Here is a 72,089-nt window from a genome sequence, read left to right on the forward strand (position 1 = left end):
AGGCCTTTGCCCTGCAGTGGGCGCAACCAGGCTGATGATGATGATGATGATGGTAGGGGCCGTCACTAATTTATGGTATAAAGGCAAAACCTTGAATTTCTACGGAAAATACAGAGTAATAATTAGACTTCACCCTCCCAGTAATAATTATTACAATCTTTTTATGTAATAATTTATGTAATAATTATTATTTTTTTAAGTTTGAAATCCATAATGAGACAGGTTACCGACGATCTGCCGCAAAACTCATAATCTATATGTCATCTCACTCCACAAGCCATTGCATACAGTGGCTTGTTGCTAGGCTGCGCAGAAATGACGTCTTCCAGATCTTCTCCTACAATGCACCAAATAAAGTCAATAAATCTAGTCTAACCCAAAAGCAATTGTGCGTCTTTACAAACTTTTTTATACATCCCATCACACGATGTACTCATTACTCGCTATGGAAAATGATCTCAAAAATCCACAACAGGTATATTAGCAGAGGGTTTACAAATATTATTGTTCTGAAATGTCCAATTGTATTTGGTGTCCTAGATTTCTACAGCTTCGAAGTAATATATCCCCGTGAGCTCGGTCTTGACTTATAGAAAACAAAGCACAAGTCGTTGCGTGAATATTTGCAACTAAGTCAAACACTGTGTCACGAAAACGAAACAGTGACTAATGGGATAATAAACATTTGCGGCACATCTTTATGATTCGTGTCCGCAAGTATATGTTCAGGAGAGTGTCATGTCAGAAAAGGGGACATTAAATAAGCAATGCCTGTGTTTGCACTCGTCACACGCTACCGACCATAATCTTTCCTGCAATATTTTTGCTTCGTTAGGTCAGAAAAATTATTATGTTCCATTTATGTAAAAAACCTAGTTATCGTCTTTTGCCAAAGAAGAATTTTGCTGTTTTTACACGGTGGCTTATGACGCGCTGCATTGAATTTAGGAAAGCTACAGACTACAAGTATATCAATTAACTGATTTACAATGCCATCCACATTTTGCTTTCCACTAGTTTTCTTCCTCCAGGATTCTTTCGTTGGTAAGATAGCTTTAATTGTGGTACGCAACTAAAAAGGCACACAATCTTTTGCTAGCTTTGCGTCGTGATTGCCTAATTTATTCATCCTTGGCGTAGAATTTATAACGAGCATGTGTACCGGCCAAAAACGGCCAGCCACAAAATTAGTTTTGAAGAAAAACTCAAGAAGAAGGCTTAAAGTAAACGTGCGGCTAAAGTGCGAAAGCAGCTGCACCTGTCTACCGTGGACACAGAATGGAGGAATAGGTCAGGAAAGCAGGCAACAAAGCACAGAAAAATTGAAAATCTAAATAAAAAACCAAGACTCATCAAAAGAAAAGTGAAAGAAACAGATAGTGAATTGGATTTGAAGAATGGAAACAAAAATAGCACGGAGATTGGCATGAACGTGAAGAAAGAAATTGCGAATCTATAGAATAGCACAAAGGGAAGTGCCTTGTTATTTGAGTCTCTAGCTTGTTACCTAAGTGCGAAAACCTACCACAGCATAAAACCTCAACAAGATAAGGCATGTGTCTGCTTCATAAAAATGCGGAAACTACTCAGCACAACGTAATTCAATGCGGATGTACTCCCCCACTGAGACCCTCAGTTAATGGAGACCTCGCAAAAGCACTTGCATTCAAGGTTCAGAAAAACATCAACGAGTCAGCATTCAAGATGAGCAAAATAAACTTTTAGTATTGGTGGAAAAAAAGCAGGGAAGAGATTGATACGACCGGACCCGTTACAGGCATAGGTAACTGTTCAAGGCAGATAGCAAAATTTAGATATAAAGTAAATAGAACAGTATGAGGAGATATATACAAAATTCTACGATGGAAAGCATGTATCGCATACTCCATTAGCTCAAGTAGGCTAGCTGACTATTGATCACGGCCACCTTTCATCAGAGATGCAAATACAACATCATCATCATCATCATCATCATCATCATCATGAAAACAATGATCGAAGGATTGTCATATTCCCGAATGTGCCATGAAGCTATCAAAGAAACGCATACAGCTCTATCAGAAACATAGCTTCTCAGCTGAGCAAACTGATCCAGAAAGACATTAGTCGTGATTTCAAATCGCGGATCACGGGCCGTATTCTGTAGTGGCTCGCTTTGGAACCGGTTACTTTTGGCTGTTGCCATTGGTCGGGGCTTCGTTGTCGTCATCCCTGTTGGGCGGGTCGACAAATTTTGATGACATCACACAGGTTGCCAATCATCTGGAAAGGAACCGGTTCCCTGCTAGGAGAGGAACCGCGGAGAAGTGGTTCGCTCGAGGGTCGCGCGCGGTGGCGACAAGATGTCGAGGGTTGCTGGGGCAACCGTGGCTACCGACTAGTCTTGCGCCAGCTGACGAGCCGGCACCTAGACGAGACGAGACAGAGACGGCAATGTCGGCTCCTTTGGTTGTGCTGCTGGCGAGCGCCGAAAGTCAACGACGCGACGAGAGGCAACAACGCGACGCGTTCGGCATGGCCGAAGAAGAGTTTCGAAGGCATTTTAGCCTCTCAAAAGACATAGTGCGACGTATTTGCGATGAGCTGGAAGGACATCTCGGACCTCAAAGATTTCGTGGTGTCGACACTGCGATGAAAGTGCTGTGCGCGCAGCGGTTTTTTGCCACCGGGAGCTTTCAACAGTGCGTCGGGAATAAAGAAGCAATTGCACTGTCGCAGCCTTCGGTCAGCCGGATCATTACAGCCGTTGCCAAGGTCATTACGGTTGTGGGCAAAGAAAAAGGATGGGTTAGATTCCCATCCACGGCGCAACAGAAAGCTGCCGTCAAGGAAGGCTTTCTTAGCCGTGAAAAAATTCCAGGAGTTGTAGGATGTGTGGGCGGGAGTCTAATAGCCATCGTTCGCCCGAAGAAGCTCGGCCCTGGCGAAATGGAATCGTACTGAAGCCGTAAATGGTATTACGCCCTCAACTGCATGGTCGTGAGTATTGTTCATTGACAAATATTTTCGATATGTGTTTGCGCGAGTGCATGTTGTAAAAAACTTCGTTTCGTTATTTTTCATCAATTGCCGGTAATACTTGCGTTCCTATTCGAGAAAGTAGCGTTTGTGTTGTATGTGCAATGACGACTTTGATCTTGGCAATAGAACACGGCCGCATTTTTTCAGTGGTCTCTAATCACAGTTGAATAGCCTTTTCGATGCTACAATGTAAACACATTACGCGCGACTTAAACCGGAATAGACGCCGTAGCAGTGAAGGGAGTCTTCGTCTGCGAGCGATCCTAACAGAAGACGAGCCCTTGTGATTCTTATTCGACGTAAAACTAAAGCATTGTGGACAACAGACTGTAAACGTGAAAAGGAGCATCCCATCAATGAAAATGGTGTGAGGGAGAATGAGAATGTGTGGACACCCATTTCTTCTAGCTGTTAATGCGGCACAAGCTGTTTCCGCGTTCTTTCGCTTGTAATAGGCACTTTGTCTGAAAAAAAAAACAACACAGGTGGCACTCTCTAGCAGAATATTATACGATATGGACGGAAGAAACCAAAGGAATTATGTACATTGTTTTGTGACCGCACGCCATACATGAGCATGTGTGCACATGGCAACATTGCATTTGTAGGTTAAGATGACATTGTTATCACGCTGATCATTAGTTCAACTGCCTACTGCGTATGTTGATATCGCCTTTTCTGTAATTGTGTTCGCTGACTGAACAGTAACTGATTGGCAAGTAGTGTTGTAAGCAAAAGGTTGTGCCAGATATTTGTTGCAGTGGCATTGACACCTACTCTTTGCTTTATCTTATGAGGTGTGCGACGCGAAGCTGAATATCCTGGCAATTGACCCACGGTTTCCGGGATCGTGCCACGATTCTTTTGTTTGGAGGCATTCTGCATTTCGCCGCCGCCTCACTCGTGGCCTGTTACTTCATGGAGAAGTCTTGCTTGGTAAGTGCACCTAAAGTAGCAGTGCTTCTTCCACATGTAAAGCATACAGTCAAATAGTTTTGCATCCTAGCAAGCTTTAAGAAAGCGTGATTTGCTAGAAATGTGTTGTGAATGCAGCGGTATAATGAACCTGCAGTGACTATCGAGAGAAACAAGTCTCTCTTAAAAGGCAGATATTTGTACAAGCATGTATACAACAGCTGACATGTTATGCTGTTTATTTATTAATTTCAATACACTGGATGCCACGTGGAGCGTTACAGGCAGGGGTGGAATACTACAGAACACGTCGAAATGGCAGTCTTCAAGTATGGTGGAAAAGGGTTGGTGACAATGGACTCGGGGAGCTGGTCCCTCGTCACTGTCCTTGGAACAAAGGAATAAGCGTGTGCGTGAAACTTTCGGCATCGACGTTAGTGATCGGTGTAGTATATATTGCATAATGGTGCAAGTTGCGCTATTTTTCTTTGTGTCGCAATGTGTGCGATTTTTTTTTGTTGCAGCGACACGTGGTGTTGGAGTGATTAGAAAGGATCAAACGGGTAGCTCGATTTTGGGTACCTTCATGAGAAGAGGTACGAAAGGTAGAGCAAGGATCCCAGATACTGGCAGCATATTCGAGAGTATACCTTAGAAGTGTTTTATAAAATAACACTTCTGAAGGGAGAAGAGCTAATAAGTTTTAGTGGAGGAGGTAAATTTAGGGAAGGGCAAATGGGATGAACGGAGCAGAAAACCACGAGTATAAAATCAATATTACATGTCCAACTTAACCTGAGAATGAGATTTGCAGCCAAGACAACAGGTGAAATTGGGCTTTTCTTTAAAATGAGTCGAACTTTTTTTACAACTTTCCGGGAAGGTCAATGTTTGCTAGATATTGCAACATCAAAATCCAAGACCCGCTCCTGTTGTAAAAGAGCCCTGGCGTAGACTGTGTTCTTGCATTGTGCCTTAATGTATTCATTTCGTTCACTGACATGCAACACTTTACAGGGGACTCTGGGTACCCACTAGAGCCATGGATCATGACTCCAGTGCCTGGTCACCCAAATCGCCTCGCGGCAGAGGGGCGCTATAATGAGGCACACGCATCATAGCGAAATGCCGTTGAGCGGTGCATAGGAGTCATCAAGAGCCGCTTCCGATGCCTGCAGAGGTATCGGGTGCTCCACTACTTGCCTCAGAAAGCAGTCACTATTGTTGCAGCTTGTGCAGCGCTGCATAACCTCTGCCTTGTAGCAGGCGTGCCTCTGCCAGACGACCCAAATGACGACGGTGCACATGACGACAGCGCACAGGGGCCAGCCCAGGCACAAATGCCGTTACAAGTACAGGTGCCACCGCAGGCGCGCCCTGTACAGATTTCTCGAGCTTTGTTCCAAAGAAGCCGTGCGGTGCACGAATCCATAGTTGGTGTGTTTCGGCTGCCCAGAAATTTGCGCATTGCCTACCCGCAAAGTGTGCGCCGGCGCAGTCGCTGGCAAATGAGGTGGAAACATGTGCTGGTGTAACATGTTTTATATTTCTTTTCATGAAAGTAAATAGGCTGTGCACTTCAACATAACATATTGCGTGTGCTCACATGTGGCTAATCATAGTATGCTGCATACTGCAGTAGTGAAAAGCACATGATTTGTCTATGTTGAGCATGACAGATACACATGCAGTGACAAATAACCATGTGCCATTATGTTACTCCTTTGCTTTGTTCACTGTGCTTTTGAATATTTTCTCGCCAGGGAATTTTCTTTAAATAAAGGTTATTTCCAAGGTGAATGGCAACCAATCTTGCATTGTTGAATATTGCTTTGCGATGCCTATTTTACTGTGCAGTATGCATTGTTACAAAGCTGAAGATGCGTCTGTTCATGTGTTACATGCAAGCACAGCATGAGTTACACAGCATTCGAAATGTCGTTCAGAGCAATCTGTATAGCACATATTCAAACGTATAGCAACAAGTGAGACAGGCCAAGCCCTTTTTGGAGCAGGATTTCTTTAAATAGCAGACACTCATGCTTACTACTGCTTTGTTTAAACTCAAGAGTTGCTTCAACATTGCATTCCTTGCACGTATGATTTCACATAATGCTCGTAATTGCTACTTAACAAGGTTCCAATACGCTATAACACAATATAAACAAAATCATGACAATGAAACATTTCTTTGTTTGTTTTACTCATTGGGTACTTGCTTCGCCATTGAGTCATTACAGCAGGGAGGGTACAACTCATATAAATGAACACACAAAATTACATTCATAAAGCATGGAAGAAATCATCCTGAACAAATACAGAGAGTGTCAGGTGGTAGAGTATTTCAATCTCTTATAGTACGAACATAGAAAGAGTAGCGGAAAGCGTCGCTTTTAACCCTCTATTGCATGGCGTCCCATATTTGGCACATACCGGTTACCATTCTTTTTCGCGTGTGTGAGATTACCAGTTGAGAATGTGATACCGTCAGAGTAAATCTCATAGTTATGTGCACTTATTATGGGCATGTGCTGCCATCTCTTGAGCGATACGCAAAACAGAGGTGAAGTAGATTTTGGGATGCGACGTGAAACTCGGAGTGGGCAAACACGAGCAATTGTTTTTTTTTCCTCTGAAAATTTCGACCGCAGAAACATAGAAAAATTATTTTGGCATATTTCTTGGTCTCGCTAATTCAAGGCAGTTACTAGTTTTCTCAATATTGCCTGCAACTACAGCAGAGAAACCGAAATCGGTGTGTGCCATATTTGGCTCAGTATGAACTTTAAATACAAAATATGGTAACGTGCTGTCATCTGTTCAATAGCCCGAAGCTGCACGTCACTCTATCACAAGATGGAATTTTGACGATCGGTAAGGTGAGGGCGAATTGTCTGCCAAACAGCCGCCTAAAAAGCGAAAAGGACATGAAATGTAAAGGACGTGGTGCTTCAGAGGCACTCACAAGCGCGATAATGACGTGCAGCTATTGTGTGTGCATTGATACGATAACCGCGCCATGACATTTCTGTGGAGCTTTGTTGGAGAGATCTAGTCCAAAAGACTAAGCGCTTGTTTACCTCCACCAAGGTGTTTCGCGAAATTGATGGCCCCAGCGTAGTAAAGGTCCATAACAGGCACATGGGTGGTGTTGACCTGCTGCACTCACTGTTTGTACTTTACTGCATACATATCAGAGGTCGAAGAAATGGCACTTTGGAATTTTTAAGCCTATGCTAGACTTATCGGTAGTAACAGCATCGGTATTGTACAGGAGGGTGCAGGAGCAGCTTAGGAGGAGACAAGTACTACCGTTGGCTCATTTAAAAGCAGAAATTGCAGAATGCTTTACCTCGCATAACAAGTGCCTACCCAACTAGCGACCAGGAAGGACTTCTAGTAAGGACATCGAATTCCAGGTTCAAGTCAAAAAAGCACAGGTACCAGCGGCCGCAATGCCACCCAAATACGACCCATCTGACCAAGTCGGCCACTGGCCAGAATTTGACGAGAAAAAACGAATATGTAAGCGGCCACCTTGCACAAACAAGTCGTTGGTAAGATAGAGGAAGTGAAACATTCATCTGTGCCTGTACGCAGCAAACAACTGTTTCATTTCATTCCCCACATCGCACTAAAAAGACCACCGTCCGTGAAGCTTTGTTTTCCGCCCATGGCAGCAAGAGCGCTCAGCCATCTTCATGGTGTGCCATATTTGGCACAAAGCTTGACCTTTATTATTACAGTCGTGTTTGTTCATTCAGCCAATAATGAAAGCTGAAAAAATGACTTTTCATAATCCATGCAATAGAGGGTCAAAAGGAATCTCACATATGTTTAATTTGTGATCTCGCCTTTTAGAAATATATGTGGGTGGCTGAAAATGCAATTAACTGGCCATGCCCGTATTATAGTGGTATATGTTTTGAAGAAATTTTAATCTGAGATTTTGGCGACGATGTTCAAGAAGATGCCAATTTAATGTTTTTTTTTGCTTTCTGTCATGCTAAGCATCCTGTCATAATTGCCAAGGACAAACCGAACTGCCCTGTTCTGCACTTTTTCTAGTTTATCTACAAGTTCTGTAGTATATGGATCCCAGCAAACACACACATACTCCAGTGTACTGCGCACATGTGTGAAATACAGTTGCTCCCTAAGTTTCTGTGGCAAGCTACTAAAGTTACGTTTCAAGAAACCTAATGCTCCGACAGCCTTGTTCCTAACATGAGTAGCGTGTCTGTTCCACCTTAGATCAGAAGAAAAAAATACACCTAAGTATTTATATTCTGACACTTGTTCAAGAGTAGCATCATTTATAGTGTAACGATTGCTGTCGTATGAGCGCTTCCCGGTAAAGGTGAGGTGGACACTCTTTTTCTCATTCAGTGACATTTTCTATTTTTCACACTATGTGGCAATCAAATCCAAATAATGTTGTAGTGCTTGTTGGTCAGATTCGCTGTTGATGACCCTATATACTATACAGTCTTCTGCGAACATTCTAAATATTTATTTATTTATTTATTTACATGTACCTTACAGGCCTTAGAGAAGGCATAATGCAAGGGAGAAATACGGTAACATATTAGTATGGAATAGGGAAAGAAAGAAACTTCAGCATAATGAAAGGAGTGCACACAGAACAAGGAAAATTAATACATTAGCAACACAATATGTAGAGCAATAACAATAAATGGTAAACAACAACATAATAGCATAATAACATTGTAAACCTTTTTACATGTTATACAGTAGTAAGTATTGTAAAAAATTGGGAGCGCTGAAATTCTTTAACTTGTAGAAAAAATGCAAGAACATTACAAAAGACATGACGTGTTTAGACGGTTGAAAGGGCATATTGATCGTTTAGCAGATTGCGAAATGCAGTGTGTTTAGATTGGCAGGCAATGGTATCTGGTAGTGCGTTCCATAAACGGACCGCACGGGGCAAAGTTGAAAAATTAAAAGCGTGTGTGTTGCCATATATTCGGGTGTAACTGAACTGATTGTTCAGTCGTTGTGACGTCGAGGATGCTTCTTTCAGGTTTGATAAGGTTAGGCCAACTGTGTGAACAAATCTGTGAAATGAAGATGATATATTATTTGGCAAGTCTTTAATGTAAATTAAAAGAGAAGAGGCCCAAGTACACTGCCTTGAGGTACACTAGAGGTGACGTCAGAGAAGCCAGAGGAAAAGTTAGCAACAACAGTGAACTGTTCGCGATTAGTATGAATATTACGAATCCATGATAGGGTTAGTCAGTCGAGTTTAATTGCTGAGAGCTTTGATATCAGGCGACTATGGGCTACACGATCGAATGCTTTCGAGAAATCCAAAAAGATGCAGTCAATTTGTTTATTACTGTTCATATGAAAGTGTAAGTCTGACGTGAATTCTAGTAGTTGGGTTTCGCAAGAAAATCCTTTTCGGAAACCATGCTGTAAATGATGATGTAATGCCCGAAGTGGTGCCACTAATGAACAACAAAAATGTGAGTTCTGGGTACCCCAGAAGTCACAGGTACGTATTCAGAGGAACATCCGTTGAGAGCCACAGACATCTGTCTTGAGCGAAGATACTCGGCAATCCATGTGATAACCTTCTCATCCAACTTGTAAAGTTGAAGTTTAGTGATCAGTAGACTATGCGTAACGACGTCAAAAGCTTTTTTGAAATCCAGAAATATACAATCAACAATTTGTTTCTTGTCGACAGCTGAGACTAGCTCATGAGTGAATGCAACCGATTGTGTCGTACACGAAAAACCCTGCCGAAACCCATGCTGACTAGGATGAAGAAGGTTATTGTTATCAAGATGAGACATGATGCAGGTATACACATGTGCCATAACCTTACATACATACAATGCTAGTTAAGGATACTGGTCCGTAATTCTCAACTCTATCCCTCTGTCCACTCTTATGAATTGGCACCACTCGCGCTAGTTTCCAATCACCAGGAACAACGCTGTTATTTAAGGAATTTCGAAATAAGCGACAGAATTACAAAGACGCCCGAGCAATTTATAAGAAATGATGTAGGGATATCATCGGGACCACACACTTTTGTTCGTTTCAAACTCTGTAATAATCGCTCTATGCCCGTCACAATAAACACAACCTCAGACCTTTCGCCGGCTCCGACCGGAAAATCAACTCTATTAACCCCCACTAATGTTTGGACGAGTGGACTGAAATACTGATGAAAAGCATTTAACAAAAATGACGACCTTACTTGACGCAAGCGATAGTAAATAGCTTGACAATTTCCGCTCAAGCTCAGGCCATCTTCTGAGCGGCAACACTAGCGCGCGACCACACATCAGCCATAACGGCGGTGACTGAGCGAATCGCGACAGCACGTCGACTTGATGATGACCTATTGAAACCCATGCGCCTGATGTTCGCCTCTTCGTCGGGCTCAAAGAACGGCGGGCAGACTCCAATGGCGCTCGCCCTTCCAACTAAGGACAGGATGCGCCCTCGTGGTCTGGGCAGGCTGTCTCCTCCGGTTCCTCTGTGATTAACACGCTTGTTAGAATATGGTGCGCAAAAGCTCCGTCAGCGAGTGTGCTTACCTGCTTTCGGCGTGCAAGGCGGCTGCATCACGGTGGGCGTTATACACGTCTTTCTTCCACACGCCGCGCCATTGGGCTGCAGTTTTCACTGCCGCGCCCTTAGCATTCAGCAAGGCAGTCACTTGCTGCCAGAGTTCCTCCTTGCGCACCGCCGTCAGCTGTTGACCCAGCACACACGACGCCTTTGCAAGGTAGGGGTGCTCTTCAACAAATGACACGAGTATATCGCACTGCTTCGAAAACATGAGGACCCAGCCGCCTAACCTTCTGCGAGGACATCGTTTTGGATTCGGCGCGCAAACTGGCATCAAACTGGCAAGTCCAAAACGTCAAAAAAGCGAGGCAACTTGTTTGCATAACGTATGGCACAGCACCTAGCGACTAAATAAGAAAACAACACAAATAAAATTACAACTCCCAGTAGTGGTCTGCGCCGCAAGCTCACATTTATTAATGAAAATATATTAGCAAGTGTTCTATACAAACCAATTTCTTTATCAAAGCAGTAACATATTTCAATTGCTATACCGTCCCCCAAGTACAAACAAAAATGATGACGTGATCTTCCGGCAGACCGCCGCTCGTTGATTGGTTCCCCTCACACCGCCCCGTTCCACTCTTTCTCCGAGTGACGTAATCCAGACGTAACAGCCAAAAGGAACCGGTTCCAAAGCGAACCGCTACAGAATATGGCCCCAGGACAAGTTCTTCTCAACTTCGACGCCTTCCTTCACAGAAACCCGTATGGGTTTTTAGTGTACCCTCGCGCTACACTTGGGTTTACCACAATATTCTCTGTCATACACCTCAGAAGACTACCCGCAATGGTACTTCATTCTACACTTTCTGACATGCGCTTACGACTCTTTACGCTACGATGTAGTTGCCTACGCATATTTCGATATACTCATTAATCGCAGCGCACTCTTTTATTATGCGAAGCATATTACGAGAGCTCAACCCAGCTCCTCAGGCGCGGCGGTGTCGCCTTGAATACCACGTGACACCGTGACGTCACGACAGAGGAGAAACGGGGCTCCAACTCGCGCCGTCGCTCGCGGCGTCCCGGCGGTATATAAGCAGCTGCGCTTGCCTCAGCTAGACACTCACGAGGTGAGATGCCTCCTGGAGACAGAGCTGCTCGTTGGAATGAGAAACGAAGGTTGCGGCGCGCTACAGAGACTGATTTTCTAGGTGGCTTTGGCTCAACTCTTGCAAGATGGGCTGGGAGGGAATCGAACCAGGGTCTCCGGAGTGTGAGACGGAGACGCTACTACTGAGCCACGAGTACGATGCTTCGAAGCGGTACAAAAGCGCCTCTAGTGAATGCGGTGTTGCCTTAGAAACGAGCTGTTTCTAAGGCTCAGGCGTGCGTCGCTTGCTCAGGCGCACATTTCGTTGCCGCGCCGCACGCTGCGTTGCTCGACGCTCACCGCGTCCAATGCGGGGCGCGTAGTCGCTGCGCCGTAGCCCATTCTCTTACACACCTTGGTGGGTCGACGGGAACGCTATCGCGTTCCACTCTTGAAGGCGAAGCAGAGAAACGCATGAGTTGTTTCTTCGTCTAGCCGAACCAAAGCCTGGGCGCATGAGTTGTTTCTTCGTCTAGCCGAACCACTGTTTAGCCTGTTTAGCCTGGCGCATGAGTTGTTTCTTCGTCTAGCCGAACCACTGCCAAGCAACAGCAGTTCACCAGGCTAAACAGTGGTTCAACAACTAAAATAAAGGCTAGTATGCTTCGTATCCTGGGCTTAACCTTAGCTAAGCCGCAGCCATTTTTTTTAACCCGCCCATTCCTCTAGATGCCAACTGAAATCTTCTACACTGGTGATATCATTATTGGTACCGCCACCGCAGCTGAAATTGCCCACGACTTCCTTCTGTGGTCTCAAAATCGGTCGCCGTATGTAGCGTGTTCATTTCACAGCTACCCTACTCTGGTTGTCCTTCCCAAGCGGTTTTTTCGTCGTGTCACGTTGTGCGAAAAAGGGATTGCACCTTATGTCGTACCTTATAAAGATTGCACTAAGCAATTCAGTTAACGTAGGACCGATTTCCCTTCAGTTATAAGCCATTGCCTGCTTCAACACTGGCATGCATGATGCATCTACCCAGACTGAATATGCATGCTTGAACACTGCTCTAGCAGGCATAGAAATGACGTCATGATTATTTGGCCAATGATAGCGTTGTGCTGTTGTTGACGTCTTCGGCGCAGAATTTGACGCGAGTCTTCATTGATTTTAGGTTTGTGGAGCTGTCAGCCCTAGTTCTATTCTTAGAGTTCTCGTTTGAAACTTATCGAGCTTCTCGTTTGAAACAAATCCTAAATAGTCTACCTCTACATTTGTCGCTCTATCCTATTATAAACCATAATATAATAACCTGAGATAATAACCTTCCGGACCCATTACCTAACCTATATTGTTCCACTGTGCTTAACAATACGTTCACTCAGTCATTCTCATTCCCTCAGATCCCTGATCCGATGCCAGAGATAAATTAAATTAACTACCTTTTTATGGATCCCATCGTTTTGGACTCAACCGGTATCAAAGCCATAGTACAGAAATTAAAACCTAAAGCTTCATGTGGGGTAGACGAAATTAATACTATATTCTTACAAAACCCAGTGGAATACTAGTCTTGCAGCCACGAATTTTATATCAGGCACAATTTCAACGGATGACTTTGACACAGCTGGCACAGTTGGAGACGATTAATCACGATGCTATGCGTACAATCACAGCACTGCCCCGCATCACTCCGATACCAACCTTACAGGAACATGCCCAGTTCAACACAATTGCAGAGCTAATTTTGCAACGTGAAAAAGCACGTGAGATAAAAAAGCAACTTATTCCGGCTGTCACTGCGTTGCATGCTCATTTTCAACGCGGCTCTCGGATTGACAATCAGCCCTATCCAATGCCTCCCTGGGAATTCACCAGCAACACAACTAATAAGCCAACGAAGTTACGACGCAGATATACGCTAGGCATTATTGACAAACACAGTATCGTCGATGCATCATGCGCTAACACCTGCAAAGTCTATACGAAGGCTGCCATTCTCCCAGACGGCGGAAGGACATCATTCCTGAGTTCTACGCAGAATTTCATCAGCGGACACTAGCGCTATTTATCTACGGAAGCCAGCGCTCTAGTAATGGAACTTAAAGCCATCCACGACGCTGTGCAAGATGTGACATCTAAGCTGCCTACCATCAAGCAACTAGATATCTTCACTGGTTCTTTAGCGGCTATTCAGGAACTCAAGAAGGTTGATAAGGCGATGGAAATCTGCGAGACAATACACACTATGAATAGTAAACGAGCTACTTGCGTCAAGGTACACTGGATTCAAGGCGATTCAGCGAACCCTCACAACATTTCTGCTGATCAGCAGGCACACTGCCCTCCTATTCATGATCTTCCGCCTATTCCCCTCCCACGTCAACCCCTTAACTCGCTCCGAGCCCACAAAAATTTTCTCCGGTAGGACACACGTGCTCTTATCCCACCGTGTGTCTGCGCCCTCCCCCTTCACCTTAATAGGGCGGAGGAAGTTGTGCTTAGGAGGCTTCGGGCCGGGGAGGGTGCCTTACACCGGCTGTAATCTCAAGGTGGAACTGGTCGCACATACCACTGGGTGCTACGTGTCCATACTGCTCCATTCTTGTGATGGAAGCAGATGAATAGCACCTAATATGAACATTTACTGGTTTAAAATCGGAACGCTCGCATCTCCTACGGCAAGCCGGCCTCCGCTACTGTGTGACAACCAGCTATGACCGCTGGATACATGACAACAGATTCCACAAAACACTGCTTCAATTCATACACAACACACGCCTCACAGCACACATATAATGCGCATATACCCACCAAAAATTACGCCTTAGGGCAAGTCTTTATCCCAATAAAAAAAATAATACTGTTCAATCATACTAGAATGTATCTACTCGCTATCTTACAATTCTGTCACTTTACCGTATGCATAGAAAATGGGCAAAGTAATCCCCATTCACAAAACTGGACCAACCCATCGTCCACAGTAATATAGACCTATTTCGCTTACGTCGGTACCGTGTAAAGTTATGGAGCATTTTTTATACACGCGTCTAGCTAATTTTCTTCAAAATAGCAACTTCTTCACAGTTGTGCAGCATGGACTCCGTAAAAATTTTTGCTGTGACACTCAGCTTATCCTCTTCATTAATGGCCTACCCGCCAATTTAGATTCTTGTTTTTAACAGACTGTATATTTCTCGACTTTTCTAAAGCGTTTGACAATGTGAACCTTGCCTTGCTTCTTCGTAAATTAAACGTTCTAAGCATAGACCCCTCCATAATTGATTGGATTCGCACGTTTCTGACATCACGCGTTCAATTTGTAACCACTAATGATGCTAACTCACCTTTAGCTCCAGCTGACTCCGGTGTCTTGCAAGGGTCCGTCCTCGGTCCTTTATTATTTCTTATTTATATTATTGACTTGCCCAGTCACGTTTCCTCGAAGATTTATCTATTTGCGGATGAGTGCGTCTTTTATCGTAAAATAACTAATTCCTCAGATATTCTAGTAATTCAGGAGGATCTCAATAACATAAATGAGTGGTGTCGTAAGTGGCGCATGTAATTAAACATTAGACAGTATAAGATTATGAGGATGTCTCGTACTAACGCGATCTGCCCCACCTATACGCTAAATAACATCCCACTAGAATGTGTAACGTCATATCGATACTTGGGGGTTCACATTGCCAGCACTTTATCCTGGAAAACTCATATTGATCACATAACCTCTAAGGCCACTCGTACACTGGGATACTTTCGTCGGCAATTTTCTCTAGCACCGCCTACACTAAAACTATTATTGTGCACAACTTACATTCTTCTACAGCTAGAGTACGCATCATCAGTATGGCACCCAGGTCATGACACCCTCATACAGTCTCTAGAAGCAATACCAAATCGCTCCGCCCGTTGAATTCTCCCCAAGTACCAAAGAACTGCGAGTGTCACTAACATGAAAGCTGTCCTACACCTGCCGCTGCTATCAATCCGTAGAAAACTATCTCGCATAGGTCCTTTCCATAAAATCTACTACTACAGCACATATTTATGTTCTATCTTTGTTCAACCGCCACAATACATTTCATCTCGCATTGACCACCGCCAAAAGTTAAACATTCCGCACTGCAACACCATCGGCTTTTAATATTCATTTCTTCCCCAAACGTGCAAAGACTGGAATAACTTACCCGCATTACTTACAAGCATAACTGACACCAATAAGTTTAAAAGCACACTTCAAAGTTTCATGTTATAAATTAATGTTGCGTTTGCTTGTTCTGCATAATAACTGCTCTTATGCCATAATCTTAAGTTATGGCTTGTATTTTTATATGGTATGTTCTTTTCTTTCTTCCTTTTCTTTTATTGTTACGCCATATATTTTTCCCACGCTTACAAGTTTCTACTTATCGTTATTATATTGTATACGATGTCTTTGCCATGTTGTTTACTTCCTTTTTTTTGTGATTTGTCTCTGTATTTATCTTGGCCCTCCCCTCTGCAATGAACGACCGTACATTGAGGGTATAATAAATGGATCAATAAATAAAACCTTATCTAAGGTTTGTGGATACGAATGTTTTATATAGCGCCCGTATATTGTTTTTAGAGCTTCATATTACCTTACGATGAAATTGATTTGGCAATTTGGTTTGCTAGCATGTTACCCTCGATGCCTCTATGGCTAGGTATCCAGCATATAAAGAGATGCTAATTGGACATACACGCCATCCACGTGACGGAATGGAGCTCAGTAAGCACAAAGAGTTAAAGCGAAGCTGTATATGGCTGGGGTTCTTCGTATTTTTCATGTTTGTCCGGCAATAAAATAGCGAGAAAGACAGTAATAACGATAAGAATGAACCTTGGCGAGTGTGGCCCACTCCCGGATATTGTTGAGTAACGGGCCAACCCAAGGCGGAGGCGAATCAGGCTTCACGCACTCCACCTCTGATAATAATAATAATAATAATAATAATAATAATAATAATAATAATAATAATAATAATAATAATAATAATAATAATAATAATAATAATAATAATAATAATAATGCCACTTTCCCCCGTTTCAAGTGCTGCAAGGCCGTTCTAATCTCATCGTTACTTAACGAAGGAGTCTGCAACCTGTTCATTACTGCTTCGAATGAAGGTATCGTGGCTCGTCGGAGTATAATACAGGCCAGCGTAGAATCCTTCCTCTGCTATTACTACAGGGGTGCGATCTTGTACGCGTTCCAAAATAAAACGGAGGCGGTTCGTTCAGTTCCACCGAGCCAAATACGATTCGTCAATTTGAACCTTGCCGAAAGCCACGACGTCAATTGTGACGTGATATCTGCGGTCAATCATTCTGTGTCGTCTGACGAACGGAACGAAACATACCGCCTATTTCGTGACGTAAAGAACGAACCACCTCCGTTCTATTTTGGAACGCGTACAAGATCGCACCATATACCTCCGTCAATGCTGGTGATATGACCCGCGTATCTTTACGTGCATACATCTTGATTTGCACTTCGCCAAGTTTCCTTCTCACGGACTTAATTCTGCGTTGATTTTTTGCAGCTTCCGCAGCTATCTGTTCGGCATACCACATCAGAAAAAATATTGGGAACACAATAAGGGCAAACACGCTTCCTCGTATAAAGACTAAGTAGAAATACCCGAACACCCTCTCGATTGACCAGGTATTGGGAAAATGCTGCCATGGTAGTTCAATTGGTAGACCATAGCACGCGAAATGTGAAGACGTGGGGTGGTTCTCCAACTGCGGCAAGCTGTCTTTTCATCCACTTTTCCTATACATCATTTTATCATGTGTCTCGTTCAATGGATAAGTGCAAGTAATATCCCGCATGTTGTCATTGCGGTCTTCTTTGCTGGCTTCTTATGATATGATTAATAGATATCGGGCCCCTCGATAAACCCCCTTTCTTTTCCTTTATTGCATAGTGAGGGTCTCGAACCCGGCAACGTTGATGTCCTAAGGTAGCACGTGTGGGTTTATTGACCAGTTGCATTCATCCAAAAAAAGGTCACATACCAGTTCCCGTTTCACTTTCAGGTCCTCTTCCTATGCCAATGTATATTTTAGTTATTTTGCTTTCCATTGGTCATATACGTGCTACATTCTAGTGAGTGTAATTCGGAACATGCGTAAGGTGTCATCCGTTCTCGATGTCCATTCACCATGTCATTTTTTTTATTCTTGCAGAAGGGGCAGACCAAAGTCTGGTGTTGCAGCGCCTGCTGGCTTCCTTCCTCGGTTTACTTAAAATGCACCAAAGTAATCTTAAATTTTTCAGTTTTAACAATGATAATATTTTATTGTATTGTTATTATTGCCCGTTTGTTAACCTTATCAACTAACGTTCAAGTGTAAATGCTGATGTCAGTCAGCAGCACACCATCACTCCTATATCTGTGTTATCTTTATTGAAGAAAAGCTATTCAGCGAATGCTTAGGCGTTTAAACCGCTCCCTGTCCTGCAGCCATGATGACATCCCATCCACCATTCCAAAACCTTCCGCGGGAATATTTTTCCCCTACTGGCAGCTACCTCCCTCCCGATTCCTATATTTACCCATGGCCCTCAGTACCCGGCAGCTGCGGAGCACGGGACCAAAACAGTGGTAAGACTTGTAACGCTGAAAAGGGTGCTAAGAATGTCTGGGTCCGCACAGGTTACTAATTGAAATTGACCCTGTCAACATTTAACACCCGAACTCTGCCGAGTGAGGCTAGCTTAGCGGGATTCTCTGCGGAGCTATCAGACATTCTTTGGGATATCAACGGCCTTAGTGAGATTAGAAGATCTCGAGTGGCTTATACAGTTCTAACTAACGGCCACGTCCACTGGTATAGAGGTCTCCCAGAAAAGAAACCATACACGATAGGATTCCTATTCCATAAGCACCCAGCGGGTAACATTGACGAATTCTACAGCATTAACCAGGGGGTACCAGTAGCCATAATAAAACCTGATAAGAGGTATAGATTAAAGGTAGTACAAGCCTACGTGTCAACGTCCACTCACGATGAATATGAAGTAGATCAGTTTTATGAAGGTGTTGAATGAGCGATGAGAAAACTGCAAACTCAGTATACTATAGTAATGGGTGTCTTCAATACAAAAGTTGGCAAAAGGCAGGCCAGTGAACAAGCAATTGGCAACTATGGCGCCGATTCTAAGAACGGTAGAGGAGAATGCTGGTAGAATTCGCAGAAAGGAATAAGATGGAATAATGGATATCTTCTCCAGCAAGCGTTGCAACAGAAACTGTACCTGAAAAAGTCCTGCTGCTGAAATAAGAAATGAAATTAATTTCATATTTTCTGCCGATGCCAGAATAGTGCAGGATCTAGCAGGGTGAGGTAGGGCAAAGTCCAGTGATTATATTTTAGGGAGTTAGAGATACGAAATGGACACATCCTCTAGCTGGACTGTTACAAAATAATTCTTCTAAACTTACTTTTTATTTGAACTCGTACCATCTTTCAATTTCGCTTATATTCATAGTCATCATTCGTATTGTGTATCCTCGTAAGCCAACACATATTCTATGCATACAGAATGTATGCAGCAACTTCAGGTCACAGCTACGAGACTAATGGCTGTACATTTGATTTGTCCTGTATATCACTTTTTTCTAAACCTAACATTCTGCAGTTACGAGAAATATTACGCCAGAAATTATTCATACCTGCTTATAGACTCATCACACACGTACGTCGAATTTACTGATCCTCAACTCATCAATAATACCTGCACTTCCTGGTATTTCCCGCGCAATTATCTTTTCCCTGCCGTAAGTACAAATTACGGCAACTTCAATATTGTATTCTCTAGCTTACAATGGGGTATTCATTGTCTTTCGAAATAAAATCACCACACTAAGTTCATGCCTTATTTGAAGGCAGCAAGAAATATTAGTCAGAAATAAACTGACTTATCTTAATTTTCTAAACCGGTGTCAATATTTTTGGCATTTTGCTGTGTACCTTTGTCGTTGTATAGGTAATCGATATTACTAACAAAGAAGCGAGATTCATCTGTAATGTCGCCTTGATTATTCTTGCCAATATCGGTGCTTATTAAGCTTCTTCACACACTCTTGATTAATCTTCAGGTTCACAAATAATTAGCAGCACCATCAACTTATGTATCCAAATTAATATTATAGATAATCAACTTGCGAATCATTATTTTTCATGTTCGCACAAATGTACATTTATGCTGTTTTGTGTAAGGTCCCGATTTACATAATCATAGGAGATCGTTCCAGTAGTTCTATCAAAACTAGGAGACGTCCTGCTGTAATACTTTCCCCATGTAACTCCGACATGACTTTTCCTCACACGTGGAAATTTGCGCATTTTATTAAAATTTCTGTATGGCAGCAAAATCGATTACGCGAAATACGTTCCGATTTCTCTCCTTCATGGTGCGCCTGAGATTATTTAGCTTCTTCGCAACATTCTTTTTACTGGAAAGAACTAATTTATTTTGAAAAAGAAAGCATATTTCCTTCGCCGCACCAGTATCATTATTCTCTGAAGTTTTGTGGCGTATATCTGCGCATTGGCATTACAAAGGAGACAAGGCTAGAGCATTTACTTAAGTTCAGCAAAAGTTATGACATAGCCAACTGCTCAGTGCCTCTGGTTAAGGTAATATACTCTGTGCTTGACACGTCCGTTGTCAATCTTTTTTGCAGCTATTATCTTCATAGATTATTTCGTGTTAGCGACAACGGCCAAGCGCCTTCTTTGCACATAACAAGTAGCGACGATCCTGGGGTATGAACGTAACGAAGCTCCTTTTTATATTTAATAATGACATTTTTTCTACCTATTCAAAATTATTTTTTCCTTGCAAGCTCATCATATTTAGAAGCGCTGTTGTGAGTCATGGTTTCTGGCACTTTATACTTCCTCATTTTTTTTTAGTTAGGAATGTTGGTGATATAGGGAAGAAAATTTCTTATATTTATCAATTATTATTATTTATGAGCTTCATTACATCTTGTGAAATCTATACATCGCTCAGTTTACTGGACAATATTTAGTTTCGGAATTCCGCGAGTGTTCGTGGTGAAATATGTCGAATGCCAATGTCTGACACGCATTGTTTCAGTAATTTTAATGAATTCAGCAACAAAAAAGTATATAAGTCATCATTATTGTCTAGGTGAATTATGCCAGCTATTATATTGTCGTCTATAATGTTTGTAACAAAGAAATCAATCATTGATCCACTATTGGCCCAGTCCGCGTAGGAGCAGACATGCTTTGGACATCGTTTGTTACCCCAGCAAAATAGACAGTTTATCTTTCTCGGATAGTTTGAGCATATGACTGTTATGATACCCATTGAGTAATACTATGCAGCTTAACAAGAAAACAAAAGAGAGGTCTTTGTCCAGAAACGCCAAGATATGGACGCCACTAACGTCAAGAAGTTCGTAGCATAGCACACGCACAAAAGTTCAACAATTCTATCCCATCATCATCATCAGCCTCTTTTATGTCCACTGCAGGACCAATGCCACTACCTGCGATCTCCAATTACCCCTTTCCTGCCCCAACCAATTCCAACTAGCGCCTGCAAATCTTTTAATTTCATCACCCCACTTAGTCTTCTGCCGCCCTCGATTGTACTTCCCTTCACTTAACACCCATTATGTGACGCTAATGGTCCACCGGTTATGTACCCGACACAATACATGTCCTGACCTGCTCCTTTTCTTCACTTAATGTCAGTTAAAATATCGACTATTCGCATCTGCTCTCTGATCCACACTGCTCTCTTCCTTTCTCTTAACGTTACGCATAATATTCTTCGTTCCATCGCTCTCTGCACAAACTTTTTCATCCTTCGCACAAGCCAATTGCATATTCTAATATAGAACAGTAAAAGGTGAGGAAATATTAGCAAAGAGCACATCCACTCTAGATGGGCGTATGAAAATGCCCTAAATTCTACTAAAGTGTACTACTATAAATAGAGCTTAGTGGATATAAGTGCGTTCTCGAACATCTTGGTTTTTTATGGCCACAGCAGGCCGACCGTCACCCTTTGGCGTAAGCCCGTTGCCATTACTGTACTACATATATTTGAACTGATTTTCATTTGCCCAACGTTTATCTCAGAAAAGCAGTGCCTGACTTGGCTGAGTTAATTTTCACTGAGGAAAACAGAATTCAACTCGTAGTTGAGAACCATGCTCTTACAAATCAAAAGTAACGTTAAGTCAGCCGTAAGAAGCGGACATTATTGAGAGGGGATTGCCTTTTTCAAGGTAGCACGGGGATCGCTATGTCCAGCTCAGCAACAAACTCAGCCACCCTGATTTTCAGTGGGGCATCTTTTTATCGTTCGATTACACCTTCATTACACTCCCATTACACCATTCAGCTAAATTGCTCGCATTATATAGTAACAAGCTTCAAAGCATTGTGCGATCCCGGTTGACCTGAGGCGAGCAATCATTCAACTAGAGGCTGTATCTGAGATTGAAGTGCACTGCAGGAGAACCGTTTCGTCAATCATGCCAATCTAGGCAATGAACGATATTTCTGACGGCTGTACTCGAGATAAATGCGGTATCTAGGTCTCTACACGTGCATTTCCACGACCATTGATCTCGTGGGAGGAACACATCTCTTCAAAAAGGACAAAAAGAACAGCTCATCAAGATTCAAAGGTATAAATACCGCAGTGTTAACGCAGCTCATTCACATTTCGCTCGATACAACCTGAGAAATAGCCTGGGGCTCCTCGTTTTGGTAAGTATACTTACACGTACCATGCTTCAGTTCCCTTCGTAATGTGAGAACCATTCTCGTTTACAAATATAAAAAGCAATGGAATATGACATATGTTATACAGTTCTCCTTCCTATATCATTAGCTAATAAAGATGAATATACGGGAGGACATTTTCTTATTGTGCGCTAGTCTTTCTTTTACAAATCTGCTTCCTTAATGCCATACGTGTGCCTCGGTGAACCTAAGTGAATATAAAATTTGAGGTAAGAATAAGCGTTAGGTTCCCAGTTAACTAATCTGCAAATAAAGAAGCCTTTCTGTAAAAAACCAGTTACTTTCAGGCAGGGGTGGAATGTTACTGCACACTGGCCGTGTTACTTAAATTTAGGTCAATAATATTTTATTTCAAGGCAAGCGCACATCTTTAAATTTTGTGTGGTTGAGATGATGGTGCTGAAGGAATTGCCATGGTTTATAACGCTGTACACGTGCATTTGCGCATAAGCGTGAAACCCTGCCGCAGATATCTACAATGTTTTTACGTTTCTCACAGACGTCATGAGGCACATTTCGGCAGCCATTTGTCTCGTGGTCGTCATCGCCTTTACGGGTACGTATAGATATTTATTCCACTAATGAACGCAGTAAATTAAATATAATAAATTCATTGTGAAGAAGTGAACTTTTGAAAATTAAAGAAGAGTAAATGAAGCGATCATATACCCACAAAGAAAGTTTATGCACCAGTTACACACTTTTGTTATCATGAAAGTTTGAATTTCAAAGTTTAACCTGTGTTTGCATGCGCCGATTACCCACTTTCAATTTCAAGGTTAGTAGCAAGCTACCAAGTATGACTGTAGAGTGCCTTGTAATTACACTTCTGTCCATTTTTATTCAAATCAACTGGCATCAGTTTCAAAAGACAAGACGGCAAATATCAAAATCTTGCTCTCATCACAGGATCATATATAAAACTGAAACTCGTAAGAAGATATTTATGAACCATACCGTTAGAGATTTTAGAGATCGCCACTTGCGGTAATCAGTAATTTGCTGTGAGTCACCTGACATGTTACATTACGCGAGAATACCATGGCGAACCAAATGTTGCTTACATGCTACTCGCTCGCCTACACACGTAGGGTTTTAAAATGTACTACAAATATTTCATACAAATAATTTGTTAGAGACCCTCAAACGTCTAACAGAAACTTCTGTTTATGCGATTTCAGCGGACGCACACACAATTCCTCAAGGAGAGTCTAACTTTGATACAACATTCGACAGAGCGGCCGAGTGTGCCGCTGAAGATGCTGTTCATGTGGGTGAGATCCTGCGAGAAGTGGCCCAGACCCTAGCTGCGGACGAAGCTATTAATTCTGAGGTGCGTAGAAAACAAACGTCAAATTTAGTTGGCGAAATATATATTTTTTTCCAGGAATAGATGGCATTTACTTATACTAAGAGCTGTAATTGTATACAAAAGGCGGTAAAAATACACGGTATAGGGGGAGTTCACATCAGCACTCTCCTGACGGCCATTGCCGAGTAACAGAAGCTAATCTCGAAGACTATACTTACGCGGTGTGCATGCACTCGAATTAATTATAGGCCAGGCAGCACGATGCAGACATCGTAGTTTTAACACCACCTATTGAGGTTACTGGGGCATTCTCTATCTAAGCAAATAAGGCTGTGAGTCAGATACTGGACGTATGTTTTTTAAAACAAATGAACACATTTCATAGTCACTTTTATGAACTACATTATTTCATTTCATTTTATTTATTTCTGAAACCGCCCAAGAACGTGTGTTACACAAAGAGGCGAAAACAGACAACGTTCATGAAGCGTACAATATGCACCTCTACACACAATCTGACGCGTTCAGACAATGATATTCGACAAATTTTTTTTGAAGATGTTATCACTCAAGAAGCATGTGCGGTTATCCAGGAAGCGGTATTGTGCAAGGTCAGAAAGTGCATTCTTTGTGCGAAATCTGCTTATGCGTTCCTTTAAGGCTAAATAAGTTATGTTAGGTGCAGTATGATCTCTCTGTTTGTATACTACAATATCTAGACTACTTTTCTGAGCAATTCGCGGTGGCACTCTAGTACACCAGAGGAAAAAAAACTGTCACTTCATTTGGAGTCGCGTAATTTTTTATGCCCAAATATAGGCTCTGAAAATGTCGCTTTGCTCATAACTGAGCTGTGCTCTACATCACCATCATCATCAGCCGTTTCTATGTCCACTGCAGGACAAAGGCCTCTCCATGCGCTCTCCAATTACCCTTGTCCGGCGGCATTCGATTCCAGCTACAGCCCACTAATTTCTTAATTTTATTGCACCACCTAGTCTCCTGCTGTACTCGACAGCGCTTCCCTTCTCTTGGCCCTAATCTGCGACCCTAATGGTGCATTGGGTATCTTACCTACGCATTACATGACCTGCCCAACTCCATTTCTTCCACTTAACGTCAATTATAATAGCGGTTATTCCCATTTGCTCTCGGATCCACACCACTCTCTTTCTGTCTCTTAACGTTATACCTAGCGTTCTTCGTTCCATCGCTTTTTGTGCGGTCTTTAATTTGTTTCTGCACCATATATGAGCACTGATTGTACGCCTTCCTTTTCAATGATAAGGGAATCTCCTAGTCAGGAGCTGGCAATGTCTGTCGTATGTGCTCCAACCCATTTTTATTCTTCTGCGAATTTCCTTCTTATAGTCAGGTTGCCTGTTATTAATTGACATAGGTAAACGTACTCCTTTATAAAATCTAGATGCCGAGTGGCGGTCCTACAACTCTTGTTGCCTTGACCAGCTATTCATGCTTAGTTTTGTCTTCTGCAAATTAGTCTTCAACCCCACTGATACACGCTCCCTGTTAAGGTCCTCAATAATTTGTTCTAACTCGTCTCCAGTGTTCTTGAACAGAAAAATATCGTCTGCAAAGCAAAGGTTGCTGATATATTCGCCGTGGGATTTCATCAATTATTATGAGCAACTTTATATCCTTACCAACTTGCAATATAGAAAATTAGACTAATATACAAGTTCCTAATGTGCACCACCAACTGTTGTTTGTCGTGTGTCATAATTAAATGAGAATACGTACTTTTTTATAGCAAAAGAGTACACTCGGTACACAAATTCTAGATTTTTGGAGCTATGTAAACGAACACTTTACACGCAACCCAGGCGTGTACACTCTCACGTGCTAAGCACAGCCACTCGTGGTTGTAGTATACATATATTCGAAGAAAAAGGACAGTAAGAATTGAATGAATATTTACACAGCGATTCCCCGTACTTCAACCTTTAATACCCACGTGCTTTCGTTTTTCCAGAGCGATGAGTACTTCATTCGTGCTCTATGGGAGAAAACAAAGGATGCTTTGAAGAACGCCACTGAAAATGTGAAGGTAACAGTAAAAGGCGCCTTCGACGATGCCAAGGGCCACTTCAAGAAAGCCGCTCAGGACGCCAAGGAGAAGATGAACGCAAAGGTAGCCGAGATCATATCCAAGTTGTTGAGCAAGGTTATGAGTGGCTATGCCTTGGAAGATTCCGAGAGTCGCGGGAACTTTGTCAAGCTTTTTCTCGATGTCATCATGCGAGCTGCCCAGCGATTTATGAAGATGGGCAAGGCTTTGGAAAGCATTCAGAACTGATGAAAATAAATAAGCTCAGCTGCGAAACTCATAAAATGTTTTGGTGTTGTCCTTCTTTTTGACTCCCAATTCCTCTGACTGAAACCTGAAAACGAGATAATGAAGAAAACGTTGAAGGTTGAAAGGCAGGCTCGTTAACGAGGTTCCACATTGTTAGCTACCACACGATGAAAGACGAGGAAGCGCAGAGGAAGGGGAAGGGCGAAAGCACCTTACAAGGAATGCTGCAAGCCCAGTCATAACAGTGTTCACCGCGCACTGAGTCCTATCGTTTGTTGAAAGTGTAAGAGGCCCACTGCGCATATGATGATAGCGTCCATTGTCCGAACGATCGGTCGTGCAGCGGCAATAAAATTGCATGGGAACTATGGCTTCCATCATCGGAAGAATGGTGGTTTTAATTATAATCAATCAATAAATCGCTTTAATTTCCATTAAACAAGACAAAAAAGCAGAAATGTAGACAAACTACAACCAAAAACTGTGCGATAAAATAGATGAAAAAAAGGCAAACACTGGAACAGCTACAGAATGAGTATCAATAGAATAGCAATGCTCAGTTCAGAAAGGTACTACAGATAAGAGAGAGAGAGAGAGAAATTTACAGAAAGGCAGAGAGGTCGGCGTGAGCTATAACTTGCTCTGGCTTGCTACTCTACACTGGGGAAGAGGGACGGGGAAGGAAAGGGCTGATAAATGATGATGGTGTAAGGAAGAGATGCCAATATGCAAATTCACAGAGTTGTGGCCTCTCTAAAGCCGTGCGTCCAGCCCAGTGGCTTGGAGAAAAGCTATAGCGGCTCTTGTTACCAAGGCTGCGCTGTTTGCATTAGGCCAAGGACCCAAAAGAAACTCGTCTGATCGCATTCTCTCATGGATATTTGCAATGGAAGAGACAAGTTGCTGTCGTTCTTGCGTGTAGGGGAGACACACACAAAATATATGTTCAAGTGCTTCTTGCACCTCACAGCATTCACAGTTTTGGCTAGTATCACTGGCACCTGCCATATTTCTATAACGGTTGGTGAATGCGGCATCAAGGTGAATACGGTGCACCATGCTCGTGTGGTTTCTTTTGAGCTTGTGAGGCGCACAAAATTTCATTTCTTAGTCCCATTTGTGTAATCGCTTGTGTCGTCGATCTGGTTGGGTCCAGTGTTCTAACGTAGAGTTGCGGTTTACGCGACAATATAGGGCGTTTGTGTTTGTACGTGAGAACGGAATGCGTACTTCACAAGCATTATCTAAAGCAGTTCTCGCTTCAGAGTCTGCCTGTTCGTTCCCGATCAGACCACAGTGTGAGGTTATCCACTGAAAGGTGACATTATGGCCATTTCTATTTGCGTGGTCGAGGCGTTCTTTAATTTCTATAGCCATGGAATAATACGGGCCCCATCTGAGGACACAGTCAATCGTTTGAAGATATGGGTTGCAATCTTGCGTGATATGGCTCGCGTGCATGCGTGAGGAGGTTCCTCGGAGAGAAATCGAAGGGCCTCCCGGATAGCAACAAGTTCTGCGGCAGTTGATGTTGAGCTATAGTCTAGTTTAAACCGCCGAGCGCCGATCATATGGGGAATGACGAAGGCTGCAGTGGAGGCATATGGTGCGACAGAGCCATCGGTATACATGCGTACAGTATCTCCGTACTTTGCAGAAATGTGCCACAGGGTGAGTTGCCTGAGGCCGATAGATAGAACGTATGACTTTTTCATAATTCCAGGTATATGCAATGTAACGACAGGTTTAGGTAGAACCCACGGGGGTATTCTTGGAATACAAACGGGAGAAAATCTCGACGGCAATACGCTTTGATGGCGCGATATGGTCCTTGAAAAGCTGGAACCTTGGTGGGTGGCAGGGAGCGATGACAGAGGAGGTGCCTGTGTCGGGCCAACACGCGAAGGTACATTCGAAGAGGCTCGCAGAGCAAGTATACCCCAATAGGGCAAGCACGAACTTCCGCTATTGTTCCATTGGTTGACGCGCATCGTGGGAAGCCTAAACATGTGCCAAATGCTTGAGCTTGAATGCTCTTCAGCGCGCACACAGCTAAGTCCCATGCTTGAGAGCACCGGAATGCTGTACCGTATGTACCCTACGAATAGTGCTTGGTACAATTGGAGTAATGACGACTCTGAGGGGTCCCATCTTGTTCCTGCAAGGACGCGAAGGACGTGAACAAAACTCTTCAGCTTTGACTTCAGTGTGGCGACGTATCTTGACCAAGATAATTTCCGGTCTATGACTAAGTCAAGGAATCTGTGGTGTGTAACCGTAGGTAGCGCTACTCCGTTAACAATTATCGGATACCTGGTCATTTGTTTTCGTCTGAATGTTATCACGGAACATTTTCTGTTGAGAGTTGGAGGCGTTGATGCCGCAGATACATAGTTGTGATAGTCACTGCACGTTGAAGCCTAGCACGCATTTGAGGACGGGAGGCTCCAGATGTCCATATGCATATGTCGACCGCATTTGCGGTAATCTTCACCATGATAGGAAATTCGGATGCAAGGCCAATCAATGCAACATTGAAAACAGTTGGACTGAGAACTTTTCCTTCTGGAACACCTCGATCTATATGGTATTGTCCGGTGTCGCCATCACTTGTCGACATATACACCATGCGGCCACTGAGGTACCTAACAATCCATGCATACAGCCGGCAACTGACGTCTAAATCTTCCAGTGCATCAAGGATTGCATAATGGAGTACATTGTCGTATGCACCCTTACTATCCAGAAAAACAGCTCCAAATAACTGACGGTGACTTCTTTCTTGTTCAACAGTGGAGACCAAGTCGATAACATCATTAATGGAAAAACGGCCTCTTCTAATAGCATGCATAAAATCAGGAAAGCAATTATTTCTCTCTAGAAACCATTCCAGCCTTGACAAGACCATTCTTTCCATTACTTTGCCGACGCAGCTGGCTAAGGCAATCAGTCTGTAGGAGGAAAGCTCTTTAGGGCACTTCCCCGGTTTAAGCAGCGCTACAACGTTACTGCATTTTCAACAACCTGGAACATTTCCTGTCTCCCACGTCGTATTATAATAAGATAGAAGAAGACGTCGTGATTCGGTGCCAAGATGGCAGAGTGCAGCGCATGTGATTCCGTCTGGTCCTGGTGCCGATGAGCGTCGAGAAACCGAAAGCGCGGCGTCAAGCTATTGCATCGTAAACGGTACTTCGAGTCGCTCATGAGGTGACGGGGGCGCGCTGGTGGCAAGGGATGAAGTCAGGGCATTAGATGCATCAACAATGAGTTTACCGTAGTCCACTGCTACCTCCGATTCGGTCTGGCGTTGATGTAGAGCCACCGCAAGGAATGGGTGTCTTTGTTGTGGAGTTGCCTGGAGACTCTGTATGACCCGCCAGATCTTAGATAGAGGCTGTCTTGGATCTAGGGATCCACAGAATGCCCTCCAACGCTGTCTGTTAAGCTTCTCCAGATCTCGAAGCACATGTCGTTGAGTTCGGCGACAGTTCGAAAGATCTGACGGTGACTTTGTTCTTCTGTATCGCCGTTCCGCGCGGCGACGGATTGCATGAAGGGCCTCATATTTTATGTCGACCGATGATCTGTGCCTCGGTATGCTGATTTCTCTGGTATTGTCTCGCAGGGTAGAAGCAATGATGTCCTCTATTTCGGATGGAGATGTCATACTCTGGCAGGCAGTGTCGACAGAAGTCTTAAAAAAAAATTCAGTCTGCTTGACGAATGGCTGAACGGCGAAACCAGCTAAAGTGAACGTGTGTGGGGAGGTGGTCACTACCATGAGTCTCAAGATTCCTCGACCAGCATGCTGAAGGCACAAGGCGCCTTGATACAAACGTTAGGTCAAAACAGCTGCTGTAGGACGTAGGACTACAGATAAGCAAGGAGGGAAACACTATAAAAAGACAGGAGAGTAGTGTAGCTCTTCTCCTGTCATGAAAAACAGCGGATGAAACTTTCTGTTGCTCAATACGTGCTACATGAAATTTTTCCGAGCACGAAAGAAGCTTGCGAATACACGCAAAACTGACGCGCGACTGACAAATCGAGGCATATTTTTAGAAAGACTACACTCATGGGCAATAATATCTGCTCCCTGATGCTCCTATCTGTGCCCTAGTTGTTAAGTCTTCCCTTATTATAGTAGCTATAGATGAACCGCACACGTTTCCTCTGAACGCACTCTATTATTTTTTGCCTGAACTGATATGTGGGTCCCATACCCATTAGGCGTATTCTCGCTTCGATATTTTACAATAGTTACGGAGCGCCACATTTGTACTGATAAATGCATCTATTACTTTTCTTTCAGAGACCCATAGCTTTCTTAACGCTGATGTTTTTGTGCCAAGGACATTTAAAGCTTACTTAACTGCACTTGTCAACTTCTGCATTAGTACTGTTGGCTAATCTGTTCATAAATTTTTGGGTGTTTCTTTTTTCTTTCTAATCCTATGAGCCCAGTTTTCTTCCTATTTAACTGAATCCTCTAATGCACGCACAAGCGACTAATCCCTACAACGGGTTTCTGCAGAATAATACGGTAACCTTTAGTTGATATTTCTTGGAAAAAAATGCAACATTCTGTGAAGAATATTATGCATGCATATTGATGGAGTATATCAACCAAATCGTTAACACATATTGAGAACAGCGCCGGGCCCAACACACTGCCCTGGAGAACACCGAGACTAATAGGAAGCACATCTGCAGGGCAATCATTGATTTCAATAGAATAGCGCCTGTTTCTCATGTACGCGTTCATCCACTGAGCAATTCTGAAAGAGATTCCGATGGATTACAATTTGTACTACAACTTATCGCGAGGCACCTTCTCAATCGTATTACGAAAGTCCAAAAACAAGGCGTCCGTCTTTCTTGCACCATCGAGGACTAGCGAAAATTCCAGCATTGTCCACACAAGAAAGACAGTGGACGTCCCATTACTACAGTCATGTTGAAAATCTGACAAGGTTTTCTGGTTTCTCAAGAACTATTGTATATATCACACAACTACATGTTCTAACCATTTATAACAGGTGCTCGTAAGAGATACAGGTTGATAGCTGTAAGCGGATAAGCAGTCACGCTTCCTAAAAATCGAAATTGAACGGGCTGTATGCCTATCGCCTATGTCACCAGCTGTTGAGGATAAATTAAAAATAGTCGTTCATACCGCTCTATAAGCTCGCTATACCACCTCAGAAAAGCATTAGGGACATTGTCAGCGCCAACATGATTCCTCGTATCAAGACTAAGTAGAAATGCCACAACACCTTCTCGGATGACCAGCAGGTCACTTACCGGGACCGAAACTCCAGTGGTTGATGTTCCTTGGATATCCAAAAAACCACGGAAAATCAATAATAACTGAACCATTTACTTTTATTCTTGTATTCGCCGGTCTAGTTTTCTTTAAGTGATGCCAGTGCTTAAGAGCATCTCTGAATTTTCTCTGTGATTACTGTATCGGTTCCTGAAACGGTCGTGTCCTGTTCGGCGTTGCTTCCTCGGTCGCTTAATTTTACGTTTATAAGGAATACCGCTTCTAGTAATCCAAGGACTAAGACGGCGTTTGTGAACTTATTTTTACTAGTACACAGTTATCAGTGGAAAACCTAATAAAGCGGCCGCACTGTTGCTAGGAACTTTCAATTTAGCCGTTAGCGGTATGGTGGAGTAAATCTAAATAGCCGGTTACTGAAACGTCGACTACCTTGTAATACTGAAGCGGAACCAATGTGGAGATTTCAGGGGTCTTCCCTCTAGATTTCATGTAGTAAAATGATAATAACTTACGGTCAGAAATACCTGGGGGCCACAACTTGAGCAGTTCCTCCGCTAAAAATTTCACTGACAAACAAAAGGCCTAGGAAACATTCTCCACGGTTAGGTTCTCTTACAAGCTTAACGAGGTTAAGGGATACCATCATGTTGAGCAGTGCGTCGTTGGTTGTCGAGTAACCGTGCCTCAAACTATTCCAGGTAATGGCAGGCAAGTTGAAATCATTTGTTACAATGTTCTACATCGCCAAACATTGTACGGTTGCTTGACGAATGGTCGCAAGGCTGCGAATCTTGGGTCACATAGATGGCTGCGACCATCTTGACGTTGGCTACTTTCCATATGATGCGACGTGTTTATGGAGCCTAGAAGGTTCGACAATGTTGTACCGACGTAATCTCAGGAAATCGTCATAAAGATTAAACAAAAGCGTATAATGGGAGTTATGAACCCTGTACACGGCACATTGAACAAAGGACGCCTACAAAATTGGCGCTTTCAAGGACAAGCTTTTATGGTCGGCAAATTGACCAACAATAACAGCGTCAAGAAAGCACTTGATAATTGTACCTGCTCCAGCACGGCGAGACCCCCTGTTGCCTCTGTTTAACTTATAACCTGGTGGAACAATCTCATGACCACCAATCAAGCTATATAAGCACATTGTCCTCTAACGCAGACATGTGGGTCATGCAGCAACTGGTGGGTTTTATGCTTATCAGTTCTGTTTGGTAGGCTTCATGCGTTTATAGATAACAAGTGCTGTTGTTGTGATTTTAATCGTTACCTTCCTGGCTTTGAGCTGCTATTCCTTGGAACCTCACGCCCTCAATGCGGTACGTCGTCCGATGGAAATAAATTGGCCATCTATTCTAAGTTTCTCATGGACACGATGAGCATTTTTGCGACCATTTATTCTGCCTTTCTTCTATCTCAGTGTTGGCGCCTGCAGAAACAGTGGTCAGGAAGTGCCATCATATTATCACCTGATGAGCGCACGTCAAAACCATGGCAAGTTGGGCATGATAACGAATACTGTCTATCACGACACGAGCTGTGCACTGTCCAGCGGTATAAATGCGGCGTAATTGGCACCACATCAAATCGGACCAACATACGGCGTTTGCACTTTTTTGCAGGCGGAAACACAGTTCATATAACAAAAATAACGGCTTCAGTACCTGCAAGGACGTCGACAGAACCACCCTCCACACAAACCGAGAGTAAATTGATAGGGGAGCAGAATGAATTTTGACAGTCCTATACGACGCAGTTTCTCCTCCAATAACTGCAGCCTCTAGTTTTCAAAACGAGTGTCCACAACATAGAAAGCAGCACGCAAGGGCGGTGAGCAACGGCTGTAAGGTCGAGGAAAGCGACCACGGAACGAGCGGGAAGCTCAAGGCATGGCCTTGGTAGGTGAGGGCGAGTGACCAGAAAAAGTTGTGTATGGTGCTGGAACGTAGGAATCCAACTTAGGTGTCCTTTCTCGTTGAAAGGCAGTGTAGACTCGTATTTTATCCTCCTGACGGCGGCAATCGTAGGAATCAAACCCACATGTTCTTTCTCTTTGAAAGGTAGCGTAGCCATGTATTTGTTCTTGCTGACGCCGGCGGCAGAAGCAAGAAATACGCCCGCGAATGCCGCAGTGGAAGCAAAAATGGGCGCGATGAGCACCGCGAAGAGTAGTACTCTCGTGCAGGAGTATTCGCTGCCAACGAAGCCAGATGGTCACAGTGTCCTTGGGTAGGTGGAGAATAAGCGGTTGAGGTAGGCCAGAAGGCAATGTCCACTTATCTGGGCGCTCAAAATTCTCCTGTGGAGCTGCCAAGTACCGCGCTTGTCATCGACACCAGTTCATTCTTGATAAAGTCACGCAGTCCAAAAGGAGAGGGGAGAACGGACGCAAGCATTGAAGATCCAGAAAGATGTCACTGACCTTGTTCCCTGATTAGAGTAAGTGTCAGCGCTCGTAACTGGGCATCGTCCTTGAATGGACCGTCGCAAGAGGTGCGTGGAAAGCGCATGTACTAGTACGCGTCAAAACGTTGGCATGCTGGGATATCACGAACGCTGTTTGGGCTCTGATTAACGAGATAATTAAACGTTGGCATGCTGTGATATCACGAACGCTGTTTGGGCTCTGATTAACGAGATAATTTAACGCGAATGAGTTGGTACCCTTCAGTACGCGGTGAACACGATCAGCTTTCGCCATGACACTCTATTGTACCTTTATTGTAGGATGTGTAGGACATGTCCGGTTCTTGGGTGCGCTTTACCAGCTTCTGTTTTGCGACTTGAAGCGTCCAGAGAATATGCCGAATATCTGGCGAAATAGCTGACTGAGTGTTGACTAGTCCGAAAAATCACTTTCGTGGTTAAAGAAGTTAGTCTTCGGAACATCGGTGCGATAAAAAAAACGACATACCGCAGTTTCTGTTTGCTGCTCAGCTGTTGAAGTTGCTAGCTCCGCTGTAGTAACTGATACCATCTTCCACGTCGTTGCCGCGGAGGCCGGTAAATACGGGAGGATCACATTCATTGGTGTCCACGGTCCAGGTGGGGCTAGCTGGTTGAGCAGAGGTGGTAGTAGCTACGATGGATGGACTGTTTTTTGCCAACAACATGTTTGACGTTTAGAATGCTTCAAACAAACACGTACCCCACGCAGAGCATACTACATCAATACATGCCTGACCTTTACAAAACATCATAATGCGAAAATTGCCATAGCGCACTAGACGTACATCACTTGCTCTGGCCATGTGGTCGGACCTACGCAAACAAGGATCAAGACTCCGCCAGGCTACAAGACGCATTACGCAGCACGGACCTGGAGGAGCAGCTCTGGGCTGTCTAGCGAGCCCATGATGCGGCCAGGGAGTTATAACTCCCGGTCCCAACGTGGGAGTTGCCCACTCTATGGGACCTTGCACCTCGTAGCTCGCAGGACCTTTCATTAAAGTTATTCCATCCATCCATGCATCCATGTTTGGTGAGAGCACACGAAGAGTGGACCGGTGCTCTAAGAGAATTGAAATAGCCAGAAGATGTGGGAATCGAAGCACACTCCACCACTTGTGGAATGTGGACCAATTTAATTTTTTTTATTCAGAGCACCCGCGCGAGACAGAACCGAAGCCCCATATGAGCCAAGTGGTGATCAGAAGGCATCTGTATAAATGACGTCGGCGAAACGCACAAATCGCATTCACAGTTTAGGCACAGTGTTTCAGAGAACACGTTTAAATTTTCTTAAATTTGCCTGTAGCATGAGGTGGTCTAGTGCTTGAGGTGATCTACTAAAAGCGGCGGGTCTGCTTGCATAAAAAGAAATGAAGCGCATAATCGAATATTTAACGAAGAATGACTATCTGAATGGTAAATAATTATGTTATGCACTAAATTGCAATTTACCATTTCGAGCTGTGGACTTCGCAAGGCTGATCCACTTGGAAAGAATTCTCAGGATGAAACTAGTTTCCACATATTATTACGCGGATTTTGGGGAGAAATGCAATGGTGTTCCAGTTAATTCCTTGAGAAAAATTCGTTTTATGGATTCAAGCACATAGGTAATAGGAACTACAATGCCTTTCTCCCGAAAGTTTGGGAATTATTATTTCAAAAGGGGCTGCCATCTTGAGAATTCCTTCGAAGTGTATACGCCTTACGAAGCCCACCGCTAGATTTTGTATATTGCAATGAAGTCCATAATCCAATTAGTTAAAAACGCAATTCATTATATTCTTTAAACAGTCGGTTATGCATTTCGATTTTCTGCGCGAAGAATGCCCGTTTCTTCGACTAGACCACCTCTTGAACTAGGATTGGGCTATCTGCCACATGGAACCTTTAAAAATTTTTGGAAGTGTTCGCTTTAAACAGCCGGTAAATATATTCACATGCCTTGCATCTACCTTGTAAGGGAAAGGCTGCAGGGTTCTGCCGTAGACCTTTCCTCAGGTACGAATTAACGCATGGTTGAACGGAGCGCAACCGTTCACCTCCGTCGGCTGCTCCGGCTAGTGTCGAGATAATAGGCATAAAATTTGTGGCTGGGACCGTGGCTACAGAGGTTGTCGCTTGCGCGTAGCACGTGACGTCAAGCTGCGCACAGAGGCGGCCGAGTCAGTACGCAGGTTTTGCTGATACGTGGTCTGCTGGGAAGCTGCAGTCGAAAGTCAATCGTTGCAGTCGAGTCATTCGGTGAGTGGTGGGGTAGTCATTGTTCACGCAAAAAGCGCCTTATACCGGAAAGGCTGCAACATGCGGCCGCAGTTCCTCGCACAACATTGAACGGATATTTGACGAATGGTGGCAAGGCTGCGAATATTGCGTCACACCAATGGTAGCGACCATCATAACGTTGGCTAGCTGACCCAGCTTCGATATGATGCGACGGCATGACGGAGTTTAGAAAGTTCGGCAATGTTTGATCACCTGAGTCGGCCACTGCTGACTGTCTTTCTCGATAAGCAAGTGATAAACGCCCTTTGCGATAACTTCGAAAATGTGACCCATTGTGTCTTCAGGCGTCATATGGGCATCCACTAGATTTCAAAACTCCACTACCTCTTGAATGTGCGTTCGCTATATCTCGCCGGTAACCTGAGCTCTTTGCCACGACATCTCTTTGGCGCGTTTGTTCTTCGGGGCAGGTCGTCCGAAACAATTCATAATTTGTTGAACAAGCCGTTCCCAAGTTGCCAAGTGTCCTTGTGGTTCGCAAATGAAACAAACGTGGTAAAATCGACAAATAACCCAACACAAGATAACTGGGTAGCAGCATTCCAGCTCTTATATTTTATTTACTTATTTATTTATTTATTTATTTATTTATTTAGTCATTTATTTATTTGATACCTGCTTCGCCTTTGCAGGCATTACAGCAGGTGCATACATAGAAATAAGCATCATATTTGAGACCAATAAAAAAACCTAATTACACAAAGCCTCGTAAAAATCATCGTTAGGGACAATGGATATGATCATACGCATAAGATCATTCGACCCTCGCATACATCAAACAAAAAATGAATAGCGCAAGACGTCACCTTTAAAGAAAAATTCATTTGCTTTGAGACTGTAGTCCCTTCTTTGGGATATGTAGGACGGCGCTCGGTTGTACTTCTCCTTATCGATTCCAGTTTTGGAATGGCAGATATCGTGAAAAAATTTTAACCTGTGGTTTCGTCTACGATCTTTCAAGTCTTCCCATTTAAGTTTACTTTTACTTTCTCTCATACTAAGTTGACGATCCCAATTACCTAGAATGAATCGCACTGTCCTATTCTGTATTTTTTTCATACGTATTGACCAGCTATTTGGCATACGGATCCCAACAAACGCATGGGTGCTCAAATAATGAGCGCACATGAGTGAAATACTGTTGTTCTTTTAAGTTAAATGGAAGTTCGCTAAAAATTCGTCCTAAAAAAACCCAGAACACGTGCAGCCTTAACTTTAGTGTGGTGAACGTGCCTAGTCCACCTCAAATCACTCCCTAAATAAACTCCTAGATATTTATATTTGCTGGCGGTGCCTAAAGTAGCGTTATTTGCGGTATATGTATTCAACGGCTATGAACATTTCCTTGTAAAGGTGACCTGAACACACTTTTTAAAATTCAACGACATTTCTGAAAGGGCACACCAGGATGCTATTACACTCAAATCATGCTGCAGGTATTCGGAATCACGTTCATTCTCTATAGTCCTGTAAACTACACATTCATTCGCCAACATTATGAACGAAGTTTTGAGGCCAATAGTAATATCATTTATATACAACAGAAACAAAAGAGGGCTCAGAACTGAGCCCTGAGGAACGTCTGGTGTCACGGAAACGTATCCTGAAGAAGAACGGTTGAGAACGACCGACTGCTGTCCTAGAGAGAGAGAGAGAGATACATGGCTATGCATGCAATAACACATTTATTCAGTTTATAGCCCCCGTAATTTACTAATGAGAAGGTCATGAGGATCAACACCGAAAGCTTTTTTGAAATCCAAGAAAATACAGTCAACTACTTTACGCTCATCTATTGCCAGAGCCAAATCATGCGTGAACTCAACAAGCTGCATTGAGCAAGAAAAAGCTTGCCGAAATCCGTGTTGACTAGGATGCAGAAGATTATGTCTAACCAAATGTGTCAATATACAGCTATAAAGGAGAATGGCAAATATTTTACATGTTGTACTAGTTAAAGACACCGGCCTGTAGTTCCCAATGTCATTTCTTGGTCCATTCTTATGAACAGGTGCAACACCTGCTGATTTCCAATCACGACCTAGTGCTTTCTCAACTAAACACTTCTGAAATAAACAGTGAACGTACAAAGGTATCGTTGCCAAACAGTTCCATATTATCGCTGCTGGAATATTATCTAAGCCATACACTTTAGCTGGTTTGACACTTTCTGAGAATTTTCGAATACCATGCAGGCACAATAAAAGTGACCTCAGGCATCACGTCTGACTCAGTTCAAGAAACCGTGTTAACAACGCGCGAACAACTTTGACTAAACACGGAAGAGAACTGCTAAAGACGGCTGCCTCATACGCATTATCGTCAACGATTCTCTGAGAGTAATTTAGAGGAGTAATAGATGTATTTTCCTTACCGTTTACACGAACGTATTTCCAAAACAAACAACCCAACATAGGATAGCTGGTTCGCAGCATTCCAGCTCTTCTTATATTGTCTCACCCGCTAATACAGGTCGACGCACTCGCCAAATTCGTCGTCGGGCTTTTCTGGAAAGATCCGGTGATTCCAGTCATCGCACGCCGACGCCCTTGCGGACCTCAGCTGCGCGTCTCAATCCCAGCTCATGTCTTCGATTACCGGTGCAAGGCCGGCGAGTGGGCGGCGATGGTAAAGCTCGTATACCTTTGTGTTACCATCCCCGGAATCGCTTCGTAGCGGCTGGCTTACGCCAAACCTTTAGTACGTCTGTGGCCGTAGGTTGCGTTTCTGTACAAGATGCGAGATGAAAATTTAAAGTGCGCTTTTGATGGCGATGCTGGCGTTTCAGTCAAGCTTCGTCCTCCTCTTCTACCTTCCATAACAAGCACACACACAGACATATATATATATATATATATATATATATATATATATATATATATATATATATATATATATATATATATATATATATATGTATATATACAAGAAGAAGGCGGTTAACCGAGGTACCCCATATTTATTCATCATACTATGAAAGCCAACAAACAATGACTTCAACGACAACGTAGGGGAAGTTGCGTGTACGTAATCACTGGATAAAACAAATGATAAATAATGGAGACAAAGGCGATGAAAAAACAACTTGCCGCAAGTAGTGCACAATCCTACGTCTTCGCATAACGCGTGCGATGCTCTGTAACTTGAGCTCCCGTGGCGTCATTATTTGTGCTTTAAGACAAGAAAACACCCGCGGAGTGTTAGCCAGGGCAACCACTCAGAAACCTTGGAGGCAGATGTGAAATATCTTGTCCGAAACAGGGGTCACACGTAAGTCATCCTCTTGGGTAAAGGCAACTGGCCAATAGAACCACACATGCTATTGAAGGCATGAGTGTGATTACGTGCCTTCAAGCGGCATACTACACTATGCTGTCCATGGTGTCATTGTTTGTTGGCCTCTTATGATAGGATGAATAAAAACCGAGCCCCTCGGTTAAACCCCTTTTTTCTCGTTTAATATAAAACAAATTCCAGTGAAACATAAAAAGCCAGGAAAGTGGAGGGGAAAACGGCGCCACGGTAGCTGAACGGGGGGAGCATCGCAGGCATAATGCGAAGACGTGCGATGGTTGCCCAACTGCGGCAAGCTGTTTTTACTCCACTTTCATTTCTGTTACTTCATCAATTCTTTCATTCAATTAGTAATTTCAACAAGTAATTCCCCGCATGTTGTCATTGCTGTCTTGTTTGCTAGTTTCTTATGATATGATTGTAAAAGGTCGGGCCCCGGGTAACCCCTTTTCTTTTGTTTTATTGCAAAGCGAGGGTTTTGAATCCGGGCACTTTGATGCCTTGAGATAGCCTGTGTGGGTTTATTGAGCAGTTGCATTCACGCAATAAGATCACATACCACGTCCCGCTTCACTTCAAGGTCATTTTCGTATTCCAAAGCATAGTTTAGTTATACTGTCTTCCATTGGACTTACGTGCCACATTCTAGTGGAATGTAATTTGGAACGTCCGTCAGCTGTCGTACACTTGACATGTTCATTCGCCATGACATTTTCTTTTTTATATTACAGAAAGGGCAGGCCATGGTCTGGTGTTGTATAGCCTTTTGGCTTCCATCCTCGGTTTATTTCAAATGCAGCAAAATAATGTTATCTTTTTCTGTTCTAACAATAATATTATTTTAATATATTGTTATTATTTCCCGTTTATTATCCTTATAAACACTGTTTCAAGTCTCAACGCTGGTGTCAGTCAGCAGTAGACCATGATTCCTACATCTTTGCTGTGTTCTTTGACGAAAAGCTTCGCAGCGAATGCTTAGGCGTTTAAAGCCCTCCTTGTCTTGCAGCCCTGATGACATCCCGTCCACCATTCCAAAAGCATGCGGTGGTATATTTGCCTCCTACTGACAGCTACCTCAATCATAAATCTTACAATTAACCCTTGGCCCTCAGTTCCCAGCAGCTGCGGAGTACTTCACCAAGGCGGCTGTCACACATTTAACGCAGCAGAGGGTGATAGGAATCTCAGGTTCTGGACAGGCTGCTGATGGTAACTGACCAGGTCAACCTTTAACACCCGAACTCTGCCGAATGAGGCTACCTTAGCAGGACTCTTTGAGGAACTATGAGACATTGTTTTGGTAAATCATCGGCCTAAGTGAGATATGAACAGATGATACGGCTTATACAGTGCTAACTCACGGCCATGTCCTCTGCTATAGAAGCCTCCCAGATAAGAAGCAATACGGAACAAGATTCCTAATCCATAATTACATAGCGGACAACATTGGCAAATTCTACAGCAATTATGACGGGGTAGCAGTAGTCATAATAAAAGCTAATATGAGGTATAAATAAAGGTAGTATAAGCCTGCGCTCCAACATCCACTCACGGTGAATATGAAGTAGATCAGTTTTATGAAGATGTTCAAATTAACGATGAAAACTGCAAACTGATTATACTGCAATAGCGGGCGACTTCAATGCGGAATTCGACTTCAATGCATGTCAGTGAACAAGCAATTGGCAACTGTGGCGTCGATTGTAGGAACGCTAGAGGGCAGGTGCTGGTAGAATTCGCAGTAAGGGATACGCTTCAAATAATGAACACCTATTTCAAGAAGCGTAGCAAGAGAAACTGTAAATGGAAGCGCTCTAATGTTGAAACAAGAAGTGCAATTGATTTCATACTTCCTGCCGATCCCAGCATAGTGCAGGATGTCGAAGTGTGAGGCAGAGTAAAGTGCAGTGATCATAGGTTAGTGAGGGTTAGGATTCACCTCAATAACGAAAGCGAAACAGTAAAATTGGTCAAGGAGAGACAGGCCAACCTAGACGCAGTATGTGTAAAAGCAGACAAATTCAGGCTGGTACTTACAAACAAATATTCAACCTTATAACAGATGGTTGAAAATGGCATAGAGGTAATGAATGAAACCGTAACTAGACTAACTTCAAAGGCATCAATTGACGGGGGAGGCAAGGCACCACGACAATAAGTAGGCAAGGTCACCAAGTAACAAATGACCTAATAAAGGAGCGACAAATAATGAAATTATCCAACTCAAGAAATAAGACAGAATTCGCGGAATTGGCAAATCTAATCAAGAAGGAGAAAATAGTAGATATTCGAAATCACACGCAAGAAAGACAGAGGAAGCCGTAAAATATGGATGCACCCTGAAATCAGTGTGAATGAATCTTGGCGTAGGACAAACGTACATGTATGCACTCAAAGATAAGCAGGGTAATACCATCAGCAATCTGGAAGGTATAGTAAAAGCAGCGGAATAATTGTATACTGACCTGTGATTACCCAGAGAAGCCACGATACCTCCATTAGAAACAGTAATGAACAAGTTGCAGAAACTCCTCCTATAACTAGCCATTAGGTCAGAGGGGCCTTGGAAGATATGAAACGGGGAAAAGCGGCCGGAGAAGATGGAATAACCGTCAATTTATTCAAAGTTGGAGGAGACATAATAATTGAAAAACTGCCGGCACTCTACACAGAGTGTCTATCGACTTCAAGTGTTCCAGAAAACTGGAAGCATGCAAACATTATACCAGTCGACATAAAAGAAGACGTTAAAGAATGCAAAATAATAGGCCCATCAGCTTACTTCCAGTATTATATAACATATTCACCAATATAATCTCCAACAGAATAAAGTAATACTGGTCATTAGCCAACCAAGGGAACAGGCAAGTTTCAGGAAGGGATACTCTACAAAGGGTCACATCCATGCCATTCATTAGGTAATCGAGAAATCGGCAGAGTACAGTCAGCCTCTTTATATGGCTTTCATAGATTTCAATAGGCAATTGTTTCAGTTGATATACCAGCAGCCATAGAGGCATTACGTGATCACGGAGCACTGACCGCGTACGTAAATATCTTGGAAAACATCTACAGAGATTACACAGCTACCCTATTTCTGCACAAAAAAAGTAGGGAGATACCTATAAAGAAAGGGATCAGAAAAGAAGGCACAATCTCATGTGTATTCAAGCTATTAAACTGGGAAAAATAAGGAGTAAGAATCGACGGCGAATAAATCAGCAACAATCGGTTTGCAGATCCCACGGTTACGTTTAGAAGCACTGCAGACAAGTTACAAGAATTGATTGAGGATATTAGCGGAGAGAGTGTGAGAGTGAGGTTGAAGATTCATACGCAGAAGACAAAGGCAATTAGGAATAGTGGCGGAAGGGAACAAGAGTTCAGGATCGCCAGTCAGCCTTGTAGAGTCTGTGAAGGAGTACGTTTACCTAGGTCAATAATTCACATGGAACCCTGACCATGAGAAGGAAATTCACAGAAGAATAAAAATGGGTTGCAGTGCATGCGGCAGGCATTCTCAGTTCCTTACTGAAAGCTTACTATTATCATTGAAAAGGAAGGTGTACAATCAGTGCAGTTTACCGGTGCTGACATATGGGGCAGAGACTTGGAGACTGACAAAGAAGGTTGAGAACAAGTTAAAAACCGCGCAAAGAGTGACGGAACGAGTAATGCTAGGCATAACGTTCAGAGACAGAAAGAGAGCGGTTTGGATCAGAGAGCAAGCGGGTGTAGCCGATAATATAATTGCCAATGAGAGAAAGAAATGAACCTGAGCAGGTCATGTAATGCGCAAGGTAGATAAGCGGTGGACAATTAGGGTTAAAGAGTGGGCGCCAAGATAATAGAAGCGCAGTCCAGGACGGCAGAAATCTAGGTGGGGAGATGATGCTAGGTAATTGGCCGGCGCTAGTTGGATTTCGTTGGCGCAGGACAGGGGTAATTGGAGATCGCAGGGAGAACCCTTCTACATGTAATGGACATAAAAAAAAGACTGATGATGATAATGATATCAATATTTGTTGGCTGAGTGAATACTTGCGCTTATATTCGGGTTTGCTGACCTAATCGTAGATATGGAACCAAAATTCTAAGGCCGCGCCCGATCGCTTGTAAAAAAGATGGCACTTTGCATTTACATTGTCATGAACACCAATACTTATTTTGCACCTCACATCGTACGATCTTTTTATTTTGATTCTATTCATAGCTATCTTTCGTATTGTATACCGTCGTAAGTAGAGACGTATTTTACGCGTAGTGAACTTCTGCAGCGACTTCATCACGAAGCATTTGATTTGGTAATAGATCCCTTTTCCCTAAACCTAACATTCTCCCCTTACACCAATTATTCCGTCTGAAATTATCCATAACTTTTTATAGGCTCATCGCACACAACATCTACATAAAATGTACTGATCCTCAACACATTAATAATAACCACATCGCCTGGTTTTTCTTGCGCAATCATCTTTTGCCTCCCGTAAGTACACATTTGAGCAACTTCAAAACCGTCTTCTCTAGCATAGAATGGCGGAATTATTGCTTCACACAATGTTCCTACAGTTATCGAGCGCAGCAAGAAATATATGTTTAGAAATTAACCGATTTATCCTAATTTTCTAATCAACTGTCAATATGCTTATGTCACTTTGCTGTATAGCTTTTGTTTTTGTGTAATTGATGTTCCTAATAAAGGAACCAGTTTCATATATTATGTCAGCTCGATTATTCTTGGCAGTACATGTTTTTATAATGCTTGCCGCCAATCTTTTCATTATTTCTCATGTTCTTAAATAAATATTAATACCATGAACTTATGCATGCAATTTCTTACACTGGAGAATCAACTTGCCAAATTATTCATTTTATTGTTCATACACAGGTAGGTTTTGCCATTTTGTATAGTAACCCTATTTATGTGAGGATAGGAGATTGCTCGGGCAGTTCTATCAAAACTCGGGGACGTCCTGCTGTAATGCTTTCCCCATGTAACACCAACATGACTGTTGCAATAAACATGATGCGACTTTTCTTCACCAGTGGAAATTCGCATGCTTTCTTAATTTGTGTATGTCAGCAAAATCGATTACTCGAATTATTTAATGATTTCTATCCTTTATGGCGCGTCTGAAATTTTTTACTTTCTTTGAAAGACATTGTTTGTACTTGAAAGAAATAATTTATTCTAAACAGCAAGGCTATCGTCCTGGCCTCTCCACCAGCACAAATCTAGGATGTTTTGTGGCGTGCATCTCGGTGTCGGTTTTACAGAAGGGGCAAGGTTATACAATTTACTGCAAGTTCAGCAAATCTCATGACGTAGACAACCGCTCTGTCTTTCTGTTTAAGATTATATATTTCGATGTTGACTCGTCGGTTGTCAATGTCTTTCGCTGCTATTTTCTTGATTGATAATGTTGTGTTAGCGACATCGGCGAAGCATCTTGTTTACACATCGCAAGTAGCAACGACCCTCGAGGATGACTATTAGGAAACTCATTTTTTTCTGGTAATGACGTTCTTGCAGATATTCATATTTCATCTTTCTTTTTAAATGTAGCATGTCTAGAAGTGCCGATGTCAGCCATGATTGTCGCGCACGTTTAGATTTCCATGTTTTTTTTTGGTCTGGGGAGTGTTCGCGATATATTAACCAAAATTTACCTTTCAACAAATTATGTCTTTCTTTACACGTGGAGAATGAAACCTGGTCACGTTTCATGGATGATATCTCAGTTTCTGAATGCCGCGAGCGTTTGTTCAGAAATACGTCGAATGACCATGTCTGGCCGGTATTCTTAAAACAATTTCAGGTGCCAGTCATCAACGAAACAGTTCTTGAAGTCATAACTATTCTATGCCTTATTTGTGCCAGCTTTTAGATTGCCATGTATCATATTTGTAATACAGAACTCGTTCATCGATGCATTATTTATGGTAATCCACGTAGGAGCAGATGTGGAAATGTACATGGTGTGGTATCGAAATAATATAGACAGTTAATGTTTTTAATATAGCTCGTGCGAGTCGACGTTAAGATTCCAACGAGTAATAATGTGTTGCTATACAGGCTGGCAAAAGATAATGGTATTTGTAGAAACGCTAAGAAATCGGCGTGAGTGCTGTCACGATGTTTGCTGCATGGCAGACGCACAAAACTTCGATATATCACAGTAACCAGTTCGTAATATTAAATTTGATATTGGGAGTGTATCAATCGAGTCATACTTGCAACCTGAGCTGAAATACAAATTCCGCCAGCTCAATAATTTTCTTTCTGCTGAAATGAAGTGCCCTACTCAATATGTGTGATGTCCATGCCATAACTATGCCACATTATAGTCATCAATAGAATAGAAAACCTCAAGCTGAAAAATTCTAAAAATGCAATATGGTTCGTCCTTCCCAGGAGCCAATTGAGTATTCACACGTAGACCAGTAAGAGATGAGCAAACCTTCGCAATGAGCGGCTCGAGTGCAGACTTCTTTATGAAAATGCCACATTCTGATAAAGCGCACTGGTAGAAATAGAGCCTACTGCGTATACGTACGCTCTAGATGTGTTGTTTATGGCCATAACAGGCTAACCGTCATCCTTTCGCAAAAAGAACATTGCCGTTGTAGTGTCACGGATACTTGAAGTGATCGTACTTGCCCATCGCTTGTCTCAGAAAAGCAGTGCCCTATTAGCCTGAGTAAACATTTCGATGAGGAAAACAGAATTCAACTCATAGTTGAGAGCCTTGCGCTTCAAAAGCCAAAAGTAAGAATTAGTCAGCCGCAAGAAGCGGACATTATCAAGAGCGGATCGGCTTCTTTTGTAGGTGACCTGTTGAACGCAATGTCTGACTAAGGACAAACACAGGCACTTATACTCTCTATGCGACCTCTTTTTATCATTCGATTACACCTCAGTTATCTCATTCAAGTACATTGTTCCTGTCACATAAAACAAGCTGAAAAGCATTGTGCGTTCCAGCTAGATATGAGGAGGACAATCATACAATGAGACACTATATATGATAATACTAATGGACTGCTAGAGAAGAATCTTGTCAACCACGCCAATCGGTGCAGTGAACAATAGGTTTGACGATCCCAGTCGAGAATGCGCTTCAACGCCCCTTCACCTATTGGGGCGAACACATATAAGAAAAATAGAAAAATATCAGCTTATCAAGACTACAAAGTATAAAAGGCGCGTTGTTAACCGAGGTTTCTCACATTTTTCTCCCAATACAACCTGAGAAGTGTCCTAGGGGCCTTGGGCTTTGGGTAAGTACACTTACATTTTCCATGCTTCAATTTCCTTAGTAATGTGAGAATTAAGCATCCTGGTTTACAAATATCAAAAGCTATGAAATATCACCTATATGAAATGCAGCCTTCTTTTCTTTGACGTTAGTTGAGAAAGAATATACGGGAGGATATTTTCTCAAACTGTGCTAGCCTTTCTTTATACAAAGCTGCTCGCATGATGTCAAGCGTGTTGCCGGTCAATCTAAGTGAAAATAAAATTTCCGGTGGGAATAATCTCACAATAAAACAATGCGCTCAATAAATTAGTACTTCATTACAGGAAGGGGGCGGGGTGGATAGTTTCCTACGTATAGGCCGTGTTGGTTAAATTAGGTCAATCATAATTTATTTTAGGGTAAACGCCCATCTCTATTTTATAGGTTTTCTGCTTGAGAAGATGGGGCTGTAGGAATAGCCACGATTAAAAGCACTGTACACGTGTGTTTGCGCATAAATGTGAGGCCCTGCCACAAATAGCTACAATGTTTTTGCATTTGTCACAGACGTCATGAGGCGCATTTCGGCAGCCATTTGTCTCGTGGTCCTCGTTGCCATTACAGGTACGTATAAATATTCATTCCATTATTGAACAAAGTGAGTTTAATATTTGGCAACAGCAAATGCAGGAATCATATAACCACAAAGTTTGCATGCCGGCTACAAATCTTTGTTATCTTAAAGTTTTCAACGCCACAGGTACTTGTGAGTTAGAATGCACTTTCAATTTCAAGGGTATTGGCAATCTATTAACTATGAGTTGAGTGTGCCTTGTAGTTACACTTCAGTCCATTTTTATTCTCGAAATCTACCCGCACCAGTTTCAACAGGCAAGTCTCAAAATCTTGCTTCATTCACAGGATAATGCATATTACTTCAAGATGTTAGAAGGTAGTTATCAAGGATGTCGTTAGACATTGCTACTTGCGATAATGATTTAATTTGCTGTAAGTCACCTCACGCGTTATTTCGCACGAGAATGCCATAGGTGAACCAAAGGTAGCTGAGATTTTCCTCATTTCCCAATAAACGTAGTGCTTTCTAATGTATTTAAAATACTTCAAGCAAATAGTTCGTTAGGCACCTTCAAATGTCTAACAGAAACTGCTGTTTATGCGATTACAGCGGACGCACACGCCATTCCCGAAGAGGAGTCTAACCTCGACGCAACATTCGACAGCGCGGCCAAGCGTGCCGCTCAAGATGCTGTTTATGTGGGTGAGATCCTGCGAGAAGTGGCCCAGACCCTAGCTGAGGACGAGGAGATTAATTCTGCGGTGCGTAGTAAAACCAGAGCAAAATCTGGGTGGAGAAACTCTTAGAGTTTTCATAAATGGATATTATCTACTTGTACTGGCAACTATAATAGTCACTCTACAAAAGGTGGTAAAATTGCCTGGTAGAGGGGGCTTCTGCATCAGTGCCCTAGCGACGGCTCCTTCAGAGTAATAGAAACTGATCTCGAAGGCTATGTTTTACTGACTGCGTGTACTGGAATCAATAACAGACCCGCAAACACGCTGTAGACGTCATATTTTGACCACAACCTATTGATGTTGAAGGGCATCCTCTACCAAAGCAAATGTGGATGTGAGTGAGATATTGGTCGTATGGTACCTAAAAAAAATTCGTACATGTTATTGTTTCTTTTCATGGACTCTGTCATTACATTTCGCTTATTGCTCAAACTACAAAAGAACAGCTATATGCTTTGTGTCGGTGCAGTCATGTCACGCAAAGAACTGAAAGCAAAACAGACAACCTTAAAAAAACGTATCATATGCTGTATCACATATTACTGCATAATATGCGTACGCTATATTTAATGTGTTTAGATAATGGTATTAGGTGCTACTAATTTCTGCATTTGCTGCTGCATTTCAGCAAACTGCATTTGCTTCGCACAATTGGTTAAAGTGATCGTGTAGCTGTCAAGCTGCCGTTTGTTCGTGCAGCCTTTACCTGCATCCTACTCCCGCTTTCTGATGGGAAATAAACTATTATTATTATTATTATTATTATTATTATTATTATTATTATTATTATTATTATTATTATTATTATTATTATTATTATTATTTCTAAAGAAATTCCGTTAGGTAGAATATGGGCTCTATGCCCGTATACTTTTGTGTGTAGACTTCTCATATGATGAAGTCGCAGTGACACTTCAGTACAACGAAGAACAAATAACTGTCAATTGTATAGGAGTAGCCTAAAAGATAATGTGCAATTATATGTTCGGAAAAATGTCACTCAGTCATAACTCTCCTGTGCTACACAAACAACCATAAAGCAGCATCCGTACAAGCCCAAGAAGTGTGTTCTTTGCTGTCGTATTCGCTTAATTAAAAGTAACACATCAAAAACCTGGACTGTTCATTCGTCCAGTTCCGACATGCCCAATGAGGTGGTTATCGCTTCCTAATACCATGCGCTGTTCTCTTACTATCCCGCTCTATTTAACAAGGAAAAATAAGCACTTCTTACCTGGTTTTGCAGAAATGTTGCAGGGTTCTACTAAGGGTGGGTAGATAAGCTCTGTGATGAAATAGTGTTAGCTGAAGAGATAGATAGCAAGAACTTCAATCTCGGTGCATTCGTGTCTATTTCTTTTCTTTGGATAATTTAAGTTATGCATGCGAATGGTTCATGCATACTTCGTTGTATTTGTCATCTCAGTTTGAACACTGCGACAAATGTTTCCATCTCCTCCCATTACGCATAATATTCGCTCGAAGGGATTCGAGCAATCAATATGAGCAGACCTTATGCCTTTCATAGGTTCCAATATAGAAAATTAGACTAATTTACAAGCTCTTGAAGAAGCACCATGAAATGCTGCTTATCGTGTGTCATAAAAAATGAGACTAAGCACTTTTTTATAGCAAAAGTGTAGACTTGGTGCGCACATTCTATGTTTTTAGAGTTATGTAAACAAACACTTCACACGCAAGCCAGGCGTTTATGCTCTCACGTGCTAAGCACAGTAAATCGTGTTTTGTAGCATACATATATTCGAAGAAAGGGACAACAAGAGTTGAACTTATATTTACACACCGGTTCCCTGTACTTCAACCTTTATTACCTATGTGCTTTCGTTTTTCAGAGCGATGAGTACTTTCTTCGTGATCTGTGGGAGAAAACAAGGGACGCTTTGAAGAACGCCACTCAAAATGTGAAGGAAAGCGTTAAAGGCGCCTACGAACATGCCAAGGGCCACATCCAAAAAGCTGCTGAGGAAGCGAAGAAGACGTTGAACGCAAAAGTAGCCGAGATCATGGCCAAGTTGTTAAGCAAAGTTACGAGTGGCTATGCCTTGGAAGATTCCGAGGGTCGCGGGAACTTTATCAAGCTGTTTCTCGATGTCATCATGCGAGCAGCCCAGCGATTTATGAAAATGGGCAAGGCTTTGGAAAGCATTCAGCAGTGATGAAAATAAATGAGCTCAACTGCGAAACTCATAAAAATACTGGTTGTCCTTCTTTTTAACTCACAATCGCTGGAACATATGAAAATGAAACAGCGAGGGAACAATTGAAAGGCCGTATGGTTAACGAGGTTGGACATGGTGAGCTGTCCTAAGGAGGAGGAGGAGCAGGAATTGCAGAGAAACCGAAAGGGCAAGAGCAAGCTCTAAGAAATATTGCAAGCCAAGTCATAACAGTGTTCACCACGCATTCAAATAAGATCACTGAGTCCTCTCCTTTAGGAAGACTGCACGCATGGTGAATTATATCTGCTTAGAGAGAATGTTATCTAAAACCCAGGCGGTGCTTTGTTGCCTTACTCAATACGACGCCGTCTTCTACTCGCACTTACATTCTGACGACCCCTAACAATATGTTAGGGGTCGTCATTAATTGATTCTATGAACCCAAACCAACCATTTCTTCGGAAAATACAGAGTAGTAAATAGACCTCACTTTCCGAGTATAAATTATTGAAACATTTTAAGCTTGAATTCCACAATGAGACAGGTTACCCAGGATCTGCTACTAAATTCATAATAAATATGTCATCTTACTCCACAAGAAATAGCGAACAATGGCTTCATTCCAGGCTGTATAAAAATGACGACTTCCAGATCTACAGGAATCGCGCAACAATACAGTCAATAAATTTAACCTCTCTGAAGAGCAATTGTGCGTATTCTTCAAACTTTTTTCCACATTGACCTCAAAAATCAAAAATAATAATTTTAGAAGAGGGACTAGAAACACGATCGTTCTTCCATGTGCGATTGTATTTAGTGTATCAGATTTCTATGGCTTAGAAGTAGGTTGTCAATGTGACCTCAAATTGGACCTATACAAAGAAAGCACAACCAGTTGTATGGACATGTGAACTTATCCAAATCAAACACTGTGCCATGAAAACAAAACAGTGCAAAATGTGATGTTAAGCAGCTGCGGTATACCATTATGATTCGTGCCCACAAATATTTACTGAGGAGAGTGTCATAACAGAATGGGAATAAAAAAATGAGGAATGCCTGTGTTGGCATGCGGCACACCCTTCCCAGCGTATGATTGCCTGCGTTCTTTTTGCTTAGCTAATTAGGAAAAATTATTATATTCAATTTGTTTCAAATCCTACTTATGTTCTCTTCACCAAGAACAATTTGCTATTTTTACAGAACGACTTATGATGCTCTATTTTAAATTTAGGTGAGCTACACATTAGAAGAGAGCTAATCAGCTGGTTTACAATGCCATTCCTATTTTTCTTTCCACTAATTTTTGTCAGCCAGGATTCTTTCATATGAAAATAGATTTATTTGTGGTTGTCAACTAAAAGCTCACACAATGTGTTTGCTATTTTTTCTCAGTGATAATGTAATTTAATTAGGCTTGGCGTAGAATAATTACTGAGCATGTGTACAGGCCAGAAATGGCCCGCCACAAAGTTCGTTTTGAAGGCTCGGGAACGTGGCTGAATATAAACAGGTGGCTAAAGTTCACGAGTATCTGTACCTGAAGATTGTGAACCCAGAATAGATGAAGTCGGGAAAGCAGGTAACCGAGTACAGAGGAATGCGACGTCCATTAGACAACCTGGAGTCATCAAAAGGTAAGTGAAAGAAACAGAGACTGATCAGTAGAATCGAAACGAAAATGACCTCGGAAGTTGACAAGAATGAAAAGAAAGGAAATAGAAGGAGAAATCGATACAACAGAAACGGCAGTGCCTTGTTTGTGACTCAAGCTGGTTGCGTATGTACAAAAGCAGAGAGCATCAAATAATTGAAACAAGAGAAGGCATGTGTCTGCGTCCTAAAAAAATCCGGAAAGTACTCAGGACAAAGTAATGTAATGCGAAGGTACTCACCCAGTGAGGCCCGTAGGTAACGTAGACCTTCCAAAGGCACTTGGGTTTAAAGTTGACAGCCTCCAGGGGTCAGCAGGAGAGATAAGCAATAAGCGTTTTGAGTATCGTTGGAAAAACGGCTGAGAAGAGACTGATATCATCGGAACCGTCATAGACATTGAGAGCAGTTCAAGGTAGACAGATAATTTTTGAGGCAAACAAATTGAAAAAATAGATTCAAAAGATGGATATAAAAGCGCCAGAATAAAGAACGTGTATAGCTTACTTGATTAACTGATGCAGGCTAGCTGACTATGCTCACTGCCACCTTTCATAAGCAATGCCAATATATCAACATAATCATCATCAACATAATCATCATCATCATAACCATCAGCGAAAAATTTTGATCCTCTTGAATGTACCCACAGAGCTTTCTCAGAAACGTAGCTTCTCAGCTGAGGAAACTGGCCGGGAATAGCATTACTTGATGTTTCAAATTTTGAATCAGAAAAACATTTTCTGAAATACGAATCCTTCTTTCACACCAACCCGTATGGGTTTCTACTGTAGTTTCGTGCTACACTTGAGGGCACCGCAATTTTTCCAGTTATACATCTCAGAAGATTGCCCGCAATGGTACTTCATTCTACAGTTTCTGACCTTTGTTCACGACTCTTGATGCCACGATGTAGATGGTCACTCACGTTTCTATATGATCTTTAACCGTGGCGTGCTCTTTTATTTTAACTCTCTCCTTCCTCTCGATGCCAACTGTATTTTTCTACACTAGCGATGTCATTATGGGTGCTACTACAGCGCCTCACATTGGCGTTGACTTCCTCTGGGGTCTCTAAATTCTTAAAATGGATCGTTGTATTTTGCTTGTTCATTTTACAGCTACCCTAATCTCCTTGGCCTTTCCTGGCTGCCTTAGCGTCATACCACTTTCTGCAAACAATGATTCCACCTTATGCCCGGCCCTATGAGTTTTGTGCTGAGCAAGCGATGTAACACGCAACATATTTCCATTGTCTGAGAAGTCATTGCCTGCTTAATCAATGAAGGATTTGGTGCGTGTCCCCTCACTAAAGAAGCACCGCTTGAACACTGCTTCAGCACCATTGGAAATGACGTGATGAGTATTTTACTATCGTGATCTAGTGTTGCGCTGTTGCGGACGTTCTTAGGCTCAGACTACGACGCGACTCTGCATTGATTTTAGGCGTGTAGAGCCACCACTCCCAGCTCTGATTTTATAGCTGTACGGACTCCTTTATTACCTATTCTAAATATTCTAAATATTCGCAGCCCCCGAAAACACATGCAAGAGAGTTATTCGTGACATTGATCCCACCATCCATCGAGAGGAGCTCAAAGGCCTCATCATTCAATCCAAGAATCCAAGCGACCTCGAGGTGAGACGAATCAAGAACACAAGCATGGAAGTCATCCTCTTTGATGGACTCAAAGTCCCGGATAACGTAAAATGAGGTCCCAGTTTGGTCAAATGCTCTCTCTATCGCAGACAAACTGACGTTTGATATGCCTGTGGAAAGCTTGGCCACAAAGCTGACGTTTGCCCAGCTCAAGAAAATGCAATTTGCCCCGGCTGTGGTGCGAGCAACCCGGATGATAAACACGAGTGTACACCGAAGTGCACCCTCTGCGGTGGCCCTCATCCCACGGCTGACAGAACCTGCAAGCAAAGGTTCCAAATTCCATTTGTAATTAGACAACGGAGAAGAGAATGGCGCAACCGCGAACAATCCAAACAACCAACTGGGTCGCCAACCCCTTCTAGGGGTCGCTCGACGGAACGTTCGGCTTCCAGGGGCCGCAACGCCCTCAGGACCCGTTCCCGCTCCAGGGGCTATCTCGTTCCAGGGGACCTGCAGTTCAGATCCAGGAGCCTGCTGATCGTGGTACCACATGGGCTGACCGGGTCAAAGAATCACCGAAAAAGGTGACGGGGGGTCAATCGCCAGAGCACAACAGGATTGCACAATTGGAAAGAGAAAACGCTTCGTTAAAATACGCGATGGAGCAGCTCGCAGCAGAAATTGCAGAACTCAAAAAAGCCAGCAAGCGAGAGACAGTTCAGCCTAGTCAGGCCCCTGCAATAGAAACGCCCATGGAGATCCCCGTAGCGGAACCGGCTGCCAATGGTCTACCCAAAAAGAGGGCGCTGGCAGTTCATGCCTCAGACAAGACCGCCAGTATTCGTAAATTGGAAAAACCGATAGATAAAATTGATGAATCCATCGAAAAACTTCAAAATGTCATTGACAAACTCGCGGAGGCGGTCAGATCACTGGGAATCAGATGCGACAATCTGGAGTGCCACTGAAAGGTCAGCAGTGGCTGCGCTCCGCAGCATTTTATAACACAAGCTAACTGCTACGTCCCACAATGGCGGCACATCACAGGGTAATTAATATCTGGCAATGGAACTGTAAGGGATTCTATCGTAAAAGGAATGTCTTCCAACAGTTCATTCGGACCCACACGGAAAAGCCACATGTAATCCTACTGCAAGAAACGCTCACGGATACGGTCAATCTACCAGGCTATAAATCGCATACCCGATGTGGTGATGGGAAGACGGGAATCAGCACATTAGTCACCAACAAATGTGCGTTCATAGTCCATGATCTGAATCTTGAATCCAATAAGGTTGAGCACTCGCTCGTTGAAATCATCCCCAGCGGACAGTTCAAGACAAGTATATTTATACTTAACATATACAGTAGACGCAAAGACCTCAGGCAAAGATTCGCGGCAATTATCAACAAGGCTACAAGCAAGGCCAAGACATTCCCACTACTGGTGGGAATGGTAACTGTGGTAACAGTGGTACTGGTGACTTTAACGCTCCGCATCAAGCATGGGGGTACCAACAAGCTAACCGCAACGTCGTTGACCTATGGCAAACTACATTCAATAATAACCTCACGCTTATAACAGATGCGGCTTTTCCGACCAGGATCGGCAACTCCTGCTCTAGGGAAAGCACACCTGACCTCTTTTTCATACGAAATGTGGAATCGGCATCTTGATCCAACCTCCAAGTGGGCCTTGGCAGTGACCACAACATCCTGGCCACCTCCACCAAAGTGAGAAGCGCGGACCTCAAAGAGTTCACTATTACAGATTGGGATTAATTTCGCAAGATTAAGGAAGAGCGAGCACAAACACATGACTCAGCACTTAGCCTAGAGCAGTGGGCTGAACAGTTAAAGGAAGATATCAACGCGGCGACAAAAAAAATCCAGACTGAACTGGAGGTAGACAGGATGGATAGCTGCCTCGCCCATCTTCTAGAAGCTAAAACGTCACTGTTGAACAGATGGAAAGGGCAGAAACTCAACCGAAGGCTCCAAAAAAAGATCTCGCAGCTCAACAAAACTATAGTAGATCACTGCCAAACCTAAGTGGGATGAGGTCTACAATTCCGTGGATTGCCAGATGAGAGTTGGAGCTAAATGAAAACTCCTCAAGCATCTGCTCGATGATACCAACATCAAGTCAAACCAAAGACAAGTAATAGCGAAGGTTCTACACCAGGCATCACAATCAGAGACATTGCAGACCGTACTCGACAGACTCGCTCGCAAGCATCTGCCGCTGGGCAACTCGAGTGACGAAGACTATCCCCCCTACAAAGGTTCATCTTGCCCCGAGATAGATAGCCCTTTCAAGGCATGCGAAGTAAGGCAAGCTCTCCAAAATCTAAATGGCAGGTCGGCCCTGGTCCTGATGGCATCCCAACCGCGCCCTCAGAAACGTGGACGACTGCTCTATAGAATGGCTGACAGAGGAGATTAATGGAATATGGGAACAAGGGCTTGTTCCGGAGTCCTGGAAAATGGCCTCAGTCATCCTCATTCCAAAGCCTGGAAGGCCGCCGAGTCTCTCAAACCTCAGACCCGTTTCCCTCACGTCCTGCACGGGGAAAGTAGCGGAACATGTTATACACAATCGAATTTCCAAGCACATCGAGAAACAAGGATTGTTTCCGTACAACAAGATTGGCTTTCGTCCGGCCCTGTCAATGCAAGACGTGATGAAGCTTATCAAGTGTCAAATTATTGACAGCACCACAACAGATGTAAGAGTAATCTTAGGCTTAGACCTGGAGAAGGCCTTTGACAATGTACCCCATGCTCACATACTCAACTCCATTTCGGAGCTCAAGTTCGGAGACGCCTTCCACAGATGCATAAGCTCGTTCCTACGGGATCGCAAGGCCACGCTCAAAATTAAAAAAAAAAATTATGGGGTTTTACGTGCCAAAACCACTTTCTGATTATGAGGCACGCCGTAGTGGAGGAGTCCGGAAATTTCGACCACCTAGGGTTCTCTAACATGCACCTAAATCTAAGTACACGGGTGTTTTCGCATTTCGCCCCCATCGAAATGCGGCTGCCGTGGCCGGGATTCGATCCCGCGACCTCGTGCTCAGCAGCCTAACACCATAGCCACTGCGCAACCACGGCGGGTCGCTCAAAATCGGTGACCTCAAGTCCGACAATATCAGTTTGGGCCCCAGAGGCACGCCACAAGGTGCGGTAGTCTCACCACGGCTTTTTAACATCGCCATGAAGAAACTATCGCAAAGGCTTTCCAACATAGAAGGGATCAATCATAAGCTCTACGCTGATGATATCACAATCTGGTGCACCGGAGGAAGCGAAGGAGCTGTTGAATTAGGCTTACGTGAGGCTGTAGATCAAGCAGAGATGTACCTGGAAAATACGAGGCTCAGATGCTCCCCTAGTAAGTCTGAGCTCCTCCTCTACAGGCCAGTCAGGAGAGGTCCCAAACCTAGAGGCTGGAAACCGCTGTCAGAAATAAACATCAAACTCCACACTAAAAGCGGCTGTACCGTCCCCAGAGTAGACACCATTCGGGTGCTTGGCATGTTCATCGAATCTAATGGCAGTAACAATACGACGCTCAACAAAGTCACAGGCAAGACTGAGAACATGATCAGAATTATCAACAGAGTCTCGAATAGGCGTGGAGGCTTAAGAAAGACAACCTCCTCAGGTTGTTCCACGCCTTCCTCATGAGTCATATAGTTTATGTGGCAGCCATGCACAACTGGTATAACTCCGAGAAGAAACTATTAAACACGCTCATCAGAAAAAGCATAAAGTACTAGGCATTCCGTTACGGGCGAGTACGGATCTCCATATGCAACTAGGAGTGCACAACACATTGGACGAGATAATCGAGGCCCAGGAGTAAGCCCAACTGGCCCGTCTATCCTGTACCCCGGCTGGAAAGAAGATCCTGGCGGTTCTTGGGATCAACCCTATCCTCATGGAAGAGCGGAGATATGAAATTTCAGAATATCGAAGGAACAACAAACGAGTTGCACCGTTTCCCCGTAACGTTAATTCTCAACACAACGTAGCCAGACGCAGGGCAAGAGCCCTCATCCTCCTCAAGTGTACCAAGGACGATCCCTTCTCGGCATGTTTTGTCGACGCCGCCCAATATGGACAGTAGTGTAACTTCGCCATTGCCCTCGTTGAACACAACAGGACATATAGTGAATGCGGCTTCCCTGAAGTGCTCAACACCAACCAGAGTGTAGCAGGTCGCAGTCGCTATAGCACTCCAAGACAACAGCAGATCACAAATCTTCACTGATTCGAGATCGGCGGTTAGGGCTTTCGCTTCAGGATCCATCGCTGAGGATGCTCACAAGATTCTCAAGAACAAGATCATCTCTCCGCACACCATCCCGTGGTTTCCGGCTCACCTCGAACCCCAGCTTGACTCGTCTCCCAATCTCAATCACATCGCCCCCTCACAAGCGCGCGCACTAACCCACCGCGCGGGAGCAGGATTGAGCGCATACTCCGGGGTTCTCGAGTTTCGGGACACTCTCACTACTTTCAGCGAAATTACTAACTTATCCTCCCCCTCACAGCCAACTGGCTAGACCTCTGGCGTCCAATTTACGCATGATTCAGACTACGTGCTATCCAAACCTGGCGCTTTTTCCACACGATCACTCCAGAGGCTTTTAGCTCTACTTGCCCCGACTGTGGGGCTGTTATCGACCTCGCACATATGCTCTGGCGATGCCCCTCGTTACAGGGACCCAATCGCGTCACAGAAGAAGAATGGAGCTCTGCCATCCAGAGCTCAGAACTTACACGTCAAACCTGGGCTGTCCAGAGAGCCCATGATGCGGCGGTTAGGCTCGGCCTACCCGTCCCCACGTGGGAGCGACCCGCAGCTCTGCCCTAGGGCAAAGCTTCTCAGGACCTTGTAATTAAAGTTCTTTGTCTGTCTGTCTGTTCCGTCATATATGTCGCTATATCGCTATTATAAACCATAATATATTATCTCGGCAAAGATATGTGGACATGAATGTTTTATATAGGGCCCGTATATGGTTTGAAGAGTTTCATTTTACCTTGCAATGTAATCGATTTGGCAATTTTGTCTGCTAGCATGCTACCCTCGATGCCTCTATGGCTAGGTACCCAGCAAATGAGATGCTGGTTAGATCGATGGATATCTCTTATCTTTTATGTAAGAACGCACAGATTTCCCAGGGTAAAAATTGACCGTGGCCTCTGTTGGAGTACTCATGTGGACCACCCAAAGAAGCACCGGACAGCTACCTCCAATCTTTTCAAGTTTCCTGAACGAAAAGCCTGGCATGCTCCTTTACACAAGATGATGCAGTGGTACTGACTGATACCTGCACATCTATTCATTTGCATCCACTCCAAAGTGCTCAGGCGCAGGCATATGGTTTGCCTACAGCTGCCAACATGTGCATCAACATCCGAAACCATGGCAGTTGTGCGTGACTACCCGTCAAGATCACATTTTTGTGGAAGCGCTCAGAGCAAACGTCAGACACCTTGCTCGGGCACTTCTCCATTATCTCGCTTCCCTGCCAGACGACTGACCACGTGCTTTTTTTGTCAAACGATACTGACTTATTCTGTAAACGATGCCATAAGATTACACAGCTCCATCGAGAGTTTTGTATGGCCCTTGTGCTTGGCTAAACCACAAGTTCGACTGACAGTACCAGGGATTCGAACGAACGCAGAACTATGGTCACCAGCTCTCAGGCAGCATTCGCTTCTCTTGCTGTGCCACCAACAGAACGATCATAATAATATATACACATATAGTGCAACCACCAAGGACGGATCTGCAGGATCAGTAATTTTTCGTGCGATTGTCACCACATTGAAGTTCAAGACATCGCATCAGATTACGTGCGCAGCCGCGGAGCTTGCTGCTTTTCGTAGTGTATTATGCATAGATAGATATGAACCCCCTCGAAAGTGGAGTATATTGAGCGGCCCTAAGGCAGTTTTACGTTGCTTGTTTTCCACAACTAGTGCTACAAACCTGTGACCCCCCTCATCACCTCAGCAAGCAAGGACGCTGAGGACGCAAATTGGCGCTGTGGCATAATGGGGAATGAACAGGCCGATGAAGCTGCTTCATCTGCTCATGAAGGCGGTGTGCAAGAGCTAATCCCGCTATCAAGAACCGATACAGCAGCACAACTTGGACTGCTTGTATATTATCCCTTAGATTTGTTGTGGAACACGCCTAGTTTGTAGTACACACGTCTTCATCGACTGGACCCCTCTCTGCAACATCAGTCTGCACCTGGACCAACCCAAACCGAGACAAAGGCCATTTGTGGCTTTGCCTTGGCCAAGCCACAAAGGCAATTGTGGCTTGGTGTCGCATTTCCGAATTCGTTTGCTTACCGGATCGGATGGGAGGATAGCGATGCATGTGACAACTGCGGCTACGAGGAAACTATCAAACACTTTCTTAGTCTGTGTGCCCGATACATCGCACACATGCAGTCACTTGCGACCGCGCTGGTGCGTCTTTGACGACCGGCCGTTTTCGAAGCAGAAAGCCCTGGTACAGCGACCTATACAGTCGTAACACCACAAGACAGTGAAGACGATGAGTAAAACGAGAAAAAGGCAAAAGCGGGAGCCAACGTTGCAACAAGTGGCCTTCTGTTTTTCAAGGTGACATATGCTTTCCTCGGCACAATATCACCGTAACTTATGTCGCCTTGAAAGTAGACAAGTTCACTCGTCGAAACGTTGCATCCCACTTTCCATTGTTCTAGTTTTCCTGATCGTAATGGATTTTCATCTCCCCCCTCCCCATGTTTTCACAAAACAGTGAAGGCCATGTTGAAATCTTTGCGTTCTAGTAGCCTACTGCAGAGACTCAAATTCTCATAGAAGTTCACGACCTTCCATACATGTTTTTTTGTTCCTTTCATTTTCTCTCCACTGTTCTTTCCGTCTGTTATTTCCCCTTACCCGCGCCCCAGTGCAAGGTAGCAAGCGATAATCGCATTCACTAAACCTCCCTGTCTTTCCCATCCCATTTATCGGTCTATCTCTCCTCAGATAAATAAGCTATGCACATGACGAAATAAACTTCAATAAGTACAGGGTAATAAAGCAAAGCCATGCCTTCTTGGGGTTCCTTGTATTTTTTCTGTTTGCCCGTCAATAAAGGATATAGAAGAAAAACATTAAATATTGTCACGTGGTAGTGACGGTGAAGAAAGAACACAGTAGCAGTACTGTGAAAGACAAAACTAGCTTTTATTGGGCGAACCTGTGCCCACAAAAGAGGATACACTTAAAGCACAACGATAGCGGCGAACACAGTCGGCGATCGTCGAAAATCTGATCAGCGGGTCAAGTGCGTCGGCTTTTATAGAGCAGTCGTCGAATGTTCCAGACTAATCGTTCGGACCCGTGTGCCTTCCACAAAGTTCTACACCATTCGCGTTACGCGATGAAATCAGATAACACAAGGTTCGGCGACAACAGACAGCCAGGTAGAAGCATCGATAACTTTCCAGAAACATCGGATACATTCAGGCGCGTCCCTCGCTGTGCGATTACAGTTGTTAAGCGGCGAAACGTGGTCGCCCGATAAAGATAAGTACACGTGTCAATATATACACTGGTTAGCATGGCGCAATCCCAGAAATTGTGGAATTGTGGGCCGACCGACGGCGGAGGGCAAGCAGGCGTCAAGCACTGCGCTAATAATAATAATAATAATAATAATAATAATAATAATAAATGATATAAACAAATCAAGGTACATGGTTTCAAGTCGATGGTGTTCGTTTTTAACAGCACAAGTACTCACGAGCAGGAGTTGTTCCCATATACACAAAGGATAAAATGAATATACAATCATAGACCAATTAGTGGCAAGAAGACAATGCGCCCGACTGTGGGAATGCTTATGCCGTGCGTACGAAGCGTGGAATTTGGATGTCTACCCTGTATATATCTCCAGGTACACCCAGTGTCATATCAAGAAGGTCATCATCACGCACTTTCCATAGGTAAGCCGTGATGACACTAGATCTGTGATCATTGTTGTGAGACTTCAATGTGGACATTCCCAACCAAAAATGCGTGGTTCACTCAGTTTGCTGTCGGAGTGTTTGATTTAAAGAGCCGCACCAATCCAAGTCGCTCAGCTACTCAGCGACGGTCGCGTAGAGATACAAATTTGGTCAAGAATTTGTCCATGGTTCTAATCATAGCAAATAGTGTATACCACAGTAATTACGAATGTGTCATCCCTACCATTACCAAATGATGAAAATAAATACCCGTGCCCTTGTCTAAACATGTGTCACATGCTACAGCTTCACTGGTCATCCGCCTCCACAATGTGAAATAACTCCTCAGCTTTTCGCGTTTGCGGACTTACATTTATTTATTTATTACAAATACTTTCAGAGCCCGAGGGCATTACAGAAAGGAGTGAGTAATACATATACAAGTGTGCAATACTACAATTTATGAAAATACAAGTTAACAAAATAAGTAACCCTCAATGGCACTTCTGAACATAGTGTCGATAATGGCAGTGATGGATGCATGAAGGTGGTTCCATTCTGCACTGTTTTTTGGAATGAAAGAATAATTATATAAGTTGGTTCGGCAAAATGGCACACCAACTTTGAACTTGTGGTCCACACGCGATGAAATGTGCGTCGGTTGAAGAAAAAGACGGCTTTTTAACACTTCATTTTGATGATAGATTTTGTGAAACAGGCAGAGACGAAGAAATTTACGACGTAAAGACAGATCAGGCAGGTTGTTTGTTCTTCATAGTGGATACAGAAGCGTTGCGGGAATAATTTGATAGAATAAACCGGGCTGCAAGATTCTGAACAGATTCCAAGGAAGCGATTAGTATGGATTGACTGGGGTCCCAGATGCTGGATGCATATTCTAGTTTTGGACGGACTAAAGTTTTATAAAGAATTAACTTTAAGGAAAATGGTGCTTTGGAAAAGTTTTGGCGCAAGTAGCCAAGAGTGCGGTAAGAATTGCGGGTTACGTAATCAACGTGCATTTTCCATGATAGGTCGTTAGTAATAATAATGCCAAGGTATTTGTAGGAGTTAACAGCACTCAAGGAGGCTCCTTTATGGAAATAACTGTGGTTTGTACTGTGAGGGCGCCTGGTTATTCTCATGGTTTTACATTTATTAACGTTTAATTGCATAAGCCAGTTGTCACACCGTAGAGATAATTTATCAAGATCTTCTTGCGTATTTAGTGAATCAGATAAATTTGTTATTTTGTTGTAAAATACGCAGTCATCTGCTAAAAGCTTAATTGATGAAAAAACAATACTGTCAGGAAGATCATCTATATATACAAGAAACAACAAAGGGCCCAGTACACACCTCTGTGGTGCGCCGGACGTAACAGGAGAAAGAGCAGAAGAATAATTGTTAGCAGAGACATATTGAGTACGGTTTGAAAGAAAGTTTTTAAACCAGTTAAATACGCTAGTGCCGATATTAAGTTTACTAAGCTTGAAAAGGACTAAGTCATGAGCTACTGAGTCAAATGCCTTTGCGAAAAATCGAGAAAAATGCAGTCCATATCGAAACCGAAGTCAGTAGCTATAAACAGATCATTAGTAAACGTTAGTAGTTGGGTCTCACACGAAAGCATTTTCCTAAATCCATGTTGAGAATTAATTAAAAAAGAATTGTTCTCCAAAACTTCAATTAGCTCTGAATGTATGATGTGTTCTATCATTTTGCATGGTATGCGAGTCAGTGAGATGGGACGATAGTTATCTGCTGAATGAGCATTACCCTATTTGAAGATAGGGAGCACCTTCCCCACCTTCCAGTCGCTGGGTAATGTGGAACACCGTAACGATTGCTCAAAAAGTTTTGAGAGTATGATTGCTGAGTACACTGTGGCTATTTTTAGCATCTTTGAGTTGAGTAGGTCAGCACCAGCGGAAGAGGATATCTTAAGATTGTCAATGAGCTTGGTAACGCCAACCCAATCTATAACAATAGGGTCCATAGGGCGAACGTTTTGGTCAGGTAAACGGGGTATTAATGCAGGAGAAGCTGTATTGAAGCCGCAAACAAAGGCGTTGTTTAAGACTGTGCAAGACTGGCTAAGAGGAAGGATAGTGTCATCGCTATCAGATAACTCTATGAGTCGTAATGTTGAACCACTGACAATGCTCCAAAATTTGCGAGGGTTTGTTCGAACTACCGATGGCAGGGTGTTGTTAAGAAAAGAATCTTTTGCGCACTGAATCGCACCAGTATATTCTTTATGAACTCGCTGATGTGCTGCCCAATGACCAGTATTGTTATTTCACTTTGCGCGACGAAACATTCTTTTCTTTTTATTTGATAGGCGTTTTAACGAAGAGTTGAACCATGGTGACTGGGAATTGTAGATGATTTTCTTTTTCGGAATATATCGTTCAACGAGATGTAGAATCTTTTCCTTATACATGGTCCACTTTTCTTCTATGGAATGTTTGTCGAAGTTGCTGACATAACCTTCTGTAAATAATTCTAACTCGGCTATTATTGAACTTGTATCAGCTCTGTTCTAGTCCCATATTATTTTATATTTTTTCTCATTTCTGTGTTGTGTTTTTAAGGTAAAGTGAATCAATGAATGGTCACTTAATCCTAGGAGGTAAGTTAAATCAGAAACTAACTCTGGAATTCTAGTAAATAGTAGGTCAAGAATACTGGAAGATGTTGCGGTTGTACGAGTCGGCTCATGAACGAGTTGAGTAAGGTTAAAGTCAGCACAAAGATTAAGGAATTGCATACATTCCGATGAGACATTTTTTACGGTAGAGGAATCATTGTTCCATAGTATTGTGGGAAAGTTGAAGTCGCCCAAAATAAACATTAAGGCTTTTACGACACTTGGGAAGTCTGTAAATATAGTTGTTTCTTTAAGCTTTGATTTCCTTAAAAGTTTTCTTATTGGCGTCGCCGCCGCTGGGAGGCGGCTCTCCAACGTTCAAAGTTGGCAGACCAGCTCTGGGCCGTCCGGCAAGCCGAAGATGCCGCCCGAGTCCAAGGACTTCGAGCCGCCACCTGAAGCCACCACAACGAAACTGCCGGACCATTCATTAATAAAGTTTTCTTCTCTTTCTTCGCAGCTGACAATTGTGCATAAACCTCATATGTAAAGATACTTGTTTATGGTGCAGTACGTTAGATTCCAAAAAAAGGATGGAACGACTCGGTATGTTATTTGGAATTGTCAGAGTGAAACTCTGAATTAGCAATTGGACTGAACTTGTAGGTAACGCAATGTAATATCTGCCTCCGCAGCATATTTTGTGATCTCCACAAATGGTGGATCACACTCTGTAAGCTGCCACTGCCACGGATGCAATGACTTAGCAGGAGCCATCAGGCGATATACAAGGAATGCAATCGCCATTTTTTCGCTGATATTTCTTACACGCAGTGAGAACGGTTTTCTCGCTGCCAGTTGATTATCAAACAGTGTAGTACATGGCACGTGATTTACGGTTTTGCTGGAAGGTTGTTCACAGCACGCCTTAACAGCCAGAAAATACGTGAAGCTGGAGTATGACCCTGGCAGATGAAGGGACCACTGGTTGGCTTCTACGTAGTCAGGCGGATAGCTGGTGGTCGCCAAGTGGATACCTAAATTGTCAACACGCTCCAGCGTACTCTAGGCACTCGTAATAGCAGACTGATACACTATGAGTCCGCAGTCGGAGCGTGTACGTAGCAGCTTTTCTTGAACGAAAAAACCAGTCAAAAACAGAAAGGACAAGAGAAGAAGTTCACGACACAACGACTGGACTATCAACTGTGGTTTATTAGAATTGGTGTATTCCCAGCAAGGGCAGCAGAGCATGCGCAACCGCATCATCGCTTATCACATAGCATGAAAAGACAGCACCGTTTCTATCGGGACCGACTTAGAAATTCAAATTCTTTTTCTTCTAAGCGCACCGAGGTTGTACTAACGCAGTCATCACCTAATAAACTGATGAAGTACGCTTCCAAGATTTCACGCTCTTCTTTGCCCTTGCCCCTACCAAGTATCATAACATTGCTAAACAATGGATAACAACCACACTCATTGCAATGGCGAGGCAAGTTTGCACCGTTATCTGACCCCAGGGAGGAGTGGTGCTCACGCAGGCGGTCGTTAATACATCGACCGGTTTCGCCTATGTAAAATCTTTCGCACGTGAGAGGTAACTTATAAACAACCCCTGCAGCACATGCCGTGAAACGATTTTCATGCTGCGTTGTGCAAACATAGTTCCTTGCCCTGCCTCGAGAAATGCGCGAACACAGACCCGAAAGCTTACAAGGGGCAGAAAAAACAACACTTACTCCCTGTTTGGCGGCAACTTTCTTAATACTGTGGCTCACTTTATGTACGTACGGCATAACTTCAAGTTTCTTACGTTCAACAGCCCCACCATCTACCAGCTCCGTACGTTCCTTCTTTAGCCTCTGAAGCAGCGATTCAGCCACCGCTTTCAAAAGAGGCGGAGGGAACCCTGCGGCTTCTAGACGTTGGTATTGTGCGTCAAAGCTACTTTTAATGGCGTGGTGACAGCTTCTTTCAAGTGCATTGCGGAAACAATTCATTGCAATCCCTCTTTTTACAATCTTTGAATGTGCAGATCCAAATGGTAAAAGTGCTTTCTTGCCTCTAGGTGAAAACATCCAGCACAATTGCCCGTCGTCAAAGAAAGTTAGTTGCAGTTCTAGGAACCTGATGGAATGATTGCTAGGAAGTTCATGAGTGAAATTAAGAGTGGGTGAAGAAGCTTTAAAAGCAATCAATACATCGTCTACTGCTGCGGGCAGAGTGTCATTTGGCAAAAGCTCTAAAAGTTATAAAAAATCGTCCACATACCTAAAAACTTTGCCCACACGCTTGTTTAGAAGGAAGCCTTGAAGTTTCCTGTCAAATTTTGCTAAAAATATCTGGGAAAGCACTGGGGCAACACTAGAGCCAATACATATTCCTTTTTTCTGAAGGAACAAGTAACCTTTGAATTCAACAACAGTGGATGACAGATAAAAGGATAGGAGCTCTAGAAAGGCATCCACCGACATACCACATGCATTCTGGAAGTTTACAGCACTGCAGTGATCAATAAGTTCACGCACAGCTACAAAGAGTTCACCATGGGGAATGCTGTAGAAGAGGTCTTCAATGTCAACTGAAAAGGCCGTGTTGGCACCAGGGATCCCACTTTTAAGGACCTCTACCACCGCTGCCGAGCTAGCCACACTGAATGGATCCTGCACTGGGAGGGCCGTCAACTGTCGCTGAAGGGACTGACTTACTACTTTCTGGCATGAACCTGTCTCCGTGATGATAGCTCTCAGAGGGCAACCCACCTTGTGTGTTTTTGCTGAAAAGAACACTTGCAGGTGGTTCCCCTTGCAGTTCATGACACTTCGCGAAAGTTTTTCCAAGTTGTTTTCTTTCAGGAGCTTCACCGCTGCCGTCTTCAACCTTGAGGGCTTCCGATTTGTAGACTCGAAGTTCTTCCCTACAGCAGCCATTGCCTTCTCTCCAAAAGACCTTGTCGGAAGGACCACGAAACCACCATCCTTGTCCGCTTGGAGGAAGATCAGATCATTTTCGATGAAGTGGTCCACAACGCGGTTGAGTACTCGGTTGCTGTTTCCTGACTGCTTGCCATCAACCTTCAGAAGAACGTCAACCCCTTCAGACAGACATCGCTGTTTTTCATCCTTGTGTACTTTATCAGCCAGCCGATGTACAGTGGCAAGCAGTTCATGGCTCCTTAAGCTTGGAGTGAGGCTATACTTGGGGCCATTTCGAAGCAGATCATCAACAACCTTGGGCACTGTCACACCCTCCAAGTAAGTAACTGAGCCTCGGTTCACCTTTAGCCTTTCCTTTTTTGGCAGATAAATCCTCAGCTGATTCCAGAACACTTCTGTTGCCTGGCCTGTGAAACGGCGATGATCCCGTAAACAGCGAACTCCTGACAGTTCATCACGTCCCGCGAGGCACAACACTCGCAACCAATCGTGCAGAAGCCTCACCTGCCTCCAGCACTCCGATTTCCAAATCTTGACCATGCGTTTCCAATGGCCTGTAGAAGGCTCCAGCAACCCGAAGAAGACGACAAGCTCCGGTGGAGCGATGTTGACCTTGAGGCAATGGGAAAGGGCGCGTGCTCGACAAGTGATGGAAGCAATTGCGCTAATACAAAGCGTAGCCTGACTGCCGGGAGTACGAACATTTAGAAAGACGCCCAGGGAAGAAGAAATGCTTCTCTGTTCATTAGGCATTTCCTATCACTACAGCACGTTCTGTGCGACAAAATTTTAAGAATGCTCGATGTTTTTAGACATTTGTTCTTAGACTACGGTATGTTTAGCACGAAAGTAACTTTTGTGTCTAGTAAGACTCGCAAAGTGTTCCGAGTTCACGGGTATATGCGGTCCATGAGGTTCTGCATAAGAATTTGTAATGAGGCTTCTCTTTCCTCTGAAAATAACAAAGCTGTATTTGTTCGCATTGAACTGAAGACATATTTATCGGACCTTTTAGGCAGCTTCTAAAGACTTAGCTGAACTTCTCGCTCACAGATGCAAAGCTACAGGGTCTAAATGTAATGGGCACGCCACTGATATATGCCGAATACCCGCCGTGGTTGCTCAGTGGCTATGGTGTTAGGCTGCTGAGCATGAGGTCGCGCGATCAAATCCCGGTCACGGCGGCCGCATTTCGATGGGGCGAGATGCGAAAACACCCGTTTACATAGACTTAGGTGCACGTCGAAGAACCCCGGGTGGTCGAAATTTCCGGAGTCCTTCACTACGGCGTGCCTCATAATCAGAAAGTGGTTTTGGCACATATAGCCCCATAATTTAATTTTAATATATGCTGAATAAAATATACTACGTACGTGGTACTGTTGAAATGAAGGAATTCGTATTTATGATCAAAAGCGTGTAGTTAAGTACACCACCTTGCGGTAACTTCGTTTTCTGCATAAATGGTAGCATTCATAATTTAGAGCACAATAAGAGCATAAAAGAGCATTCACAATTTCAACACCGAACGTGCGGTTTGCTATATAATTTTCGATTACGTTAAGTGCTTGTCCGCCAATGCCAACTTGAAACAAGTCGCGCATACTCAACCCCAACACGTGGTATCGTAAGCCTTTACCTTATTTATTTTTATTTATTTACACATACGGTAGGCCGACATTTTGGTCGAAGCCGACAGGGTGATAAACTGAATGACACGCAAGTAACAGACGATGCATGACAAATGAAACAAGATACATTAGGGTACGAAAAAAGAGATACTTGGGAAATAGAATAAGGACATAAAAGTTGGATCAATCTCAATTGCGATGTTATTGGAACCAACGATGCTGTCTGCCTGAGCATTCCCCTCATCTACGGCTCTCGGAAAGAAATTGTACTTTATGTGTTAGTCATGGCAAATATTGTAGTTACAAAATGCTGCTTAGTATGTCTTGTTCTTGTTCAAGTCGGCTTGAGACAAACTGGTAAAGTTTTATTGAGTAGCTCAGAAATGTGCTTATGAAGTAGTGTTGATCGGCTAATCTTTCAGCGTGTTCCCATTGCTTGGATGTTGTATTGTAGCATTCAAATAGTTGCCGAATCTTTCCTTTTATACTTCCCCTAAATAAACCAGCCAGCTTTCCCCGAACACGCAGTAATTGTTTGATGCCTGTACTGAAATGTGGATCCCATACCGCTGCGGCATATTCAAGCTTCGACCTTTATACAGGCGTTATAGGCTGCGACGTTTTTACTGATAGATGCATTACGGCACTTTCATAGATAAATAGGATGTATTTCTCATTTGTTGCCATTGTGTACTGACGATGCCACCCGCATAGGTGGCGAAACGTCTATGTTTTTGTTATACTTTGTTGAGTAAAGCCAGTGTAAACAACACTTTGAAGCATCTTTCAGTTTTCTTTTGGTGACCGATAGCTTTCTTCAAGCCGATGTTGTGGTGCCAAGAACATATGAAGACTACGTAAGTTTATTGGTTACCGTAATGCCTAAATAGCTGCCCTTGTCAACTTCTGCAGTAGCAGTGTTCGCTAATCTATAGGTAAATTCTCTGTGTGTCTTTTTTCGTGTTCTCTACATGAGTCCAGTTTTCTACTTATTTATCTCCATCCTCCCACGCTCACGGAAGTCACTAATCACTACAATGGATTTCTGCAGAATAATATGGCAACTTTCAGTCACCATATTATTCTGTAGAAATCCGTTGTAGCGATTTGTGATGTTTTTTTGAAACAACAGAATATGCAAACAATCTTATAGATGTATCTTGATGGAGTATATCAACGAAATCATAAACGTATATTATGAACAGCACAGGGCCCAACACACAGCCCTGGCGAACTCCGGAATTAACAGGAAGCAAATCTAAAGGGAAATATTGAATTTAAATATAAGAGCGCCTGTTTCTAAGGTACCTCCACGTTGATCCATTGAGTAATTCTGAACACGAAACCCGATGGATTTAAGTTTGTACAACTTTTCATGGGGCACCTTGTCAAATGCCTTACAAAAGTCCAAAAAGAAGAGAGCGAGAGAGAGAGAGAGATTTACACAAAGGAAGAAATGTAGGCATAAGCTATAACTTGCTCTGGCCTGCTACTCTACACAAAATCAAAACATCCAGCTGTTCAGCGCTATCGAGTCCTTCGTAAACTCTACCCCTTTCGACAAAATAGTAACAGTGGTCGTGCCATGCTGAATTTTATGGTTTATGGCGTGTGGAATTTTATGGAATTTTATGGTTTGACAAAAAAATCCTTTATATAACACGCCACAACATGTCCAACATTTTATAATAGGTGCTGCTAAGGAATACAGGTGGATAATTGGAAACGTATAAGCAGTCACCCTTCTTAAAAATCTGAATTGCATAAACTGTATGCCAATCACCCGGTATGTCACCGGTTTTTGGCCATTCAAGTCATGCGTCTTAACATAGTCAGTAAGATCATAACATTTAGAGTGACCACTGGGACTCATATTGCGTGGCAATGGTAATGCAGCTTACACATAGACGGTTCATCGATGCGTTATTTAGGGTAATCCGCGTAGGAGCAGACGTGGAATTCGACATGGCGTTGTATCCGAATAAAATAGACAGTTCGTCTTTTTAAAATAGTTCGAGCATCTCGATGTTTAGATGCCCACCGAATAATACTGTGCACTTATAGAGGATGGCAAAAGATATTGGTTTTTGTAGAAATGCTAAGAAATCGGCGCCATTGCTGTCCCGAGGTTTGTGGCATGGCACACGCAAAAACTTCAATATATGACAGTAACTACGTCGCAATTTTAAATTTGATATTGGGAGTCTATGATTGAACTCATACTTGCAACCTGCGCTGAAATAGAAATTCTGCCACCTCACTAGTTAGTTTTCTACTGTTCAAATAAGGTGTCTTAGTCAAGATGTATGATGTCCGTGTCACAACAGTACCACAGTATGGTCATCAATATAATAGATGACCTCAAGCTGAAAAAATTCTAACAATGCAAAATGGTTCATCCTTCGCAGGAGTGAATTGCATATTCAAATGCAGAACGGTAACAGGTGAGCAAAACTCACCTCTTGCTTAAGGGGTGGATACAATGCAGACCTGCTTATGAATACACCACATATTCTGATGAAGCGCACTAGTAGAAATACAGGCTACTGTGTACACGTACGCTCTAGATAAGCATGGTTTTTATGGCCACAACAGGCTGACCGTGATCCTTTCGCAAAAAGAACGCTGTCATTGTAGTACCACGCATATTTCAAGTTATTGTACTTGCCCAACGTTGATTTCAGAAAAGCTGTGCCCGACTAGCCTGAGTGAAGTTTTCTTTGAGGAAAACGGAATTCAACTCGTAGTTGATAGCCTTCCTCCTTGAAAGCCAAAAGTCATAATTATTCAGCGGCAAGAGGCGGACATAAACGCTAGGGGATTGCCTTCTTTTGCTGGTGGCCTTTCGAGCACTGTGTCTGACTCATCGACAAACTCAGGCACCTAAATTCTCCGTGCAACCCCTTTTTATCGTTCGATTACACATTAGTCACAGCCCAATGATATGTTTCAAGTACATTGTTCCCATTACATGCGAATAAGCTGCAAACCATTGTGCCTTCGAGCTTGACCTGAGGATGACAATTGTTCAATAGGTCGCTGTACCTGTCTATTGCATGAGAATAGTCCTGGTCAATCACACAAATCTGTGCAATGAACAATAACTCTGATGGCCCGAGCCGAGATAAATGCGGTATCTAGGTCTCTATATGTGCACTTGAAAGATCGTTGATCTTGAGTGACTTGCATATCAATTCAATATAGCCACAAATAAACGGCTCACGAGGGTGCTAAAGTATAAAAGCCGCACTGTTAACGCAGGTTACTCACAATTCCCTCGATACAACCGGGGAAATATCCTGTGGACGTCTGCTTTAGGTAAGTAGATATATGCACAACTTGCTTTAGTTCCCTTCATAATGTGAGAAGCATTCAGGCTTACAAATATAAAAAGCTACGAAATATGGCCTATATGAAATACAGGCCTCTTTCTTTGGACATTAGTTAAGAAAGTAGAATCTACGGAGAATATTCTCAATGTGTGCTAGCCTTGTTGCACAAAGCTGTTTGCTTGCTGTCATGC

The 72,089-nt window shown here is 43.2% G+C and overlaps 1 protein-coding gene across 2 annotated transcripts; it reads left to right on the top strand.

Annotated features, from left to right (window-relative positions):
* Positions 1 to 22,881: 22,881 nt before the first annotated feature.
* On the top strand, positions 22,882 to 50,163 carry LOC135915336 (uncharacterized). 2 transcript variants are annotated; one of them, XM_065448372.2, is made up of 4 exons: positions 46,546 to 46,672; positions 47,200 to 47,256; positions 47,819 to 47,970; positions 49,803 to 50,163. In XM_065448372.2, exons 2-4 carry the CDS (start codon positions 47,205 to 47,207, stop codon positions 50,124 to 50,126), a joined length of 528 nt encoding a protein of 175 aa, XP_065304444.1. In that variant the 5' UTR covers positions 46,546 to 46,672; positions 47,200 to 47,204; the 3' UTR covers positions 50,127 to 50,163. The 2 variants fall into 2 exon arrangements, with proteins under 2 accessions (XP_065304445.1, XP_065304444.1); XM_065448373.1 differs by lacking the exons at positions 46,546 to 46,672; positions 47,200 to 47,256; positions 47,819 to 47,970 and adding exons at positions 22,882 to 22,979; positions 23,605 to 23,756.
* Positions 50,164 to 72,089: the final 21,926 nt, after the last annotated feature.

This window comes from Dermacentor albipictus, chromosome 1 (assembly GCF_038994185.2).
Source record: "Dermacentor albipictus isolate Rhodes 1998 colony chromosome 1, USDA_Dalb.pri_finalv2, whole genome shotgun sequence".
Lineage (NCBI taxonomy): Eukaryota > Metazoa > Arthropoda > Arachnida > Ixodida > Ixodidae > Dermacentor > Dermacentor albipictus.

Coding starts and splice junctions, on each gene's coding strand:
- LOC135915336 (XM_065448373.1), top strand. CDS start 22,928: ATGAGGCACATTTCGGCAGCCATTTGTCTCGTGGTCGTCATCGCCTTT. Junction 22,980..23,604: donor GGTCGTCATCGCCTTTACGG/GTACGTATAGAT, acceptor ATGCGATTTCAG/CGGACGCACACACAATTCCT. Junction 23,757..49,802: donor ACGAAGCTATTAATTCTGAG/GTGCGTAGAAAA, acceptor TTCGTTTTTCAG/AGCGATGAGTACTTTCTTCG.